The sequence below is a fragment of the Pempheris klunzingeri genome, chromosome 24, assembly GCF_042242105.1.
Source record: "Pempheris klunzingeri isolate RE-2024b chromosome 24, fPemKlu1.hap1, whole genome shotgun sequence".
In the NCBI taxonomy this organism is placed as follows: Eukaryota; Metazoa; Chordata; class Actinopteri; order Acropomatiformes; family Pempheridae; genus Pempheris; species Pempheris klunzingeri.
In genome coordinates this window covers 7,708,373-7,780,461 of record NC_092035.1, presented here as the reverse complement: position 1 = coordinate 7,780,461, position 72,089 = coordinate 7,708,373, and the positions used below count along the sequence as shown (strand labels likewise).

Sequence of the window (72,089 nt, the reverse complement as noted above, 5' to 3'; positions counted from 1 at the left end):
ATGTTGAATTGAGTCATTATCTTAATGACAGCTCTGAAAATTCTTTTCTTTCTTATTCTAACAGCTTCAGCTCTAATTCGGGTAGGATTTCAGAGGATTTAAACGTGGACCGTAACTTCTTTTAAGGCTACTTTGACGGTGGTAAAAGTAGAGGTGTTTGACAACCCTAATACACTGTTTATGGGAATGTCCAAAGCTACAGCAACTTGTAAAATGTGCAAGCCATGGCATGAGTAAAGCTGCTCCTCTTCGAGACAAACTCTGTGTACTTGGATTTTACCCAGACGACTATGTTGTTAATTTGTAGCAATAATTGCACATTGACTTTGGATTTGTGCAAGCCTGGATGATAATTACACTAAAACGATTAACAGTATACATATACTGTACATAATATTTAGTTTAGTTTTTAACACACCAATACTGCTAGAGCTATTGTTCACCTCTATACTTTTTGAGCACACACCTGAACTCTAATTTCTCAATGCTGAATCACTTCCCTCAACCACAGTGTGTGTATAGGAGGAGGAGGATTTTCCACTTGAATAAGCTTTATAGAGCGCTCACAGATGTAGCTTTGCACTATAGCATTACCAGACTCACAATGGACAGTTTAACAAAGACGATCAAAATCACTGCAGGAGAAGCAGAGACTTTTTGTAGTCCACAATTTCTTCCTCGGTGTCGAAACTTGGGGCCTATATTACCCACAATGCAACTCAAACAGTTCAGAGGGAGATTTGAGTGGGTTAAGCTTGTAGCAGCTAATTCAGCAGAGATGCAGAGGGCTGGTAAGCTCTAACTCCATTTTAACATTTTTCTTTTTTTCTAACTTGCAGTCTTCAGCGCCAGCTGACACTGACTCATATGACATCACTTGAGGTCATTTATCAAACTGCCTGGAGACATTAAAGTCTTTTAAAGACTTTTTTCACATATGCATTAGTACTCCTCAACACCTGGAAACACTAAAACCTACTTGTTACAACGGAGAGACCATGACCCTGAACCCTGTGACATGGCTGTTCACGTCTGATCAGATCCCAAATATTATATTACAGCCATCAAACAGTGCTGTGAAAACAATTTTAGAAATAGTCACAGATGGAACAACATTAGGATATGTTTGAGCAAGTTTTTCTTCTTATAGCCAACCCCAAATCCTGACGAAGCTTCTACAGATGTACACCCAGGAAGATTAGGGATGTATGAGCAAATATGTAGTGAGTATTTCTGTAAACACATAGTCCATCTGTAATATATTGTTTCCTTTATTAAAACAAGAGCGATAGAAAAAGTAAGTTAGACACTGGGAAGAAAGATCTGGCAGGAATCCATTTTAGGCCAGCAGGAGCACCGAAGCAGTTTACTACTAGAGGGAAAAGATAAAAGACTATCTTTGAATGCAGTTAATGACTTTTCTCACCTGGAGTCTGTGTTCAGAGCTGTTTCCTGAGTTCACCTCTAGCAAGCCTGAGCAATAACTGCCCCAACTCAACCTGAGCTGTTTCCATCCCTCCTCTTCCTCTTCCTCAGAAAGTGAACCTGCTCTCTCAAAAGCATATAGCTTCCAACAATGCTTCTTTCTTATCCTGAGCATTGTTACAATGCGGTGCACACACACACACACACACACACACACACACACACACACTCACTTCACGTCAGTCTCCGCTACGAGTTTAGGGTGGAAGGTCCAGAGCCTGGGAATGATGCACTGAAAGTCGCTGCTGCTTTCAAATCTCATTTTGAAGAGTTTTTGAAGAAAAACCATCAGGGCAGCGCTATTATAACAGGTGTTCACGCTGCCCTCCAGCTTTAGCTCTTTCTACACAGAGCCTAAAGGTAGCTTTAACCCCGGCGCCATCACACTTAGGATAAACAAACATGAACTCTACACACAGCAGGATTCTGCTATTCAGAATTTGTTATTGCGTGTGGTGAAATCGTGATTGTGCAGACAAGATATATGGACTTTAATGCAAATTGTCCATTTTATCTGTGGATGCTTTTAGAGTTCTGGCAAACGCACCAGCTTTTTATGTACAAGGTGCTATGAAATGAAGGTAAACATCTAAAAACCTTGTAAAGATACAGGTGTTTTTTCGTAGAAAATCAATAAACAGAAGGTCTTTTTTGATAAAATGGCTCCACAAGTTTGCCAGAAATACTTTGATACAAGTTAAACCCGATTCGTGTGCATGACTCCTGCCAGTTACATTGTTTTGCTTTATCTGGAAAAAGTTTGCTGAGCCCAAATGTTAATTTTCCAACACATAACTAAGATGAATTATTTTCACTTCATCTGCTGCTTATCTCACGTCAAGTGCTTTCAGCTAATTGCAACATTGGCATCTGTTATTTGAGTAGCGTCGACATTGTCACGAATTAAACCTGAGCATTTTGAGAATGTTAAGCTGCAAAGAGCTTCAACCATAACCTTTTTTCCTACTTCCCTCCATATACCTCTTTTGTTTTGCACTTCATGTAGAATACACTGGAAAATGTAAAATTAAATCAGGTTATAAGAGGATAAAAAGAAAGCTCCTCTGTCACTGAAGGAAAATCTTTATCATCTGCTCTTCATTTGTCAGTGTCAGTGAAACGAGATGTTTTTCCAGCAAAGTGAGTGATATAGGTTAGAAGCATTGATTGGAGCATCTACAAAAATAGCACCTGAATGTGTGTGTGCAAACAGGGCCGTATCTAGCACGTGTCGCGCCTGTTCCGCTGTTATAAGGCAGCAGCCGTGTCTCTACTTTATTCTTACTATTTATTTCTAAGGCAAAACCCAAAGTTCTGCATTCAAGACAGTGTTTTGAAGTTACTTTTAATTGTATGTTTTAGGATATTGTAAAGGCAAAAAAGGCAGCATAGCTGTCTCTATCCGTCTCCTATGTAATATGAATTCATGGTATGATACCTGGAGTTTATTAATTCAGGGCCACAGAGACAGCTGAATAATGAAATTTAATGAAAATTTTAGATGGACTAAAAGTCAGAGTGCTTCTGTCATTAATTTTAAAAGCACACATACCATCAGGCTTCGCACAGTAATGATAAATTCTTCCATTGGGCTTCATGCCATATAGTAACAGTGCCCAATACTGTGTAGAAAGGATTTAAAGTATTTCTGAATCAGTGAAATTCAAGGTCTTGAAATGCAATAGTGGAAATACGTACAATTGAAAAAGAGTTCTTTAAAGTAGCATTAGGGGCTGTAGGGAAATTATTTGTATTTGCGAGGACAGCTGACTGTCATGGTTTGCTTTCTAAAAAGGCAAGGCCCTCTCTACCTTTATGAAAAATTTCAATGGACTTTTCCTATGAATCAAACAGCACTGCAACACCCTAATATCTCAAAATAAGATAAGTGCTGATTAGGTACAACTAGTCCAAGTATTGTACCAAGTTTCATAATGTAACAAATATATACAGTAAGTAATAAATCTAAGGAGGAAAAAAACAAAACACTAGTAGTAGCCTTCAGCAGCTTCCCACTGAATCCAAAATGAATTACGCAACTCCTAATCAGGGATAAAGGTGAAGAGGAAAGGTAGCCTCAGTCAGACAGTAAATCATAACATACAATAGCAGCAGGCACAAACAACCATCTGAATTGTTCATTACTGCTGAGCAGCAGCACTGTTCCTCCTGTCTGGGTATTTCAGGTCTCGGTATCACAAAGCAACAACTTTTCAAAGCGATTTCTTCAAAGCAAACCATTTTATAATCTCCATGTTGAACCTCTGTGTTTTTTTTTACACCAACAAAAATTCTAAAAGACTAGTATAGCGATAGGTTTGTCACACTGCAACTATCTAAAATAGCACTACTGCAATGCTGTCTTTCACTGTCGGCGTACTTGAAAACTTGATGTCAGTGATGTGAGCAACGTGAACAAATGAATTAGTTTTTTTTAGTCGCATATTCCAACAGAAATTTTCAGAATAGAATCCTGTTCTCTAAGGAATAGCCTTCAACATTTTATCTTAAATTAATATTTTTAAAAGCCTACATAGCAGACTTCTTTACAATTAATTGGGTTATTAACTTCTTTTCACGTATGTTAAATTAAGTTCAAATACAAGACTTGAACCAAAAACTATACTTCACGTGTTGATAATTTTCAGCTTAATGACCTTCAGTTCTTTTATTTCCTTTGTGGCTACATTTTTGCAATATTATAAAGAATTTCAGCAAAATAAAGAAAAAGTGTCCTTGTGACAGCACATCTCTGAGCACCATCCTCTGCCTACCTTTCTTTGCTGTCTCCCTTAGTTGCTCTTTGTCTCTGTGTTGCTTATAACACATTGAGTCAGTACAATAGGTCCACTACCGACCAAAAAGGATGCTGGCAGGAGAGTAAATCCACTCAGATCCCTGTGGTTTCCTCATCCTGCCTCACGTCCCGTGGACTTGCCACTATACCTCCGGCCCAGCGTGGGATGCACTCAGCCAAGCATGGTGCTATTGGACCAGCCATGGAAGTCCTATGTACTTTGACCCCAGAGGAGATTGGATCCTCGGTCATGGAGGAGCTTGGCGGCGCCTGCCTCCGTGACACCACAGTACGACTCCTGACGGTGGGATAATGTGGTAGTTGTGCAGTGATGAGACTCAAGGCTCCAATAAACCAGGATTTAATACAGAAGAGAAAAGATGATCCTCTTTACTTTTTGAACTTTTTCTGTTATCGTTTGAGTGTCATAGATTTAGCACTTATCTCGTTCCAGCTTTGGCCACTTACCTAGCAGTCTGAAGAACTCTGAATCCAACATTAACACTAAAGGATAAGTTTGGTGATATTCTATTTCTTTTATTATCAATAACACCCAGAAAATGTCAAAACCAACAATGAATGTACTCCTACTAAAAAGGTGTGTGTATCCAAAGCCTGATATATCTTATTCCGCTGTGCTATGGGACTCCATTGTTGTCCAAAAACTTAAAAACGCATCAGTGAGCCACACTCTTGCTCTGGGTGACGTGTTCCTTCATTACAGTGAACGTGGGCACTGTAGTCTACATGGAGGTGCTCCCATAGCTCTGTCCTGCTGCCTTAAATACTTGCTAACGCACCACATCCACAGCTGAGAGCTCTCCCAAACAAACGTACTATTTCCTCAAGTTTGAGGAACATTTACTGCAAACTGCAGCGCCCAGATATTTTGGCAAATAATGTAGCCTCTTTATGGAAATTTATTCTGAACCAGTTTTTAAATATTTAGGGACTGTACAAAAATTATTAGGGGAGGGTGGCTCAGAAAAGTCTACACTCTCCGTCCTAAGTATATAAAAGTGTACAACTTGTTTAAAGGCTCTGAAAACATATTTACTTGAAGTGATAGGAGAGGTTTTTCTGTGTTTTTTTGTTGTTTGTTGTGTTCGTGCTTCTCAATGACTTCAGATAGGAGCGGCTCAGTTGGAAAATGGGATCTCACATACTTCCGCTACAATCAGGATTTAGCAACGTAAAAACACAGTATGTTAACAGTTATGGGGCTGTTTTAGAGAAGATTGGGAGTTTTAAAGGGGTTTAATCAGAAGCAAAGTGAATAAAGAATGTAAAACAGTCTATCATTTTAAAGTTACAACATCCTCCCATACACTGTCCTTCCTTCAGTGAAATGAACACATGCTTAACACTGCCTCTTTTTTGACCTTTCCGCTCCTAATAACCTTCGTGCAGTCCCTTACGTCTTCACTTACATGTTGTAACTGGGTCTGAGAGCCACAGAAAGGCAGTGGAGGTGGGAAAGCACTGGGAGATGGACTGACACATTGCCGGTTTTGTTTTTCATTGGATTTGTTGACATTAAGAAAAACCTATATTGCCACCGTTATCCTTTACATGTATCCTGCCTGCGTAATTTGATCCTGTTTGCTGATCTGCCAACATCTGAACTTTTTTTCAACTTCAACCAGGATGTTGCACACAGCTGCTTCTTCTAGCAGTCACTCAAGCAACAAGATAACTTGAGTATTGAAGGCGTATCTGCCAAATGTAACCCTGATGATGTTTGAAATACACTCCAGCCCTAAAAAAATAAAATTAACTCATCAACTTAGTGTACATTTGGCAGCAAAAAGGTATCCCTATATTTTTTGAGCAGGTATACTGCTGACTCTTTTGAAGATGTTTGTCTATGGAGTGTCAAAGCTGTCAAATGATGTTGTCACATAAATATGTCAAGGCAAGATCCAATATCTAGCCCCCGTCCACTCGCTGACAGGACGACGCTTCCTGTTAAATCCTTTCCTTGCCTGCACAGCGTGACTCTTCATAAACAAACAAACAGAGACAAAAGACAGCCGAATTCTTACATGTCGAAACTCAACTCTTTGAAAGCCAAAAAGGGAGGAAGAGCTTCCAGTGAGCCGGTGTAACATCCAGCAAACTGTCTTCCACTTAACTACCCATAGCTTTTGAATTACATTAGAATACATGAGGACTCCTAGACAGCGAGGTGCTCTCCCCTGGTTCCTAATGTATGACTATTTCATATGGACAGGAGAGGGGGGCGAGGGGGAGCTGTCTGTGGGGGTGATTGACACAGGCCCACATTAGGATCAGCTTTTGGAAATAGGTCCGTGGAGACTTGGCGGATTGGGTCTGCTGAAGGAACGGTGTCTCCGCGAGGAGCCTTGCCTTCTTAACCCCACTCATTGGTATGCCGATGTGCGGGTAGCCAGCCGTGCTCCAAACGGCACAGCCTTCCAGACTCTCCCCCCACCCCAACACACCGCTACGCAGACACAATCCCACTGAGGACCCGTGACGATATGCAGCGTGGAATACTGAATCAAAATAGACTCCAATTAATAATCACATAGTTAGTTCATTTTTAGGCTCCCTGTGTGCACACTGTGGCCTGCAGGAGCATCCTTCCAGAAGTTTCAGCAGGGAAAAGTTCGGTTTCATTTTCTCGACACGCTGCAACACACACAAACAGAGACACACACACACACATGCATACGTGCAAGGCATCAAACATGTCAAGTTTCAACATGGTGGAAATAAGAAAGCACAGGCCCTTGAGTGTGTCCCTCCCATCCCTCCCACATGTGACAAAACACAGGCAAAATAAAATGTTTAAATTTGGTTTTAGATCTCACTTCTGGTCTCTAGAATGAGAGGAATAACATGTCAGCATTGAGACATACTCTGCTGTCAGGTAAGAAGACAGAATATCACTTTACCCTATTGTGACTTTGAACTATATGACGGTAAGCAGACAGATTGTTTTTGTCACAGAACTAACTGACCTTGAACCCAGCCGTTCTCTTTTCAAACTCTTTCTCCGTACATCTAAAAATATTCCCATCAGAAGCAAACTGATAGAATTTACAAGACCTAATGTCATTGCAAAGAAATATTACCACAAACATACAGTACATATTTTTGTCTTTATCATTCGAAGGGAGTTATCATTTAGCAAGCTTTGAGGTCCAAGGTGAGACAGGAATATTTGAGTACGCCTAATGAAAGGCATATAAAAGGTGCCTCTTGTGTTGTTTGAAATCAGCTTGTTTTGTTTTTTGGCTATGTTACATGTGCTGGCACTAATTATACAAGCTAGGTAGTCCTCGCACATTCAAAAAAGAAAACTCGACCATTTTTGACATGTTCATTTAAAGTTACTAATCAGATGTAAATATGCAAAGCAGGTCCCAATGGGATTTCTTTGATATGCAAATTGAAAGTGCAAACAAAGGTGGAGGAGATGAAGGTTTTTTTTCCAAAAAAAAAAAAATCTCGGGGATGGTATTGTCATGACATTCTGTCGGAAAAGAAAAATATGAGATACCACCTTTAATGGCATTTTGTCAGACCAAGGCCAGAGCTAGTAGCACTGCAGCAAACGTGTGGGCATGATAGTAAACATGCACTCACATTCAGAGTTTCACCGCAGCCAAAATTTTGACTCCTATTCATATATCAAAGGCCGCATCTGATATGAATCTAGTCCTATTTGCCATTCGCCTGCATCAGAACATGTAAACAGGCATGACAGTGTTCTTCCCCCTCCGCCTATCATAACAGCAACTTACTGGCCAGTTATCTGTTTGATGGGATGTAAAGGGAAGGTCAGTGTTTCCATAATTCACTCCAGAACAATAAATCACATTATATGATCTCCTCTGCACGGAGCCTGTGAGTGGTGTTCACTCTGAATGCAGAAAACGACCAATTCACTGCTGTATAATATGGCACTTATGGGCACAGGTGGAGGTTTTAAAGACTTTGTTTTCCTCTGTCTGTCGCTTACTGTCCACCTGTATGTTCAGATTAATCGTTAAAATCTTACCGGTCGTAAATGCAATCACCATTTTCTGCACGTTAGCACAATATTAGTCGTCCGGCGCTCTGACTGTAGCTGACAAAAGTCCCTTTGTGGTCAGCGATGGGAAGCAATGGAGGGAAACTGACTTTTATTGACACGAGGCTGTCAGAATGGAGACGGCACCGCTGTTCATTTCCAATTTCAGCCCACAGATTGGAAACCGCCGCTGGGCTCTCCAGTGTCTCAAGCACCATTTTCTGAACCTATGGTGTGGAAAACATGATTTAATTCCTGTTCAATGCTTTTCATCAGATTCTCCATCTCTCCAAATCGTCTTTGTGTGGCATCATATTGAAGGAGTAATTGTGCATCGCTGTGGATGGTGGAGTGCAACATCCTCTGGTAAAGCCAGGGGTAAAATTACAGCTGGACAGTTGAACTACAAAATATTACATGCTTGATTATTTATTTCTGTGGCACATTTACCTCTTGAATGAGACATCCTCAAGCACTTTTATCATAAAGTTTCAATATAAATACCCTGCTTTTACCTCCTCTGCCCTGTACTGACTGTTTACTATACCGTAGTAATGTTCTTTCTCAGTGAAAGTGACTCAGGGACTGCAATCACAGCGGTGAAAACAACTGCAACTAATGAAAAGTGACTGTTAACCGATACCTGGCTATATGATCAATATTTGAATTACATCTTTGTGGAAAGTACCACGACACTGCTCCGTTACCAATAATATGTTTATTCACATAGAGGTGGAAGGGTAGATTTCCTCCTGCACTCAAGAAAATGCAATACAATAGGCTTTTTTCCAGTTACACCATGTTTTTACTTGAGGAAAAACGTATGTTAAAGTAGAAATGTTTGGCCGCATAGCAGCAGTGTACAGTATAGTATATGCATAGTAGGAATATCCAGATGTTACTTATAACATTCAGGATTGTTCTGTACGTAAACGTATGACCGGAAGTTAAGAGACACAACACCAGGACTCTGCAGCTAAATTCAGCCACCACTCATTTTCATTATTTACACCTTGCTTTTCTGTGACTTCTATGTAAAAACAGCTTGCTAACATCGACTGCATAAAAGACGTGGACGTTACCAATTCGCAAGTGCTTTAAACCTGCGTTCCTTTTCATGTCCAGGAGGGGACGACACCACTGGTCGCAAACAGAAGCCAGATTTAATGGAAATCTATGAGAAAATGACTTGATTTATTACCTCGGTGGACCTGTTTCCTAATGGGTTCATGGTCTCAATCACTGGTTTCAAGTCTTCTTTAATACAGCATGATACACATTTTGTACATTTTGGTCCCATTTAGAGTAAAATAGATGATAAAGGATTCAAGGATCTTTATTCAGTCATGCCAGCACACATTTCCACATAAGACGGCATGAAATTAAGTACGGAGGTTCCGGTTATAAGCCAAATAGAATAAATAAACTGGATAAACAAGAGCACTATAAAAAACAAGAAAAACACCTTAACAACAAGCATTTAACAGTGATAAATAAGCATGTGCCACATGTTAGTACATGATGTAGTCTGGTGGGGGCTCCTAACCCCTCCCTGTAAAGATGGCCTCTGCGTCTTTAGACCATCGCCATGACAACTGAGCATCTCCATCACCTGAGGAAGCCCATGAGATGTCGCTGAGAGCTTTAGAAACCAGCTGGACTTTGTGTTGTGCAGCTTTTTTTGTTAATTCCTAAGTCAGGGATAAACTCTTTTTTAAATTTTGTTTTTAGTTTCTAATTTTTCAACATAAATTCCTTTCATACAGTACATTGCTTACAAGCATGCAATCACAGGCATTTCACAAGTAGTTTTCTATCGGATGAGCTTATAAAAAGGAGCCTGCCCTGAGCTCCCAGTCAGTACCGACACATTCTGTCTTTATAACGATTATTTAAAGGACACCAAACTGTAAACTGTAGGGGTTAAAAGTTAATGCTAAAATCCTTGGTGAGTTAACTTAGAAAACCCTTTTTTGGAGATCTTTGTTTGGAACAACTCAAGCTTGTCATGAAGTGTCGACTTTAATGAATAAACACCCTCACTTGTGAGAAACATTAATTATTTTGAAGGTAAACTAAATTCATTTCACATTTTGGCTTTCAATATTATTCTTAATGACTTAAAGACACGTTAATATCTCAGTTAAAAAGTTGTTTGGTGCAGTTCAGCAGAAATCTACAATAATTGCTTTAGGACGCAGAGATTTCTCACACAGAGGACAGAGTGTGCGGAAATATCCATCAATCCATGGATGTTTTCCTACTTGTTGACGGGCTATTGTGGCACGGCCAGTGCTGCAAGTATGGAGGGAAAAATAGAGAGAGGGATTTATTATCCTGTATTGAAGTTCACCCCAAAAGAGCTAGCATTTCACAGGAGCTGCACGCTGACCTTTTCGACAGCCAAAAATGTCATTGAAGGTTTAAGGCAAAGAAATCCAGTCGTATTTAACCAAGCCTTCAAAATCTTTGACATTTCTTCTGATGTTGCCACAGGATGGCACCCTGAAGACTGAGAGCTGGCCTTCTCATAGAGAGCCATAGCTTTCTACACATACAGGCTTCACATTGAAGCAGCCCTTGTGCAAACACCAGTCTTCACTATGAAAAGAGAGGATTTAGAGATATGGCACCTCAGCTGATGGAGGATATGATTTAGTCCTTTTAAAGTCCTTCTTGTCTTCTTTTATCTCACATGAATGGGTTATTAATTGGGAAAGACACACACAGGTCATGTGGCAACAGTTGCTGATGATTTTAGAGAGATTTTAGAAGGGAAATCAACATATTGTTCAGCTGCTAATGTGCCCTTTCACATGTACACACTTTATTCACGTCTAAATTCTTTTCCTCTCTCTCTCTCTTTGCAGTTTGTTCCCCCTTCAAGAAACTCACACATAATGGCTGAAACACCCACTCACACTCACACACACACACACACACACTCCACTGAATCAGTTTGGTGTCAGTCCGCATCTTCCCTGCCACTCACTAAATTGGAGAGAGAGCTGCTCTGCGGTCAGGCAGAACTAAACTAGGAAGTGCTAAAGCTGGAGGCAGAAACAAGGGACAGGGATGGGGGTGGGGAGGGGAGGGGGTGCGTTGTGAAAGAAAACGGGGGGGTGGAGGTAGGGGGGAAGAGGAGGGTAGAGTTGTGATGTGTGTGTGTGTGTTTGAGTGTGTGTTGAGGGGGACACACTCTCAACACCACTGGATACCACCGTGGTGGTCCCTCACTGATTCACATTCCCCTAATGCCAGTTGGCAACCTCTTGGACAGGCACACTCTCTCCACACACACACACACACACACACACACACACACACACACACTACCCCCATGCTGCTCTAACTCGCTCACTCTTTTAGAAAATGGACACAATGGTGTGGATGGGTTCGGCTTTAGATGAGGCACAACCGCAGATTGAAGTCTTTACACTTGCGTAGTCATCTCAGTGGATTGACATCACCTCCAGGAAAGAGGCTGAGCTACTGGGAATATCAGAGCTGCTGAAGAGCTAGCCCCCTATCAAGGAAAACTCAGGATATGGTATTTACTGAATCACTATACCTTAACTGTGCTGCCTACGTATTTTAATTTACTGTTTTTGAAATGTAGTCACAATTTTGGCTAAAAGCAGTCATAGATATAATTGTGGCATAGGTGGGATGGGAAAAGTCATCTGGAAGAACAAGTACAGCCCTGCTGAGGCGTCAAACAAGTATTATTTCAAATATTTTCATTTGAAATAAAATAAAGAGCAAGGAGGAACTAGATGGAGGGCCTGCAGCTCTACTCCTCTAATGGAATACACAGACTAACAGCACCTTCCCCAACTGAAGAGGAAATTATGAGGATGAACAGAAATATTTCTCCCTGACAAATCCCTGCTGAGATATGACTAAGTGGCTCATGTGATCAACCTTAAACCTGCATTGTTTGACTAATTTGGCCACTTGGGGGCAGCACCCAATAAAATTGTGAACATGTTGGCAAACGGTCGCTTATTTTCGTAGCCAGCAGGAATTCAACACCACGAGCACGAGCCACCAACTCCTGAGAGAAATATCTGACTCTTTAGCTGCTAAATGCTCCACCGTGTTCACCAGCTAATCGCTAGTGGGTTTATTTGACATTTTTGCTGAAAACGCCTGCCTGCTGCATCTGGAAACATTGAACCTGCTCTCTATACTAGAACCCTCTTTAGTAATCGTCCATATTTGAACCAGCATAGCCAAATGTAGGTACTTGATTAGTAGGCAATTTCAGGAGCTGTTTAGACAGGTACATTTCCCGCCTCTTCTGTCTGAGGATGTTAGCTGCAGATGCTGCTCATAATGCTGTGGAATGCCTGTTTTCACTAAGTGTTAAAAGAGACAACAATATATGCAACAAAACTACGATTGATCACCATATATTATAAAGAAGTTATAGTGGTATAGTAATGACATGCTTTTCCAGACGGTAGCTATTATCTTTTCAAGGTGAATGCAAGTGGTTGTTGGTCACCAGTTTTGGAGGACAAGAACTGCAGAAATATTCTATGCAAGGCCAAACTGTTCAGACTGCCTGAAGGTCTGACTCGTGTTTAAATACTTCACGCCCGCCTTTTCAGTAAACCAACCCAAACAGAAAGAAGTATAGAAAAGAGAAACATATTCATCTCTTTCTGTGATGCAGGGGAGTAAGGGCATAATGAAAACACACAATGTGCATTTATACTGCGAGTGTATATAAACTTTTTAGAATTTAAAGAGTGCTGTCTATCACAAAAAAAAAACTTTTTTATAATAAAGGATTAACTTTAGGCATTTTTTCCTTATCAAAATGGATAGGAGGTTTCACACAAACAAACACACACACACCTGTGTCTTTGGCTCCCTGCCAGGAGCTGTGACATGCAGACAGACTATAGTTTTGTCCATCTGGCTGCACTTGCACATTTCACTTTTGTTAACATTTACATGTGCATCTTTATTCACACTCAGCATCTCAGACCTCTGCGACTGTATTCAGGGCCTGAGCTCTTACCCTGGATTTTGAACAGCATGTGTAAACAGAGACGCCCATATGAGCTCTGAAAGGATCTCCGCTGGCTTCAAACATGATTTGATTTTATGGGTGTGAGTTTTTCTATGTATTACGACCTGTATTTTTTGATGTCTTCCACTTTGCTATTGTTTTTCTATGAAAGGACCCCAGACACAAACCAGTTACCTTTTGCTACGCACTGTTCACAGCCAGTCATTTAGAGAAAGGTGTGGGGGGGGTTCTATATGAATTAATTACAAATGCTTGGAAATGTCAAGTATAGATAAAGCTTAATACCCTGTCTCCTCCTTTCTGCAACAGAGAAGCTTTTAAATGGCTCTCTGCCAGCCCCTATCTGCCAAACGACACCAAGGTTACTGGGAGAAGCTGAAATATTCATAATATATGCAAAACCACCGCTGTCCATGGACAGTGTTCATTGGAATTCAAGAGCGAGCTTCAAACCTTTGACAACTGCTTAAGTAATTAGTTGCTGGGAGAGCGACACCCCCTCCTCCACCCCCCCACCCCCCCTCCATCCACTCCTTCCCTCTGCATTGCTGCTGAAACTGGCAAGTAAATATTAGAGCATTTTATCTTTTGAGTTTGATAGTATAATTGAATGTGTTGAGGAAAGGTTGTTAGATTTCATGTAATCTAAATTCATCTCAAGATCGTTTGATATGAAGTAATCCGCTGTTTAGAGCCAGTAAACTGTTTGACTAAACGGCTGATTTCAACTACAAAGCCTTTTTTCTGCTTTTCAAGTATTTTGAGGAATTGCACTAAAGGGCTATTCTGTATTCTAAATGTGGAATGTAGTTAAAATGTCATAAATGAGAAAGCCAATAAATTCAATCAGGATGCAATTTAACCAAAAATGTGATGTCAGAAAAGCCTCCCTGCATGCTCCTAAGTTACATAATGTTTTCAGCAAGGCGCCTCATGCCCAATTCTGCTGTATTTCACTTACAGACTGCGCCCAATGTATTATTAATAGCAGACAACAAAGAACAACATGTTTTGTGTTGAAACAATAGGAGAATTCAGTGTTGGACACGGGCCTGTGCTGCTTCTCTGCCGTATCTTCACTCTCCCCCTTTGCAACCGCTAGTCACTGGTCAGTTCGTCAAGGCTGGGAGCCGCCGCACAATGAGAATCATACCCAAATTGGAGCGGAGCCAAAGCCCATTCAAAGCAACTGCTCGTGCCTAACGCATTACCCCGGCTTATTAATCTGAAGAGACCGTGTTTTTGTGTTTACTAAGCATGATTCGCTTCTAATTAAAGCAAAATAATTAGACTTCAAAGGAGCAGGGAGGCAGGATAACTGTTCAAAGACGAGAGCACCTCTTGTCACAGGGAGAATTGCTTAACACAACAATGCAGGACAGCAAAATTAATCAAATGGATTGCTGAGATATTGCAGTCCTTTTAATTTCACACGTTAAAGTCCTAAATCACAGTCAGTTTCACATATGCAGCACCACATATTCACATAACATTTCTGAACACCTGTATATCATAACTAAATGATTTGATTTCATAGGCCTACCAAGAAGTGATTCATAATTTAAATTCTTATAAATGATTGGAAAATTATTCATCGCAGTAGATGTCCTCTCTGATGATTAATCATTTATAGATTTATAGTTTCCACACATTTTATCCTTGAATATTTGCAGGTTATTGGTGTATTTATATAAGAACGATGGCATTTAATAGGCTTGTGATCATCAAATCGTGGCTTGAGCAATGGAACATAAAGCTAAATTCTAAAATAAGCTGATTTAGCCATCGTCATCTTAAATGAATTTAATGAATTTTGTGAAATCTGAGCTGGCTAAGTGGGTGTAATATGAACATGGAAGCCTGACTCCAAGGCTTGGTTCAGCAGCCATGGCTGGTGTTAACAATTGGGCCGCCCCTTTTTACGAGCACAAGTGTCCTTGTCCTTGGTAAGGCGAAGGTCGATGTGTTCCCCCCTCTCTCTCCCGCTGTGGCGCTTCCACTGGCCATTCATTTGGGCCTGTGATGGCTCTAATAACATCTCCATCACATTAAAACCGAACCAGGCTGAGGAGATGTTAATACTCCCCTGCACTCGCTGCCGGGGAATTGGTCATGTATTACAACAAGTGCTTTTTAAGAGCCTCTGTGGCCAAGTCTGTGGAAACGGCAGATATTCATGGCTGCCTGCATGTGAAGCTCTTAACACGGTGGATTTTCAAGTTGTGACAGTTCAAGGGAAGCGGCGCTGTTAACATATTCAGAATGGTCCTGTAGCAAGGCCGTTCCTCCAATCCCTCTTTGCATCTCCACTGCACAGCTGACAAGGTTGCCTGTATTTTTTTATTTTTTTTAAAGATGGAGATTAGAGAGGAATGCTGCAAACACTCAACTCAAAAGCAGAGGCTACTAAAAGGATAATATTGAATTTAAAACACGAGGTGAAGATGGGAAAACAGATATATCCATATAGAGATAGACAAATAGAATGTAACTACTATCAGTTTCCTATTTCTTTCAGAAAAATAACTATATTCGTGCTTATGCCGGAAGTCGTAGAGACTGCTTTGTCCTAAATTGTTTTCTACAGCTCTTAAAAGAAAGCAAAATAACCTAATATCTTAACCCGGTGCCCAAAAGAAGAGAAAAAACACTACAGTGATTGTAAATAAAAGCTGTGTAACAGTTAAGGGTCCGTGTTAAAATGACAAGAACAAAACAAAACTGCATGCACTGGGAACAGTCCAGGTGGAAATAAAGCTGATTTTAAGTCTCTCAGAAAAAGAGGAACTTAATGCCGCCATTTAGCTTGCACTTTTGTGACGGTCCCCAACTTCAGCTCGTCAGTTTCCCTCTACCGTCAAGTCACTCAGTCTTTAAAATCAGACCATCAGGACCTTTTTTCCACAACTTCGTCACAGGTTTATTGACATACATCTTCCATGGTTTATCCTTGTGTATTTGATGTCCAAGTGTTTCATTTTGACTGAGTTAGGACACAGAAGAAGTGGGGAAAAAAGAAACAATACTGCAGAACTGCTTAATGTATCTGTATTTGTTTACATCTCTAATAGATAGAAGAACATAGTTAGATAGAGACTGTGGTCCTTGGCTAGCTGTCACGCCGGTCTCCATGGTGAAGGAGGGATTGATGGCACCCATTGGCTGGTGAAGATGTATACATCATGTTGGTCCGGGGCTGCTGCATCCAGATGGACCCGGGCCATCCATTGTCTGTCAGGGACACAGCTGTCTGAGAAGTGGCGTCCTCCCTTCTCCTCCTTTCTTACGGCGCTAACGAGTCTTTCACCCGCCACATAGGATGATGTCGTCTATAGGGGAAGGAGGGGTTTTTCTGTCAGTGCACAAGGTTTTCAAAGAGCGAGATGAAGATGTGCTCTGGAGTTCATACTGTATGTGGTTTTCTGACATCATGTTGGAGCAGCAGAGCTCACGGTGATTTGTTATTTCTTTTTGTCTGAAAAGAGGAAAAATTATTTTCAATGTAATATTTTCAAGTGTTCGGACTTGAGAATCGAAAGGGAATATTGTGAAAAGGTGAAGGATACAGTCAATGAAATGGTTATTACCGCTGTTTTATTTCCAAAGTCAGAGCAGCTTGTGAAGTGCTGGAATGCTTATTTTTTTCTCACAAGGACGAGGTGCAGCTGAAATATCAGTTATCGATTTTTACAAAACACGTTTCTTCGCACAATGGCTCAGAAAGTAAGGGTTGTGTTTTTATTCTTTCGACCTCCAGCTCCACATGTGAATAAAAATACCAGGAAGTGTTTACCTAAAGGTGGTATGCGATTGACAATACACCACCTGTGCAGTTTATGCATAGTCCGTGTCCTCAAAAGGAAATGGTACTATTTTTCAACCTTGGTCTAAATCTCATAATTGTGTCCGTTCTTATAGTGGCTCATAATAACTGTACTCACCACCTCTATTGGAGCGATTCATGGAAATAAAACATCAGCAAAGCCATGGATGTCTGGGCCTCTTAAAGCTTTCCAAACAAACTTAATTTCTACATAAATCATTTCAAACACTTTCTGTCTGAGTCTGACTGAAAGTAAACCCGTGAAGAGGACTTTCAAGAAAACTAAGTGCAATGGCTTGTTATCCACCGGACTCTTATAAGGATGATCGAATGTAATCGAACCAGAGTAGACAGTGGGGCACTGGTGGAGCTTAAAATGGTGGAGCCCCTGTGGTCGCTGTTCTCCATGTCTACAGATGGAAGTGATCCCAACTCTGTTTGATACCACAGACTCATGGCTCTGATCAACACTGCGGTGCTGGAGACGGTATCAGCCGCTGTTGGGCGAGCTACTGGGAACATGTGATGTGCTAAGCTATCAGTCACTCTACATTAAATGAAGTTTTACTGCACTGAAGGTGCCCCCCCCAGAGACATGCAGCAACGTAAGCTACAGCAACATGACAACATTGAACCAACTTCAATCCTAGTTAGTCAAACAGACAGGCAGGCAAAAATGTTACGCTCAATTAGTTTTATTTATAATTAGAATTTATACTAAGGGTACATTTGCAGGATGAACAATAGCGGGGTGGATGGCTGATTCATATCACTTTGCAATATCAGTTGGAGTCGCTGTCTCCAGCCCTGGTAACATAACATTAACATTATTTAGAGGATGGAGGCACTTATGTCAGCGACACGTCCATGTCCAGCAGTGGCTCATACCTGTGCAGTAAACATGAAGCTACAGCAAACAACCAGTGAGCTTAGCTTTGCATAAAGACTCCAGGACGTAAATGTGCCGAGAAATAATTTGTGCACACCTGCACATTAAACCACTATATAGGATCGGCAAATTCTGTTTGGCTAGCTGCTTCCAGTCTTTATGCTGAGCTAAGCTAACCATCCCCTGACAGCAAATCCATATTTAGTAATATCTTCTAACTCTTGGCAAGAAAGCGAACAGGGAAATTTCATATAATTAACCAAATCAGAAGCAGGTATGACAACTGCACACACCTGTCCATAGACAGACATATACACACACACACATACACATTCCAGCCAGCCAGCCAGCCAGTTCATCGCTTCCCCTGGAGGTGTGAGGTGGGACCAGGGAAGCATGGAGTTATTCACTGCCTGCCTACTTGGTCCTAATAGTCTGGCACAGCGTGACTGACGCTGCCCCTCTCAGCCGTGATTGAGTATATTGATCCTGAGTCGCTGCCGCCGGCGTGCTCCCAGGACACCAGGAGGGAGGAGACCAACAATCAGATCCTTCACTGGGGGAAAAAGCCCTCCTCATCTGCCTTAATCATCCGATCGATGATTAGCGCGCCGGCCCACTCATGTCTTTCTCTCACTGACAAAGACATCTCTTCAGTCTCTGCTTGCCGTTTGTTTCTTTTTATCTTCACTTCCTTCTCTTTTTTCTGCCTTTTTTCTACATCTGAGTGCTGCATTGGATTTGGTGTGAGTGTGAGTGTGTGCGTGCATAAAGCCAAACAGAAACACTCTTCAGTAAAAAGGCCTTCTGCTGACCATCCATTTTTTGGAGTGAAAGTGAGGCAGACAGTTTAAGAACTTGATTAGGGGGAGAGCAGGAGAGACGGCCAGAGAAACAGAGGCAGAGAGAAACAAAGACAAAGACAGAGGGGATGTAATGGAATCTGACAATAGGAACTGTTGAATCACCAGCTGCTTTTTGGGGTTGGGACGCTTCCAACCATCTCTCCTAGCCCCGGTAACCCCTCCCTGCTGTCGCCAGTAGCCAATGGTGCACTTCTCCCTCCTTAGTTCGGCGTTGATTGGGCAGCAAATTGCTCCCATCACCTGGCATTAGTCCAAGTCTCACCAGTCGAAGCTTTTAATCTGATCATTATCCCGGTGCTTAGCGGCAGCACCACAGCTTCTGTTTGCTGGAGCAAGATATTGTGGCAGATTGATGGAGACGGACTGCTATAGAATTTCAGCTCCATCGCTGTCGAACCGTTTAAATGTGTGGATTATCAGAACTGGAACAGGATCATGTGACCTCTGCCTGCGAGCTCTACTTCTCAGGGAGCTCCTCTCTCTGTCTTTTGCTCTTTCCCCTTTGTTTTTTTTTTCTCCTTTTCTCCTTCAAATCAACCTGCTTCCACTCCCAAGGTTACCCCCGTAAATAGATTTTATGTCCACACACCCTCATAGAACACAAAGGAAGCAAACAGCAGCATAATTTTGCCATTCAGCACTATTTTCCAACCATTTCACCGTCTTCCACTCTTCTGACACGTCCTTCAGTGTGGCAACCACGCCTTACACTCAACATATTCTTAAGAGTTTGTTGCACAAATGGAACAAGGCCTTCCCCTGCATGAAGCATCCGCTGAGAACCTGTAGCGCCTGCTCAGATCTATCTAACGGTGGCAAAAGTAGTGAAGGGTGAGTGTAGCATTTGTCCTGAACGCCACGGACAGAGACAGCAGGAGAAAGACAGACAGGAGTAAGAATACTCAAGTGGAGGCTCTTTCTGTGAGCCATCCACTTCACATCCTCAAGCAGCCACACTTGTCGAATTTTGTCACATTTCACTAAAACTTCTCAAGGCTGCGGCTCTCTGCCCACCAGCGACAAGAAGTTCAGTGCAATATCAGCGAAAGAATACTTCAGCAGGCCGTGAGCACGTTTCCTTGGGTTTTTGTGTGTGAAGGTATGTTGTATATGATACATATAGGTGTGCTAATGAGCACCTCCATCGCATGTTGAGTACAACAGAGTCTAGCACATGATTACAGCAGCCCCTCATCGCACACGAGGAAAATACCAGCCAACGGCTTCTAAGTGCTCATTTTCAATTACCTTCTATTAGGAATTCCAGCATCTCCTGCCCCTCGCAGAGAACCCACTCCTGCTGCCCACCCACTAACCTACACACACTCAATTCCAGCCCCCGAATGGGCCAAGAGCCCGCAAAACATGCCAGCAGCGGAACAATGCATGATGTAAGTTTTGAGAGCATCGAGAGGCACTTCACGCACACAATCAGGGCGGGTGTTGGGGGGGGGGGGGAAGACGCGGGAAACAAAATGACTGTTTTTAGAAGATCCACTTCTTCCTGATGAAGCAAAATCATCCTCCCCCCTTGGTGGAAATGGCTCTTGTGCACACGGGGGATAACTAACACTAGAGATGGGTAGTTATTGTTCAAGTGCTATTCTTTAACTTGCGAACAGCCCCTCCGGTGTGTGTGGAGGGCTTTTCTTTAATATAAACGCTGGAGTGTTCCCTCAAAGCAAATGAAGCAAAGAGTTTAGAAGCAGCGGTGAGTGTGAGAAGTTAATCCAACACTTGCAGGGAGCATAAACAAAGAACTTGTGATTGCCTTTGTTTTATGATAATTGAACAAGTTTATGGTTTGTTGGCTGTGGCTCAAATCTAAACAAAGGAGAGGAGGCAAAGCAGGCGATGGACAGAAATGGACCCCCCCCCCCAAGTGACTAATGTGCTACATCAGTCTTCACTAATGCCCGACTGGCTGTCAGTCTCTTTGGTGTGACATGAGACAACCACCCTGTTGTTTCACTTCCCAATTCCAGAGGAGTTGATGGAGGGCGTTGATTGTTGTGTCGTTCCCATGACAAACAGGAGGCAGGGGAACCAATTAGTTGCGACGGCTTTTAACATTCCCCTCAAACCAGGAGGAGACGTAGAGGTTCGCTCGAGTCTGCCAGTGGCTTAATTATAAAGAAGGGATGTTTTCCCAAGGCCGGCGCATGCAGACATATTACTAATTCATTCTCCTTGCTTGAATACATTGAGTTTTGCATGCAGTGTGTTTTGGACCCACGTGTAGCACTTTTCTCTGGCTGTTGTAGCTGATGACTACGCATTTTGTGGATGCAAGATTCAGGACAGGGGATACAAGGTTGTCTACTGAAATGTGGAGGAAAAATGTATTATGAAAGATGCCCCTTTATAAAAATCTTCAGTTGCAGAACTCTTTCGCTTCACTCTGTTGGGTCATGGGTGGCTGAGGTCTGCATCAGCATCCTGTGTGCAGAAGGCAGGAAGACCCGCACAGTTCACCAGTCCGTCACCAGGTCAGTCATCACTCTATTAATTTCAATGATCTATTTAAAATTATTCCAAAGACACTGAAAGTGACCTAACCAACCAAATGCTTGTACTGATTTTTTTTTTTTTTTTTGATTTCTTCATTCCCAGAATGCCTTTTCAAATACCCCACATGACTGAGATGTGGGTTTTATTTAGAGGCAATTTCCTCAAATATTGTGATCCAACATACTTGTCGACCTCCCTACCACAAGATAAGGCAAACATTACATGAAAAGTAATCTTTGAGGAAACAAAACTGCATGGCCCACTACATTAACATTTTTGTCTCCTACTCAATTGTAAATGTAGATGTCTTATTATATGACCTTTGTGCATCTTTAGAATCACACATTATATGAATAAACTATCTCTACCTCATATGGTAGAGATGGAACTCTGCCACAACACGGAAACATGCAGGCAAACAGGTTAAGGTTTATAAAAAGCTAAGACATAACACATTGTTATTTTTGTGTTTGCAGCTGTTGGATAGTTGTAGAGAATTGATGTAGGCTGTCAACCATCAAAATGTTCTATTTGTATTTTAAAGTACTATTTGTAGAATGTTTTAGCTGCTCGTTTCAAGCTAAGTCCAGACAGCAATTAGTATTTTACATGTGTGATACAATGCAACAAAAACTGATGAAAACTAGACTAAAATGTCATTTATATTTTTACTAAACTAAACAATCTAATGACTCAAATCTGGCTTTAACTACTGTGTATTATCATCAAAACACTAAACTTAAATAAAAACCAGGTACCACATTTAATACGGTCTGTATTCCATATAGTTGTTGTGTGATTGTTAAATATTGTCACATTTATTTTTTAACTTAAACAGCCTCGCCCATGTTTTGCACCATTTCCATATCTAACGCAGCCAATTAACAAAAACAGTCTAGAGGTGCAGCACCATCAGCTGTCTTTCGACCGGTGTTAAAGTTTTTCATGGTGGATTTTCTTTGTCTTGCAAATCATCTGCTGGGCTGCTGCTGACTTGCTGGACTTCTCTGTGCAAATGGTTCACCACATATGGCAGCTGCAAGCTTTCGGGCCAACTTGTTGAACTTGATGGATAGTGAAAAGGCCTCCGGGCTGCATGTGTTGGCCCTCCCTACCCCATGCTTTCTATCCTTCTTTCAGCCTTTGTTTCTTCCTTTCCAACTTCCTCTCTGTGCTTATTGATTATCAGAAGTTCCTCTCAACACTCTGATACATTACCTCCTCTCCTCAGCGTGTCTTCGCTGCTCCGGCTGTTGGAGGTTCTCCAGCGCTCTCCAAACAGGTCTGATCCTTAACAAAGGTGAGGGGCTGGAGCTCGTTGTGTTCCAGCACAGCAGAGGTGAACGGAGAGAGGTCTCTGTTCCTGGCACACGATTCCTTCAGCACGCTGTCACGTCTCTTCAACTCTCCCCCTCTCTGATGTTACCTGACAGGTGAGGGTGTGTGTAGGTGTGTGCGTGCGTGGTGTTTCATGCATTCTGCGGTTTGGGGTGGGGGCTGGGGGCGACGAGGAGGTGAGGGAGGAGGACAAACAAAAGGATATGGATAGGGTCGAGTTAGAGGGGGCACGAGGGAAAGGATGCTAGGAAGAAAAGAGGTGGGAGGTAGGTAAGTAGGAGACGAGGGGAGCAGGGTGTATATGTGCATTGCGGATCTATGTGTGTCTGTAAGTATGTGGGCATCTGTGTGTGTCTATCGATTTGTGTATTTGTGTGTGTGTGTGTGTGTGTGTGTGTGTGTGTGTGTTTGCCCTGGACAGGGAGGGTGTGTGATGGCAGTGCCTTCAGGCTCCTCCAGGCGTAAGAATCAGTGAGCAGGTGGAGCGCACCGGCATCGCTGTCTTCTGACGAGTCCCCGCCGTCTCCTGTTTTGTCAGGACCCCTGGAGCGAAGACCGGGGAGTGTGTGCGTGTGTACGTGTGTGTGTGTGTGTGTGTGTGTTGACTGGTTGGGATGCACAGTGATCATTAGGATTCACAATGGCTTTGACAGCGGGGCTCTGGAGCAGTGGACACAGCATATGCCCAGGGAGATAACTGGTTGGCTGACTGGTTATCTTACTGGCTGCCTGGTGCGCTAACTGTGTCCACTCTGCTAATAAATTCCGATCCTTTAATTCAAACAGACCTCCCCCTGGATATGAAGCACACTCTGTGTAGCTGACTTGTCTGCATTGCATCAGGCGAGACCATGAGTCTGAATTATTTGTTTGCTCTCAAAGTTGTGATTAATTTTGCAGCAGTCTTGCTTCTATTGGAGTGAATTCAAAGTGCGAGAGAGAGAAAACATGATGTTGATTTTGTAGTGTGAATATTTGGGACTGCTGCTAGAAGATGAGGCATTTCTGTTTCTGTAATAATTCTGGAGATAAATAGCCTATTAAAAACTAGTTTCCCCACAAGCATCATTTGTTCTTACATGCAAGCTCTCTTGACCGAGGAAGAGCTAAATGTACGCGTGTGTGTGTGTGTGTGTGTGTGTGTGTGTGACTATCCTAAGTGTGTAAGTGGCTCAGGTGGTAAAGAAAGGACGTCCTAATAATAGCCCCCTGTCTCCACACTGGTCCACAGGCTGTAGCCGTATCGATTCTGCCTCTCCATCTTCTGCGTTGCCCGGCATCGTTATAGACCAGATACGGAGGGTTTAGTTTGGAATCTTGTGCAGAGCAGAGCAGAGCAGCGATTTCTCCAACCTGAGCTGGATAAAGCCGAACGCCCTGAGGGGAAGCAGCAGTGGTTTTTAATTGTTTGTAGTGTTAGTTGGTCACGCTGGAGGCAAGCTCTCCGGGGACAGGCCTCCAGCCAGGGTCCTGACCTCGCTACATGCACACAAACACCAATGACAAAATGAGCACTTTAATGCACACAGGTACAGAGAAGCAACAGTGCCTGAATGTACACAAACACAGCCACATGCATGTAGTGTACGTACATACTGTACATGGGAGGTCCTGGTTTATTTATTAACATTTGTACTAAAGCTGTTCCCCAACATTCACACATACGTTTGGGTTCTGTATAAACGTAGCTGTCGTGCATGCAACAAAATTACATTAACTTCAAAACTGTTTTCTGAAAAGTTTTCTTTGCATTTCATTGAGCAGCAGTAAACACATTAAGATTTTTAATAATGCCTCAATAACTCTGTGCAAACTATACTGTATTGTTTTAGCTTTGGAAATGTATGAGGTAAGCTCCATAATGAATGTGATTTTAGCTTAAGTGCCTTTTAATCGTTTCGAGACTATAATCATTCGTAACAGTGAGAACCCAAATGGACTTCTCATAAAGAAAGTCTAAAATCTTGCAGGCACTTTGTGTTTTTTCCCTCATCTGCAGCAGCAGTTGTTTTATCCTTTGATCTGCAGTACATTAAAGTAATACTGTGGGTTTGAAAAACCATTAGATGGCCTTTTGCAGGGCAGCAGGTCTCTTTTAAAAGCACAATGAACCTCTATACAGATCAGGTTAGAAACTTAGTTAAAGCCACAATAACACATAGTCTCCAATTAGTCTTAAATGGTGTTAGCCCTCAAATAAGACCATTGACTCCTGACCTGTGCTGCTGTGGTCCAATTACACCTACGGCTTTTTCCTATTTTCAGCTGTTTGGAGTGAGACGGAGAGTTCTTGGATTCAGTCGAGAGTTAAAATATTCACATGCAGGGTCTTTTGTCTTTCTTCCCGCTTGTCTCTCTGTCCGTCATGCTCGCCGTCTGTCTGTCCGTCAGGGTGGCAGGTCTTGTTGAATAGAGAGTGGGTCATCTCCCTGACAGAGCTCAACTGGTAGTTATGGCAGCCTCGCCACGGCTGGCTGGCTCCACACCGTCACCGGGAGACAGGGGATCATCAAGCCTGTCCTCCTGCTCCGCCACACACACATACACATCTATGTCGCACACGCTGGTGCGCCCGCTCTCATAGACACACAACATGCACCTGTAATAATAATGGCTAGATAAAGTTGTAAGATCATTATGGCAGACAAGGATGTATTTGTCCATTTCCGGCACACAACATCTGTGGAACTGAAACTGAAATACATTTTTGCAAAGAAATCAACATATAAATGCTTGTAATAAGCAAAAAGAAGAGATTTATACATTTATTTTTAACAGTGCCTGCAGGGTGCCGTGGATATTTGGGACTCACTGACAGTTTAGATTCTCGTGATTCAATCAGATAAATAAAATAGTATCATAATGTCGCTTCAGTTGAAATACTCGCACAAGGAGTTAAGCAATTGGGGCTGATGATGTTTGCAAAGCTAAATCCACTCCTTCTAAAGCGTTACCAGGCTCAGTTAACTAGCTTCCACTAGCTGCAACTTTTTGAATGGAGTTTTTAACTCCTTCCATTAGTTGAATGTTGTAAGGTTTCTTATATTGCTATCGGCTGTTAATCAGCATTATGTGGGCTTGTTGGGAAGAAGAAAAGGTCCCTTAGTTAATGTTTTTAGGCTAAACAAGATCTTGTGGGAGCACCTTGGTAGGTGCGTACAGCTCGTGCTACATCACTGTATGGTCACAACCATCATCGGTTTGGTTCCAGCCAGCAACATTTGCTGCATGTCATATCTGTTTCTTCCTCTGCCCCATGTCCTGTCTGCCTCTTCACTGTCACTGGCCAAGAGAGGCAAAACAGAAGCCCCCAAAAAATCACCTTTAAACAGACAAACAATAGTTCGCGGCTGGCTGGCAAACAAATGCTGCCCGTGGCTTCGAATGTCCAAAAACATTTTTATCCTCTTAGTAGTATTACTAGAACTCTATTTTTTTGCACATAAAAAGTGAAGAAAATGAAAATTTTGGTCCAACTTTGATATGTTTTGACTGCACAGAACACACAGTTATCAGTAAAAAAAAGAGACATAATACTCCACCAGTGAGAACGTCCCAGTTATTCCACAAAGCCAACAGTGTTTTAATCTTCTATGCCACTTAATGTCCCATTTAAATGTTCTGCAGCCTTCAAATATGAATCATGAATATCTGCACCCGGGGGTTGGCCAGCACAGTCTATTAGAATACATCACTACCGTACCAGGGGACCACTTTGTGCATCCCTCTAAAATGTATCATATCTCCACTGTAGAGAGGGAGACATGACTTCATGTGTCTTGTGATGTAAGTATTATTACAATTCATGAAATTCAAACACTTATGGCAGGGCCATTAATTTGAACCATAAGCCGTTGGGGAGAGATTTACAGTGGAGTTAAGGGCGATCACACCATTAAAGGACTTGGGAGGAAGATCGAGAGAGACTGCGAGAGATAACTGGTTAGAGCTGGAGCTATAGCAGCCGCTGTTTGAATTTCTTCATGTATAAGTGCAGCAATTAATATTTCTGTTTCACGCTCTCGGGTCAAATTCGCAAACATTTCCGTCAGAATTAGAGAGGGAATAGTGGAGTTCTGAAGGTTCAGCAGTTAAAACATAACCCTTGCCTCCTGCCTTGGCTCCGTGTCAGTCTACATACAAAGTGCTGAATTTTGCATGAGCGCCTGAGCGTATAGCAACTGGAACCCTATAGCGTTGTTTACTGATACTTCCTCGAGGCGTCTCACTCTCCGCGCAGCCCATCCTGATAAGAGTGCGAGCAGCTGAGACCTGTCTCCCGTCGGTGTTGTGTGATGGTCTTGTTATACAGCAGAGCATGAAGAAACGACGGGCAGAGGTCAGGACATGCAGACGTACTTCTCTGCTTCAAAATGACCTATCAGGAAGTCTGCTCCCAGCCAATGTTCATTTTTCTGATAGAACTGGTACAAATTGACATGTGACTGGCAGTAGAAATAGTCTGGGTGGTCTTTCATACTTTAAGTGCAACAAAAGTTATTTCTCTAGTTTGAGGAAATGATAGCAGGATTTTACTTTGATATGGAATGACAAATAGCATCTTTAGATGTGCAAGTACTGCTGATTAAAAAAAACACCCTCATGACTACTGAACATTACATTTTACACAGAAATTTGAGAAAGTGTCTTTTTTTATGTTATCATTAAATTACTAATATACAGGATCAAGATGGCGATTTTGAAAATGCTTGATTAAAGGCTTCAAAATGGCTGTCCACTAACCAATGAGTGGCATCACTGTCACGTCCACTTCTTTTATACAGTCTGCAACCCCAAAACGAAAGTCCACTGTCTGGTTTTGCCTGTGACTCTGTCCTAACGCTGCACTGTACGTGTGCTGCAGGTGTAACCAGTAAAGACCAATATATTCCACAATAAATCTTCACCATGAGCCGTCCCATGCATTTCATGTTCAATGTCTCTCACTCCTTACCTGTCTGTAAATATGACACTACAGCCAGGACACTGTTAGAATAAAAATCAGTAGTAGGGTGAAACAGCTAGTCCGGCTTTGTCCAGCCGCTAAAAGAAAACCCAACTATTTTACACTTCCTCTCTACAAATTTAACAAATAACATATTGGAAATTTCTTGGAGCTTTCAAAGTGCTGGTAGGTGAATTATTTTCTTAAGGTTTCCTTAAGGTTACTTGCCTTGACAGGTCGATACAAAAACACAAATAGGCTCTTCTCAGTGGAACTGGGCTAAATGATGATTGCAAACATAACACGGCTGGTGAAATCCTCAAACCAGACAATAAGAAAAGCACCTTTTTTGAGTTTTAGTTTAAACTCAGCTAGCTATAATCTTCTCAGAGTGGCTCAGGCTCCATGTTTGCTATCATTTGTCACATGGCCACAGTGTTGGGTTCAAACAGAAATGTGCAATGGCTGAGTGCACTCAAACAGCACAGTTTTCCATCTCCACTCTCCCCCTGGCCCAGTTTCATTATCCTCTAGGTATTCCGGATGTAATGGCTTCTAGGGCCAGAAACCCTGTTGGCCATTTCAAGTTCTTGGCCCAGACCTTCTTAGTTATTGTTCAGGAGCTGCGTGGAAGTGTTTGGAGAGACGAGACAGAATTCTGGAGAGATGTGCACATCTAACTGCAGCTGTATCTGCTGACATCCCTCCGATCCTTATTAAGCTGTACATCTGTTACAACTCTGATTTTAGGAGAAGTAAACAATGTGACGCCTTTCATGATTTAAATACACATTTGAATCTTTTTGCTTTAAAATTGGTTTGACAGTTGAAAAAGTAAAAAAGCGACAGAAGATTTATTTTAGGTTTAGCATTGACTCTCACATTCACTGATAGTCAGTAAGTCACACAAAGTAGAAAACTACACATGAATATGTTGTTTATTTCCAAACACAACTTACATTTATGTGCCATTGAGAACAATCGTGCAATTTAGCAGCGCTGCTTCATGTCAACAAGTCAAAATGGCTTTGTTTACGCACTTAAGATTCAGGTTTCAGCGTGGTTTCAGGGGTAAGAAAAGCACCTATACATGTAAACATCGTCTGAGAACCAGGCCGTCTTTTCTCTGAGGAGCTGCTGTAGTGCAACTTCAGCTCCATTGAACATCACCCTTCACTGGGTTTGAGGTATCTGATTGAGTCCATCCATGTGGAGCGCTATTGAATCAAAAGAGTAAACCTCAAGGACATGGTCCAGCACACACACATCTACTGAAAAATGCTCACAAACGACAGCACGGCACACAGAATCTGCACCTCGTGTGGGTGCACACACACTTAATAATGACTGTAATAATAAAAGCAGGTGCAGATGTGGGTGTAAAACGTAATCTGTCACAAATAAGCGCTCCCTCAATCTAGCCAATTAAATTATCTTAATTCAGAAATGTAAATCTGCAGAATTTAAAGTTAAACACACATTTTATTGTCACAATTTACTGCACTCAGAAGCTGTAATGGAGCAGCCAGTGATTTATCATTTAATCCCAGCATGTATAATCTGTTCCTCCACAACCCTGGTGAGATGTTTTTCTCATAATTATATTGTTCCTGGTTGTCAGACGTCAGATTCACATTAGTGGTAGAAAGGCAAATTCTTGCTCAGAGGGAGATTTGTCTCTTTTCAAAGAGCCAACAGAGAGAGATGCAGAGAGCTGCTGAGAGATGGACTGGTCAGCAACAATAACCCTGCACTCACCACTGCAGGAGACAACGGCAGAATACTGTAGACTCGGCTACACCTCTCAAGTGGTTAATTAAATGAGTTCAAGCATAGAGCTACCACACAACGCTTGGTTTACTATAAACAATGTGATTAAAGCGGCCATGGGCCAGCCAGAATGTGGAGTTAAAAAAAAAAGATTCAGATCACCATGGAGATGTGTGAGAAAAAGAGCTCTGAATACAGACAGGGATGTCATTATTACTTTTTTATTCATTATTTTCATAATGACTGTCATTATGCACAGGCTCTGATTGAATTCCATTTTGCTAGTCAGGTTTGTGGCAAGCAGAATAATTACCACTTAAGTGATATTAAGATTCATGCTAAACATTTTCATGGTCAGAGCTTCTGCATGTTTGGCAAAGGGACTCTTTGATTCTAAAAGAAATAAAGAAAAAGAAATTGAATGTTGTTTTTTTTTTTTGCTGTAAAAAGGAGCTCCAACTGATGGGAAAAGGGGAAAGTAATAATGCAGTCCATTTTAAATACTGTTAAACAGCCATTATTTCCACATGCATGGTCAATCTTAGCAGCTTGCACAGTGGATGCTACACACGAGTGCACATTTAACACAGATTTAAATGCATTGCATTATTGTTTTGGTTTGATTACTTATTAGCAGGTAATTTTCATGAACAACATGAGCACCAGCTTCATCTGCTCCACGTGCAAAATTCAAATTCAGCCATCAACTCATATATAAAAGTGATGGAAACACGATTACATCATGGGAAGTGGAATCATCAGTGGACTAATTCATCTACAGCATGTGAAATATAAGAATTGATTAAACCTGCGCGGCCATTAAAAGGTCTTTTTTTTTGCTGCAAGATTGAGGATAATGTGGGTTTTTAGCCGCAAAGAGACTCCTGTCTGGATCTAATAGAAGAATCCTCCTGGCTCGGACAAAGCGCCGCTGGGAATCACATGAAGTTTGGACCAAAACATATCAATCCTTACACATCTGACAGTCTGTCCCTTAACACCCAGCGTTGGCCCCTTTTATTTCCCTCAAGTTGCTTTAAGCTTGGTTACAACAACTGTGTCTGACAGTATCACACGGTTGTGGAAAGTAACTGCGTAGATTTACCCAAGTACTGCACCTACATTCTTGAGGTACTCCTACATTTTAGATTATATGAAATATGGTACATTTATTGGTAAAAAGCATGTAATTTAAAATACATATGATTAACACATATGACAAAGGTAGAATAATAAGTTTAATGATGTAAATGCTATAATGTATGAAGATATAGCAATGACAGGGACTGCTCATCCTCCATAAAAAGTACTTTTTGTGGATACTTGCCACACTCTTACATCAGTAAAAGTATTATACTGTGGTATTTCTACTTTTACTTAAGTAAAGGATCTGAATACTTCCACCTGTACGTAGTTACTGTATTATGCTTACACTAAGGACATACTAAAAGACATGCCTCCACTTTTTAATGTTGCACTATTCCATCAAGTGAAAATACTCTTGATGTGTGGTGCATCATTTAATCCAGCCTGACATATTTGATATTTTTGGAAACGTTGTGTTCTTCACTAGAGTTTAAAATAAAGCTCTGTGGGTTGGAACAATGTCCTTGTGGTGGCGGTTTGGTGCGGTTTAACCCTTAAGTTTCTGGACTTGAACTTATTTTATGAAAATGATTTACGAAAACATGATTTAGAACTGATGTCTCTTGTGTGCCCAAATTAAATTAACATTTAGATTCACGTCATTGGAGTTTAACAGTTTATTCATAGAGCTCAAACAGGTCGACTCTGGGGTCTAACTGACCTCAAACATAAGTACATCACTTTGTAGGATAACATGGTGAATTTCTAGGACCGTGTGGTGAACGAAATGAATATATATATTTGAAATTGTTCCTTATGACAATGCTGTATTTTAATTTCTGTATTTTCTTTACAAGATAAAGCTACCAATTAAATACTCTCTTACATATTTTATTAAAATAGGAAGAAAATTATACATTTTTAAACATTACTTCATTAGTGGGAATTGGTTTGGGTTTTATTTTGAAAGTATGAATTACCTATTGGATTCTCATCAACACGGGTGAACTTTGCCATTCGTATTGTGTGAGTTGATCCATCCGTGCACTCACACAGAGAAGAAGTGTGTTCCTCATCCTTCTGTCTGCTCCTCTCTCGCTGTCTCTCTCTGCCTCTCTCAGCAGCAGGCGGGCCCGCAGCCTACCAATGCGTTCAGTGAGGGGATTTGGCCGGGCTCTAATCAATCACTGACAGATTACCTCCAAAGCCACTTCCACAGCCATTAAAGCAGGACAAATGCAGAATTGCAACTGAACAAGTTGGAGTTTTTAAGCCAACACCAGGACTTCCTGGTTATTTGTCAAAGTCACTGTTGCTGAGCCGCATGAGTGGCTGCGCGAGTGTGTGGGGCTCAGAGGCAAGCCGGCCAGGCATTCGCAATGTGTGTGTGTGCGTGTGTGTGTGTGTGTCAGGGCGAATGAGGGAGAGAGCAAGAGACAGTAACAGAGTGAGTGAGTTATTGTTAGTGTGTGTGTCTGTGTTTTTATGCTCTCAGGTGTGTGTGTGTGTGTGTGTGTGTGCATGTAACACGCCGTCGGCTGCGTCGCTCTCGGCCCAGTGGAGCTTACAGTAAATCACATTCCCTTTATTGCCAAATTTAGCAGCTTATGCTCAATAGGCTCTGCTCAAATCTACGCCGTGTCCCCTCTTCTTCCTTTTTTTCTCCCTACATTACTTCCCCTCTTCTTTATCTGAGCAACTGGAAACACTGTCTGGGCTTTTCTAATCTCTCCATTTTCTCCCTATGGGTTTCCTGCTTTGAGATTCCCCCGCCATTGTCCCCCATTCACTGGGGCTTTGTTTGTATCAGGGTATATTTGATAGAAGACACTAAGAGATTGGATATCATCATTTTCACAGCCTGTATTACCAGGGGAGCATGGTCTATTCTAAACGTATCATACAGTTTATAAAGAATGGACATTTTATCCTATAAGCTTTCTTCTTTTTCCAAATTGATTTTGACATTTTTATGTCTTGGCAGACATGGCAGGTTAAGTGCTGATAATTATTTGGAAGAGATGAATAAAAATATGAAATGTGTCTAGAAGAGGGGACATCAAAGCAGCGGGGTTTGTTGCATGTTTTTCCTCTTATACTGTGAATATGGAGCATTTGGAGTAGAGGTTTGATTAGTGTGACATTCAATGGGTCCTTTGATTAGGCACTTATTATGGAAAACGCCTTTGTTTCTGCCTCGTATTAAAGAACGTGCCTTGTACTTCGCTCATAGCAGTGGTTTAATAAGTCACACGTGAGGGATAATACCAAATCTTGGTTTGTTTGTCCTCTTCTTTTCTGTTCTTCTTCTTCTTTCTCTTCTTTTTTTTTTTCTGGGAGTGTTTATGGGGGGGAAAGCACAAAACGTGCAGTGGTGAAGTGATGAGGGCCGACACTGGAGTCCGCAGGCACTGGAGTTGAAATTTAGCTGGTCATGTGACTATGACTGCCCCCCACCCCCATGACCCCGGAGAGAGAAAAGAGAAAAAAAAAAGCCCATACCAACTCAGGGGGCGGGACTGTATATGTAGTTGTGTGTGGATGTGTCTTTTTGTGTACATCCTTTTGTGTTCTTAGGATTGTGTGGGCGTCAATGCAGTGTGTATATGTGTGTGTGCATGTGTGTGTGTGTGTGTGTGTTTCTCCACCTCCCTCCTATTCAATTAAGAGCTTAAGCTCATTAGTGGCAGACTTACATCATTACCTCTCCAATGGCTAATGAGTTAAAATCTATTTAGATTTATGTTGCCGTTAAATCTCCTCCACCACACACACACACACACACACACACACAGTTTGTGTCGGTCACAAATCAGAAAATGTATTATAAAATGAATCTGAAAGTGTCCTGTGACTCCACATAAGATTCTCCATATGAATGTGGGAGCCTTTTATAGCAACACTGCATATTCAACACACTTGAATTATACCTTTGCCTTCACTATGTAAATCAGGAGGAGAAAGAGCGCGCTCGGTAATGTATCTGCACACTGTAATATACTACAAAGCCCTGTTGTTCTCACTTAAACATTACAGACAGCTAATTTAAGGCTTTTTTCTCTAATTACTAACTAATAATTAGCACTGCATAGCAAAAAAGAACAACAGTTCTTCACAAAGCTATTACACAGCGATTAGTTGAGTTTTCAATCAATTCTAATTACACTAACAAAAACCTTGATTGCATTGCAGGCTTGACGAATTTAATGAATTGATGCAATTGTTAAAAAAAAAAAAAAAAAGAAGAAGACAAGTAATAGAAGACAATGGGGAAAGGTGGAGCCCCGGCCTGCAGGAGTGTGTAATCCGCTGAAGCCACTGCTCTCCTAGACAAAGACTGGGAATCGGAGCAGGTGGAGGAAGGAAACAATCCATTTCTCTACATATGCTGCTCACTGCTGACTCAAGGGCATCATGTTTGACTGTAGGGTTGTGTGTGTGTGTGTGTGTGTGTGTGTGTGTGTATAAGTGCGGTGACCTCAGCGCAGGATGCACAGTTGACCCTCGAGCTGTGTGTATGTGTGAGCCATTGCTTCCGCCACATTTTCGTTTAAACATGCTGCACCCTTTTATTAACCCCACCCTCAACTTGACTTGACCACACTGAGGACTGTTTTCAGCAGCGCGTGCACCGTCGACTTGTGGGGGTGATTAGGAACAATGGGCTGACAGTTATTCCATCTTTGATGTCTTGTTTAAATGTGTTCTCCCCGCTGATGCTTTGATAACTCGCTAACTGGGACATTTTCATTCTAATTAGGGCTTCAATTGCTAATTCCATATTGCTGCTATAATTATCACTGGGAGATACGCGGGCACTGCCGGTGCTTTTGCAGGGAGATTTCAGGGAGAGGGGTGGGGGTGCAGATTTGCCCCCCACGTTCACTTTCAGTGGATTGCAAAAACTGCAGCCAGGAGAAGGGGGGGGGCTCCTCTTGGGGTCTTCCAGTGCTCTATAAGGACTGTACATTTATTCTACTGGGTTGTTTTCACACCCAGAAGTTCATCTTCTGTGTGCATCATCTATCATTTACAACCAAAACACCCAAACATCAAACGGCTTTCTGTGGATAAAACAGCTCCATGACTGATTTATATTGATCTGTAATGCTGATACACACCTTACCTGAATAAAGTACATTTCTCATTGAACTCCAGAGGTTAAACACTCTGCTTCCCACTACAGTGAATGTGCATTAGGGGGAAAAAATGACTTCACTTCTTAACTTTAATCTGTTATTATGGTCAGAAGTGACAAATCCTTTCTCCATCTCTGGCATCTGAGCTCTTTTCTGTTTGTTTCAGTTTCTCCTTCTTTCTTCACCATGTGCACTCCCCTCCACCACCATACAAACTAGGCGCCAATAATAACCTTATGGGCAATAATTGGAATTGAGGATTTTTTTTAACCCCCCCTCTCTCTTTACCCCTTTGAGCGCATGCGCAGTAGGGAGCGTACTGGTCAGTGTGAGAAGCAGCTGTTCAGGGCTGGTGAAATTCCAACATGGCAGTGGCTGTGGTCAGTGTTTCCTGCGTTAACTTGGGATGGTTTCAGCTCGCACGCAACCCGGCTTAACCTCGGCGCCCCGTTCATCAGCAGAACCCCTCCCCGGGATCGATGCGACCCTAACCCCCCCCACGTGAGAGGTCGACCTGTCGCAAAGAAGAAAAAAAAAAAGCAGGTAAGGAAGGGAAGGATAGTCTGGGGATCCGCTGCGTCTGCAGTTAGTCAGAGTGGTCAGAGCAGACAGGCTCTCCAGGCAGCAGCGCGTCTGCAGCGGAGAGCGGCTCAGCCTGTGCGCCCTTTATCTCGGAATAATGCATGTGCACTTTGTCGTTTAACAAGTTTCCCCGTTTGCAAACGATACCTGCGCGTCAATCGCTGTGTGCGTCTTTTTTTTTTAATGTGATCTTCAAGGAGCGCACCTGCGCCACGGTGAAATCGCAGAGGCACGGACACGCAGGCTGCACTACAGGGTCCCTGTGTCTGTGTCGACTGTGCGCCACTCCCCCCCCCCAACCCCCCCAATAGGGAAAAATACACAACTTGCATGCACAACGGAGGCTTCTCCAACCTCGATCCGGCGGCTGCGGCGCTACGGTCACAACAAGTTGCCCTATGCACGCGTGCCGGGAGCGGATCCAATGTCACCGCGGCGTGTTTCCTCTCAGAGCTGGGACGTTTCAGGGCGTTTTTATCAGCACGTTTAACTTGAGTCGACATCGCCGAGCTGCACCAGTTGATTTGTCTCTGTCATCCCGGGCTCCACTTTCTAATGAGATGCATGTAGGTTAGATGCCTCTCCTATTGAGTTGCTCCAAGACTTGAAGGGCCCACCTTCCACTCGGCGTGAAACCCGAGCACTGCTGGACCAGAGAGACAAACAAAAAAAGTGTGTGTAATGTAAAGGTTTTTTTTTTCTTCTTTTTTATTGGCAGAGGGGGAATCCTTTCCGCTTTTTTCTCTCCACAAATTAATGCACCTCTTCTCCTCTTCCTCCCCCTCTTCCTCTCCCTGTTCCAGCACGAGATGATCAGCAGCAGCAGCGTCTATGGTAGGTGGATTTTTCCATCAACTTGTGCACTTCTTTAGCCTTTTTTTTGTGAATGTGTTACAAGGTGTGAAAATGCACTGCTGAGTTTCAGCAGCTGGTGAAGGAGAGTGTATTTATCTGCAAAAATAGGAAACATTTTCATATTTTATGTGTGTGTGTGTGTGTGTTCACACCTTCAGCTTGATTTCAAATTGTGCATTAATTTGTTTTTATGAGATAAATCTCTAAAATTGTAGCTGCCATGCTTGGCTTTATTTTCCCTGTTTATCACACTAATGCAGCGTGTGTCACACAGTCAGAACACACACAACAGCCACATCACACCAGCAAGTAATTAATATAATTAGTGTGCCACATTTAAAATGTAGCATTTCTGCATTTGCAGCCCTAATTAGAATTTTTTTAGATATCAAAATCTGCTGCAGGAATTTTGTTCTTCAACTTTTTAAGTAACCAAACCTGCAGATGAATATGAATGATGAATGTTTGGATCATTTGTGTTCAAACACACACACACTAACACACTAACACAACTAAGTGCAGAGTTTTCTTTTGATTAAAACAATGTGAAGCAAGTGGCACGTGGGTGTAGCTGCATGTTATTGGAGGCCTCATCAGCACAAACTGCATATTGATAATCAGGGTTTATTTATTAGTCAAACTCATATTTCATGCTTAAGCACATTAAAGGTGAATTCTCTGATAATTACTAACATGATGATGTGGGAGAATTACGCATCATTAACAGGAACACACAGCGTTGATGACAGACTGGGAGCACAACTTATATATTCTGCCCTCCGCATGCAGAAGTTCATTCAAATTTCAGGTATTTTTTAATAATAAAAAAAAAGAAGATTAATATGAGCTGTTTCTGCCGCTGCAGGAAATGTGTTCTACATTCACGCAGAACAATGGCAGATTGTTGGAATTGAAAATAGCCATCCCACCCTGTTGCAAGTGAGAACGGCAGCGGATAGTTTTCTAATGAATAATCACGTTGGGAACCACAAAGTGCTTTCTGTACACACTTCCACGGCTGCACATTCTCGCTTTTTCACAGCAGTTATTAGTGAGGACTCAACCTTTCACCTTTGATCTCTCTCTCTCTCTCTCCTCACTCTCACACACACTGAGTTATTTGCTTCATGTCATCTGCTGTTTCCTTCTCTCTCCTGCTGATGCACTTGTGTGTGTGTTTTTGTGTGTGTTGCTTTGAGTCACGCGGCATTCACTTGTAAACGTTTTAGTGTTTGTTGGTGTGTGTGTGTGTGTGTGTGTCCGTATTGTCAAACTTTAACTGTAATGAAAATATAGGCCTTAGAATAATAATAATGCTTCTTTTTGAAGCTTGGGTGTTGAAATGATATAAAATGACACGGTAAAGCCACACAGGTAGGCACTTATTTCAAACTGACATATAAATTTGTAAATTTTCTGCAGCTTTTTCATTTGACTTTAATACTAATTGACCGACTTCTGTTTGCCCTTGTGATTCAGATTTGTGGACATGATTTTATCAGGCGAGGATGCCTCAATAAATTGTTAACTTGCTTTATTTGTGTTAAATAAGAGAATGAACTCTGGTATTCCAGATAAGGGACTGATGGGGGCCAGGAGTTTCTGAATTGCAAGTTTGTGTGTGTGCGTGTGTGTGTGGAAGTCGAGGAAGCCCAGACGTGACCATGCGCGTGTCTGTTTGTGTGTAATGTAAATAATGTAGATACTCAGCAGTTTGTTTATTCCTCTAAGTGTATTTGTTTGCTACAGTTCCCGTCTTAAGATCCGTCCCTCTGCATCCTCTGTGTGTGCGTGTTGCAGTGACAGTAGCAATAATCCCCCTCATTATACACATAACATATCGCCTCACATCTCCGGCAGCCCCCGATACAGCTAATAGGGACAGAGAGAGGAGAGATAATAGGAATAGAAGAAAAAGTGCTATACAAACAGGGACCCCTTTACTCTGCCTTTATTTATCTAAATACGGACTTTTCCTTCAAATGAATAGAGAGAGCTGGTGAGCTGCGAGGGTGGCTAAGCTACTCCCAGTGGGACCGTATAAATAAATTATCCTGACACTTTCTATCAGTCTGTAATGTTTACCATTAAAAGCTGTTTTACCGTCCCAGAGCCACCGACGTGCGATCTAGCCCGCCCCGTGGGACTCCTGCCAGATGTAAGGCAATGTGGGGAAATATTGTGCTTTTTAGACACACACACTCTCACACACACACACACACACACACACACACACACACAGACATTTGTTAGTCTCCGCTACATCCATATCAGTGGATTTCTCCTGTCTGCACGTCCTGACAAAGGGCCTCTTCAAACGAGATCCAGCCAGGGTTGTCATCTTTTAGCAAATATGTTAAGTGTTATCTTTTGTGCTCTCGGCTCGCCGAGCGGAGCTGGACCCCATGGGAGCCCGGCGCATGCAAATAGAACAAATCCCTCTCGGACCTGTCTGTCTGTTTCACTCTCTCCATCTCTCTCTCTCTCTCCACTCCCTGTCTTCTCATCTTTCTCCCCCCCTGCTCCTCTCCTCTCCACGTTTGCTCGACAGTGCGTCAGCCTGTCTTGTCTCCTTGCTCTCTCATCTATTTCACTCTTTGTCCACTTATTTTCCCTCCTCGCTCACTCTCCCTGTCTTTCTCTCCTCCTCTCTCTCTCTCCCTCTCCGTCCCAGAAGACAGTGCCGGGGCTGTGTGTCAGCTAACTGTAGCGAAGGCTGTGTAGTCTTTGTGTGTTTCCCTGCATGCTCGCTGACAGCCCCTCCTCGCTGATCTAAGTTCCTCTCCCAGAGACGGCAGGCAGCTGTCGGTAGCGCCGCTGCCCGAGACGCGTTCCTCCGTAGATGAGTGGATGCCAATTCCTTAAAATCCTTGACACCATGATCCACTCAGTCCTCCTCCTCCTCCCCACTCCTCTCCTTCAGTGTTGGTACACTGGCTGCATTTTTTTTCCTGTCAAATGGGGATTTTGGGATTGAGGTTTTTTTTAAGGCGGGGGGGGTCCAGTGTTGCTTTGACTGACAGTTGGCGATTGATGGATTTTTTTCCCTCATGTTGCAATTGAAGTCGACCTTTTCTCATATACACACACACACACATACACAGAAACCGTGCGCCCTCACACACTTCAAATTATATTCATTGTGCCCTCACGTCTCTCTCCCAGTGCTGACTGGTTATTATCCAGTCAGAATCTGATGGGTGTACTTAAGGCGAGGGGTATCCACACAAGACTGACTCAGGCGTGGAATAACACATACAGCTCAGTACTGCGGGCCCTGCTGTAACCTGTGGTGCTTAATACCAAGGTAATGCTCATATGTATCACAGTAACACACAAACACATGAAAGATCAGGGCTTCGATCAGTCTCTTGTATTCTAACAGATGCTCAGGATGTGATTCTACTGAACTGCTGTGTAAAAAATCTCGAAAGTTAAGCGCTGAATGAGAAATCCTGAGGGCATTTCAGATGATCTCATGGCAGTTTAAGTTAAAAATGTAAGACAAGACTTCAATTTGAAGTCATGGTGTAAAAAGAGATGAAAACAAGTATTCAGAGGCAGATCCGTGGTCAGGTCAGGTCTCAATAACAGCTGACGACCATTTGAGCCACTACAGCCAAAACTGATCTAAGATCAGTGTCACCAAATTTCCAAACCTCTTATTTTCCATCCTTGAAGAGACACTCTGCTAAATTCATTTCCATGTTAATTCCAGCATTAAAAGCATTATCTCGCTGTCTTTGAACTCTGAATCCCCCCAAAATGTTTGAAGTTTCTTTAGTTTATGTAATGCGTCATTTTCATAGGTTTTAATCAAATCAAAGCTGTGGATTTTTTTTCCTCCCTCCTACCTTCTTTGCAATCCGCTGCCCCCTTTTCTGAATTTTAAGCAGACCCTCGCTCACCTCCCTTTACTCTTAACCAGCAATCTCCACCACCCATGGCCCGGATTCTCTGGCAGATATTAAAACATTCAGCATGCGTTAAATATGCTAAGGACTTATTAAAAAAGGAAAAAAATCTTTCCACTTTGGAATATTCCGCACCATTAGACCTCAATAGACATGGCGGCGTACAGCTTATCCTTTACATTGTGCCTTCAAATGAGAAGGCGCCGTTTCTAATTAGGTTATTGCCATGGAAGTCTTAAGTTAAATTGTGCATTGATATGCGCAGGAGCTCGCCAATCATTTGGCCTGACGATGGAGGACGCAGACGAGAGCCTTTTTTTTTTTACACAGGCCAAAGAAAATGACAGCTAGGAGAGAGGAAGGATCTGACTGTAATCTCTTGCCGCCACTGCTCTTCTCTCTCTGGCTCTGGCTGGATGATCTGATTTTGTTAACAGCGAGCCTTGGCTAGATAGTGGCCGTCTGCTGCCGCCGCCCCCCCCCACGCACACACATACACACACACACACACCTCACCTCCCCGCCGCCCCCCACCCTCCGTCTGCAGCACAGTTTGAACGTCTTGATTAGCGAGGCATCTTGTGCGAGCCGCGAGGAAGTCGGACACTTTTGTCTGCAAGGCAGCAAAGGTGTGCGTGCGCGTTAATGAACAATGGCTCTTTGGGTGCAAGGGAGAATTTTGTGTGTGTGTGTGTGTGGGTGTGTGTGTGTGTGTGTGTTTGAGCTTGGCAGACTGCCAGGGGATGGACACAAAGGATGTTGAGTGGCTGGGCGTGTGGCACAGCATCACCGAGCTGCCTGTGGCCTCTGGGAGATGGGCACAAACTGGGAGCAAAAGCAAAAGCAGCTATCGCTACACAGCCTCAAATTTTGCAGCGTCTATTCTAGAGCTGCAACTAACAATTATCACCATTAACCCAAGTCATTAGTCCAAACCCAAAGATACCCAACTTACTATCATAGATGACAGAGATACTGGAGCCTGAGAAACCGTATTTTTGCTCCATAAATGACCGAAACGACAAATCGATTCCTAAAATTATTTTTCTGTTGATCCATTCATTAATCACTCATTTCTGGTCATTTGTGTATGTGGTCATGCCCAGAATTAGGGCTGCAAATACAGATTTACTCGTTAATACTTGTGATAAACCTGCCCCAAATTAGGAATACAGTCCAATTTCCAAGAGTCCAAACAGATCAAATAGTCCAAACCCCAAATATATTCAGTTTACAATCATTCAGAGAAGCTGGAACCAGAGAATCGTTGTTATTTTTGCTTGAAAAATGACTTAAAACTTGTGCATGTTCATGTAAGCAGCCCTCCTGGGGATGGAAGGTGTTTGTATGCTTACCTGTGATTACGAGAGTGCATGCTTGTACCGTGTGTGTGTGTGTGTGTGTGTGTGTGTGCGCGGGCCAAGTTTCCCCACTGGAAGCAGGCGAGAGCATTAGGGTGTTGCTTGTACAACTCTGTTGGCAGGATGGACACATGTGGTAGATAGCTAATGATAGCATGCAGCGTATAATGAGATCCTACTCTCCGTCTGTCTCCCCTACCTGGCATCATGCATTAACCATACAAGAGGAAGAGGAGGCACGCATGGTATTGACTTTTGAGTGGGTGTCTGCTTGTCCGTTGCTGGTTTTGTTTAGCACTCAGAGGTCAGCATGGCTGCAAGCACCGCACATTTCTAACAAGTATTTTTTGTTTTATTTCCATGGCAGGGGCTCATTTTTTGTCAGGCAAGAATCTCTCCTCATGTGCACCTCTTGAGCTCTGTTAAATGTTGTAAATTGATTTTGGACGTGTTGCAATGTATACGCTTAACAAGCCAAATGGGTTCAGCTTGTGGGTTAGTTTGTGTGTTCAGAAAATTAATCTATTAATGTATTCCACACACTCATAATCCGCAGTATGTTGTGCGAAGGAGGGAGTCATTGGCAGTGGTCCATCTTCTTGCCCAGTAACATATATTTATCCTCTTCACTACACAATCCTCTAGGCTGCTCAAATCCCCCAGGGGGTCCCAATGACATGCTTACTAATGTGTGCTTTGGAAACGGAGTGCTATTGTATCCCCTAAATCTCACAAAGCACTGTATGATTTGCCCATTGTCGTCAAATCGCTTTGCTTGTGCCAAGTACTTGCATCTCACAGAGGCTTAATGCTTTGAGGGTTTCAGGGACAGCTTCGAGTTCCTCTTTTGTTGATTTCGGGGAAAAGTGCCAAGACTGCTGCGCTGAATATTGTTTTGAGTATGGAGGAGGGAGGGGAAGAAGGGCCATTGCCAAGCGACTCCATTGAGTCCTGTGAATGGGCCATTCATATTTAGGAGAATCACCCAGATGCCATATTGTTGGCTCAACAACGCTAAATATTCTCCAACAAGGATGGGATTGTAACAGGTTTTTGAATTGTGCGAATGTAGAAAAGGACGTTGGGAAATTGGAAAAAAAATAAAACAGTCAAGCCTTCAGTAAGTGAAAAGGGTGAATAGTAAAGCAAAGACCGATACAAGCCTGACATTACAGCAATCCCACGTTGCTGAGAAGGTTTTATTCATATTAGTTGTTTTTGTAAGAATAGATGTATTTATGAAAATAGTCCTCACAGTGTTTGCATGTTAATTTTTCCTTCATACGAGCATCAGACCCTCTTTACTATTCTGCACAGAATGTCAGTCTAATAATGCGCTTTTAAAAGTCAAATTAATTTTGCAACTTGCAAAGTCTGTGTTACTGTGTGCCATTTTAACAAAGTTCAAACAAAGATCTGCTTTTTTATATATACATACAGTATATGGTGTATAACAGTTTACTTCAACACTCCTGCATGTCCTCGCTGTGTGTGTGTTGCTTATAATGCTAAATTCAGTGATTAAAGTAGTTTAGGCTGATATTTAATGTATTTCCTCTTACAACAGCCCCAGCAGTTACTCATATGGATTTTAAGCCCAGTTCCACTTCAATACTTTTTAGAATTTGATAAAAATGACATCTACACATATTGATGCCATGTTCAGTAGTAACTTAACTGTACTGTCACACTTTAGATTACAGTTTAAAGTGCAAATATAAGAAGATCTGAGATATCACTTAGAGATTTTTGACTGAGCAGTCTCTGAAGCTCATCAGCAACATTAGACGGCCTGAGGACAGCAGGTGCTGGTGGGATTCGATCCCAGGCCAGCGGGGGTAGACGGTATGTGGCCGTTCCACACCGAGCTCTCTTAAGGTCCGGCCGAACTAAACAACCTTGAAACTGCCGCTGTAAGCAGCCGAACTCCTGTCCCCACACCGTCAGAGGGTCTAAGACAGGACTTAACAAAATGTCATTGTGGTCTTTTATGTCATGCATGCACTGAGTATTAATCACGGCTGGATCTGTGCTTGAGAGGCTGATCAAATTTATTGTTTGGCTGCATGGGACAGTAATGGGTGTTTAATTACTCAATAAAAGCCCTTTTATAGATTCCCAGGCCTCCTGTGTGTTGAGCAAATGGTATTGATCTGTCTCTGGGCTGCAACATGATAGCCTGTGAAGGAGAATTAGAGCCGTTAGCCTGCTAGCACTTTCTCATTCATTAGCTGCATTAGCCAGAGGGTGGTTAAGACGTAGCATCATTGTTAATACCAGAGTCTCTAAGGTTTTCTTGTCTGCCTTGTGTTGTAAAGCTCCGCGCACCTCATTTACACAAATATGGATTAGTTGAGCAATGAATAACACTGACCACCGTGGAAAGTGTTTCAATAAGAATCTCCAGGAGCATCGTTTTTCTTTTAAACATTTCCCTGTCAATGGACTAACCACAGTATAATCCACAGGACTAAATCTGACAACGCCCTTAGTCGAGCTGTGAGCTGCATTAGTCGGGCTACCATCTAGTCCGCATGTTTAATCCCACCTCTTCCCCACCTTCTAATCTGTAATCTGACAGCTCCTCCTCCTCATCCCCCTCCTCCTCTTCCTCCTCAGAGGCCTAATTCTGGATCTCCTGATCTCAAAAAGGCTGAATGATAATGACAGTGAGCCTCGCAGTGTCTCCATGTGGTTTTCCGTCCATGCATTCATGTTTGGTGTTCATGTCCGGGCCTGCACTGTGTCCACTGTATTTTTTTTTTTTTCTTGGCCCAACTGCATCTGCCTCGCGTCTATTGTTCTTTTATGTTCAGAGCATATTGCTGCTTCTGTGAACCGGCTCCACTTCTCTTGATGCACGGCAAAACCGCTGCAATATCTCCCTTGATGTGTCTATATCAAATGAATGTGGCCTATTACAGACGTGGTGGAGTCAGTTGGGCGGCTTTGTGGACTAGAAAGGGCCTGCAAGGGACCATGAAAGAGACATTGTCCAATATGGACCGTACAGTTCCTTTGTAGATAAATGGATTTTCATGCTTATCAGCTCGGACACTGACATGAGTGAAAACTGTGGAGAATGTGGAATTATTCTCACTCCTCGGCCGTACACATGGACAACTGTAGTTTCAAGTGTGTGTGGTCTTTCATTGTCCCGCAGCAAGGTTTTTTTTTATTTGGCTGTAACATTCAATTTGGAACATTATGCACCGTTAATGCCGCAAATGTGCAGCGTGTATCCATCTGGGAAAATATTACAAATGCTAAACTCCCCTGCCTCCTCATTTTGACATCAGATATATACTGTATGGACATATTGCTGCAGACTTCATATGTCTTAAATGTCAGCTTCACTGGAACAGAGACAACAAATTTAGCTTTTAGCTGGACCATCATACATTTTTTCTTAGTTAATCAAATTTGGTTTTGAGAGGGGTCCATTAGGGCTGGGCTAAAATTGATATAATGATATTAATAGTAGTACTTTCCAGTATGACAGTATGGCAAATTTAAACAAAATTACATGTAAAATGATTTTTTTTTAAAAGTGTATCAAACTGAATTTTTAATTTATTTTGTCAATTTTTAATTACAATTACTTGGACTCTGGGGCTGAGTCACATAAAAGTCTTGTAATTCAGACCTCCAGCAGGTAGAGATGGGAAGTAGCTCGTAACGCAACGATATTGTTGAAAGCTCTGCCCTTTAGCTGCTTATGCTAACTTAAGCAGCATTTTTTGCCAGCTGTTATCATAAATTTAATGTCACTTTTGCCATGTTGCTTCCTGATCAAAATCAAGTATTTTTGAGAAAGATCACATATACAGCTGCTACATTAATACATGCAAAATGTAACTGCATTATTTAGTCAGATTCTATCAAATTAATTATTAAAATTTAAGTCACAATCATGTTAGTCAGAAAAAAACATGTCTTCACAAACCAGATCTTTAACCAATTTTGACAGTTTTAATTACAACCTGCTAAGGTGTATTAATGTGGGACGAGGATTTTGTAAAACAGTACCACACTATGATCCTGTTGCAGCATTACCACCCCATCTAAATCTGTCACTCTATCATACTGAATTACCACCCAACCCATGGTACCTTAAACCATAGTGGAGCTTATATAACCACTCAAAAAATATAATAAATGAGGCCAAATGGAGTTTTCAATTGACACTGACAATATGCAAGTTGGGAATCAACCCTGCAGACATAAACTGGCCCCTTGTTTAATGATCTAATCCTGGGGACACGTGTACATATATGTGAGCATGCCCACACACGCGCAGACACACATTAAACCCTGTTCACATTCCGCTGCCTGTGGGGCGCGAATGAGAAGCGATGTCTACTCGATGCAGAGCCAGTGATCTAGGTAATCTGCCTGTGCTGTGGGACAGGTCTATTGGTCCACAAATCAATTGGCTTCATGTCCGTGCCATTAGGCTAACATGGCGCTGCTGAGGCGCTGAAAGCGGTAAACAGACTGTTTAATTCCCCTGGACACTGGCCAGGTGGACACTCCTCCTCCTCCTGCTTCCTTCCTGATCCCTCCGTTTTATTTTTTTCCTCCTCCCCTCATTCTATCGTCCTCGTACATTGACTCCACTTCAGTCAATGCGGTTATTCTCAGCGGACGAGTGCTTACAGGAATATTGCTTGGAGGGATTGTGTGTGTGTATGTGTGTGTAAAGAGGAGAGATTTTGGCCAATGAACCCTTGCTGTGTTCTGTCCTCCAGTACTGTGTCTATACTGAGTAAGTGATCCCTTGGGATGCAGTACACACATCCAGCATCCCTCCCCATCTCTCTCTCTATATCTCTGTCTGTGTCTCTCTTCCTCCATCTCTCTCTGTATGTGTTTGTCTCAGTCTTTGTTTCTCTCTCAGTATATCTGTTTCCCATTCTGTTTCTGTCTCTATCTTTCTCTCTATATATTTCCTCCCCCCTCTCTTTTTTTTCTGTCTATCTCCAGACAGAGGCAGCAAACAAGTACAGTAATATGAGGGGGCTGCATCAGAAACAAACACACACTCTCATGATTAGAAAAATGCAGATTTATGTCCGGGCTGCTAGAAGTTTACCACTTCCTCTTTTGCACAGCTACACCAAATAAAACAACACCTCCGTCCTCTCTTTCCTCCGAGCTTTTGGTTTCCCTATATGGACGCGACTAATGACTTAGCTTGTATAACGTCAACAATTCAATTTATCCACTTCACCGCTGTGCCTCGCATCCTGTTTTGTGCGAGTCTTTGTGCTACAGTATGGTAATTGAGCCACCGTGTCTTGACAGATGAGTGTTGTTGGCAGTATCACTGTTGTGTGTCTCATTTCCTGCGTGCTGTTGCCGATTGACTGATAAGATAAGAGGCCCGTAGCCACGTCTGAGCGCTTCGGCGCAGCTAACAACCTGATGAGCGGCGGCGCTAAAGCCAAAATCTGTGATTGAGCCGGGGGAGATGGCGTTGGGATATCTGGGCCCAATGCAGTGTCACATGCACAGACTAATCACAGAATCTGCTCATGATTTTTAGTGATTAAAGTTGAATTTACAGGCTGCACTATATGGCAGCAAACCAGCAGAAATGACACAGTATAGAAATCTGTGTTGTGGTTTCATATTTGCCCGCAGGGCCAGAACGTTTTACTGTTGCTAGGAGACACTGAAACCCTCGGACACATCTGGTCAGCTGTTAGTACAAGTTGCTGACAGGGGCTGGAGCATCCGCAACAGCATGATACTGTTTACAAAGTGAAACCATCTATAGACTTAACGCCAATCTGTTTCTCAGGTGCTGCACTGCTGCTGTCTGTGTATGTGAGAAACAGGCAGGTGTGAAGTTTTAGTGCAACAATGGGCATAAAAAGGCCTCGCTGAAAGGTTTCATTTTGCAGAAAATTACTGTATCATGACAGCTTTCCAAAAATGAAAACGCCACGGCCTGAATTTCTGGCTGTCCTGTCGGCCCTTCGTTCCTCGGCCTTGACTCGTCTCCCTCCTGGGACCTCAGTGGTGGAATGACATTCCCCTTCCAACAGGACATCAGAGTCTCTCTTTAGCTCATGTCGCCGCTCATCTCTTCAATAAATACTTCACGTCCTTTATTTGCTGCTGAAACGCAGCCTTTTCACTGTTCTTTCACTTCTCTGCCCGATCATCTACCTTATATCTCTGCTTCTTATACATTTCTGTAGCACTTTGCTCTTCAATTATGTGATGAAGCATCACAGAAACGAAGTGGAGAGTCCCATCTGTCTGCATAGGAAATGTTTCATTTGTCTTTTGGCGACGGAGTACATTGGTTTTCAATCCACATGACAAACAAGCACATATCCTGTGTTTGCCTCAGGGTTGGAGCTGCACCCTACAGTAATAAAGCTGCAATTATTTATTTAGTACGAGTGAAAACAAGACTTTCTAACTGCTGCTGCTGTGAGAAATATTGCCATGAAAATATGTGAAAGTACATTAAGTTGGCAACACACACACAAACATACACATCCACACTGTTATCAAGGTCCTGGTCTTTCGCACTCCAGATCAGACAGAACTGGAGGGAAAATGCAGAATAGTGAACAGAGAGGTATTAAATATCTCATATTCTGTTTGCTTCACAGCTTCAGAGGCTTTGAGTAGAGATGCCAGAGAATGCTTTCCTGGAAGGATGTGCTGTACACTTTAACCTTACAACATACAAAAATTGTGTCAATCTATTCGCCTAGTGAAGGCTATTTCTGGTGGAAGAGGTTTGGTCGAAGATGCAGGGTTGTCAAAGTAAAAAGGGTCATGTATTACATTTAGAGTTGACATCCACTGTACATATTACAACCAGGTCATTTCTAGTTCAGCACTGACTGGAATGTCCAGATTTTTATGAAGCATTTCACGTTTTTTTCGTCAGCAGTATTGTAATGGAAGCAGATGAATGAACTGAACTGGTACTCGGACCAATGCAAGACAAAAAAATAGGTGAAATGACGTCTGCTGGTCGTAGTCGTGACATCTGAGAACGTGAAACCAATAAAGACAAAAATTTAGAATCTCATCAGAACTGAAACACAGACTATTAATGGGTTAACCAATAGAATATCAGAACAGAATATCAATCGTAATCAATCAGCTGTCTTCTGTGATGCTAAATTGAATATCATTAGGTTTCGGACTGTTGGTCAGACAAAACAAAACACTGGACAGACTTGATTCACTGTTTTCTGATCTTTTATAGACCAAACAATTGCTTGGAAATGGCCTGCATTCTGAGCTCCTTTCCTGAGTGCAGCTATGACTGAAAATAATCAAGTAAACTGGGCACATTACTGATCAACATACTCATCAATAACTAAAATAACTTTGATTTCATGTCTGCTAAACACAAAATTGCATTCTGCATAGAATATGACTGAATATTAGTATTATTTTCAATTGGTCTTTATTTAGATATTTTGCATAATTTAATTTGAACAAATTCAAATGAATACATGATTTGTTAAAATTAAGTTGAAAGCAACCCACCTAGCTGCTAACGGTTCCTCTGCTAGTGACAAGCAAAGTTTTACAACGTCAGAAACAGCCTCATCCCCAATTTTTCCATCTTTAATCATTTAATGGGTTGGATGGAAAGTAAACTGGAGCACAAGGCACGATTTATTGTGCTTATACACAAAAAATACAAATTTAATTAGATAATATATGAGAATTACATTTTCTATCCCATGTTCAAATGACAATTCAAATAAAAAGTGACCCTCACATTCGAGAGTGATAATTATTATTCATCTGTTTAGCAGTGTTTTTGGCCTATAATAAATGCAGGGCATTAAAATCATTACAGGAAGGCTTGATACTGTTTATGTGACATAAAGCAGCACAGCTCCCCTTTATTGTTAGCAGTGATCAGAATGTGACAAGTTGTACGGCCTTTTCAGACATAACCACACTGAGACCCTGAGTCTGGATGGCAGCTGGGCTTAAGTGGCCTCGACAGCAGCAGGCAGAGTACAGAGCTTTATTCACTTCATAAGTAAATACTGTATGTTTTTTTTTTTTTATTGCCTCGCAAATACAGCCGATAGAATCTGCCAGCGGTGGTTGTCGTTTTAGCCCCGTGAAATCAGCAGTCGGTGGATAAACTGAGAAAGCCTGTGTTCACAGTGCAGAGCCTACTACCGTGTTCATCGCCTGTGAATGTGATTACAGCTATTGATCGATAGACAATGACACGATGCTGGTGGATGTCACCTGAGGAGAGAGTGTGTATGTGTTTGTGTGTGTGTGTGTGGGTGACTGAGAAAAACAGGCATACAGAAAAGGAAAGGAGAGAGAATGTGTATGTACGTCCATATGTTGGTGCTTGTTGGTCCATATGCTGGTGTCCACGCATGTGCGTACACCGTACACACCGCCGTTGTGCGTGTACACGTGCGTGCATGCATGTTAGACCCAGATCCAGTGTGGTAATGTGAGATCAGACGTAGCCTGTTAGCCGGAGCCTTACATCTGCTGTCAGCCACTCGCTCTAACTCTGTTAAGGACGTTATTGATTGCTCATTATTACCCCGTTCCCTGAAAGATGAGCGTCCCCTATGATCACATTAAATCTCTCCTCTGTCCAATTCTCCTGAGATGCCTTCTGCTCATCGGTGCCCATCAAATTTCTCCTCCGAGATCTGATATCAAGCAGCCTGACGTCTTTTATTGCCTCTGGTTCTCTTTGCGTCTTGTTTGATTTACTCCAAATAACTGTCTTTTTTCTTCCTTGTTTTTTTTCTCTGTTTTTTTTTTTGAACGGACGCAGTTTAGCTAATTGATGTCTTTAGTCTGTGTAATGGAAATCAGCAAACACGGATGAGCAACATTTGAAATTATGATTTGTCTTCTTTTTATTAGCGCAAAGAGACGCTTCAGGTTTGCATGTTAACTTTGTGATCCGTGTTTATTGATTTGATAAAAAAACAAGAGGAGCTGACAGGAGAGTCATCAGTATGTACTTTATTTTTCAGACTGGGGCTATTTTAGCTCTGTTACATTTTCTTTAAAAGGCACCAACACTTGTTTGTCTTCAAGCTATCATGTCAGACTTACAGTCTCATTCAAAACCTACAAATTTGCCTTTGAATTTGCTTACAAATTCCTCCCCGAGCATCCCATTTGAAGTTGCGTGCCCTTTCTTGTGCCTCACGTTGTCATTTTCGCTGACGATAAGCAGTTGTTGAAGGTGTCACGCGTCCGCCAGCCCCTGTAAAGTTTGGGACTGTTGAAATCCAGCCCTCAGTGAGAGGCCATCTCATCGGCCCCCGCCGTCCCCATGAATAATGCAGAGCTATCGACTGTGTCAGTTGAGCGCGAGGAGACGCGGCGGCAGCCAGCTTGATATTCAGCTGCTGAAGCTGACTGGATGCCCTCACTTTGAGACAAACTGCTGGCAGACTGCTCTGACTTGAACAGACAGGACCTGAATCTGCTCATATGAGATGATGCCGTTGTGTTGGTGTGGAGGTAGTTTGTGTCCCAAAGAGGCCCGAGTTTCTGTTTGAGTGGGTAGAGAAAGAGAACACAAATCTGAATGCATGTGTTCACAAATTTTTGTTGTTTATACCACACCAGCTCCTCGGCTGTGCAGTCTGTATATATACTGTATGTATGTGCTGTGTGTGTTTGTGTGTGTGCTTATACCACACTTTTTAAGCGTGTGTTTGTGTGTGTGTGTGTGTGTGTATGTGCGTCCTCTAGCCGGCAGCCTGCAGAGAGCTCTAGTGAGAATCTCCTGCCCCCTCGACACGACCAGTTCAGTCTCAATGCCACCGATCGATGGGCGCATTGATCCGCTGTTTGACTGTTTAGACAACCTGTGTGAATTCCAGCATAATGCGAGCCACAGTGGATTTACAGAGGCGCGCAGGCTTCACCGACTCGTGTCTATATACCTGCTTGAAATGTGCATGTGCTGCTGTCGTGCCTCAGCACTCGTTCCCTCTGACGCCCGGAGCTCCAGATATACAGTACATGTGAGTTCAGATGGGGAGGAAGCAGCCGCAGGACGAGCTCAGCGGCCTGTTGTGGCCTCCCGATGACTCGGTGTGGGCTGGAGCTCATAGTAGAGAACAGGAGAGTTTGAATCCAACTCCGTGACCTTAAGTGACATGTCCTCCCGTTCCCCTCTCACCTAGCCTGTCAGCCACAACATCCTGTATACAAAGCCAAGTGTGTGACAGTAGGATAAATGAGTTCACTCCCAAGTCTTTGTTAGCAGTGATTAGGACAAATTATTGTGTAATTAGATGACTTTTTTTATACAGATAAAACCATGACCTTTAATCTCCCTCCCTTCTGACTTAATTCTATGAGGGACATTATAGCTATAAAGTCAAAATGATATAAAACAGTTTAAAAACAGTCCGAGAGAGTTCCTGTTTTTCCCTTTTTATTGGGACACAGTGAGAGAAGGCGTGAGTTGGCAGATCTTGCCAGAATCTATATGAAGTGTGCAGGATTTGACACTTCAAACATGCACGGTGAAGGATCCTGCAAGTTCACAGGCTGGGGGTAGAGGTTATCCCAGCCAGGGCTTCTTCAGTAATCCACACACACACCCCACAGCCGCGCACGCACACATGCACACACACCCTCGCACGTGCACCACTCACGGCAGGCGTTAATCTCCACCAACTGCTGGTGAACTCTAATCTCACGTGCTTGCCAAGTGATTCATACACTGCAAAAACTCAACTTAACGAGCCCTTTAACACAGTGGATGCTTTAAAATTGTGCTTTTATTTATTAGCCCTGGTGATGAAATGACAGTTAAAAATATTATTTTGTCAGTATGAATCAGGGGGATTTGTCTTGTTTCAAGAAAGACTTTAAAATGAATGTAGTAAATTACAATTTTCTCAGCATTTGGCATGACTGCTACTTGTTTTGGAGAAAAGAAAATATTTTAAGATTTGAATTATTTTGAATCTGGAATGTTGTCACCTTGTTAAAATTGGCAGTTTTTGCAGTGTAGTTAGTATTTGGCACTGAGTTGGCCTGCTGTTGTCAGAAGTAGCAAACTATGGAGCTGTGGTCCAGTCTCCTGCCTGACTGAGTGCACCCCCACCCCACCACCTCCCCCCCTCCCCCATCCAAACCACCCACACACACACACACACGCACACACTGAGACACACACAGCACAGTGCAGACAGACATAATGCATCCACAGATGGTGACACTCCAGCAGTCACTCCTGGGCTGTCTGTCTACGTGCCAGCGACGATAACACGCGCGCACACACACATACACACACACACACACAGACAAACAGACATATGCGCACACATACACACAGCCTGGCGGCAACAAACACAGTGATGCATCATTGAGCATCGGCTGGTTTTTCTCTAACTGCTGAGGGGAAATCAGTGTGGTGTTAAGTAACCATTCATGTGGAGCCGAGACCACACACAAACAAACATCGCACCTACACTTCTGAAAATACATTTACCTCTGCAGAATAATATAATATGATTGAATGATATAAAAGTTCTCTCACAGACACGACTAGTATCTGGATATTATTGACCACCAAGCTTTTCCATAAGTGGGATCATTGATATGTTAATATGCTTTCCGTATCACTATTTAATTCCCATGACAAATATCTCTTGTGCGCTTTCAAATTCTTACTTGGATTGTGATATATTCATTTGTTGATGCATTGTTAATGTTTCCACTCTGGACCAGAGTATGCTGTGTAGGTAATCGCCCACTCTGGGGCTGCGGCGCCGCTGTTTGTGATGTGGATCTTCCTGAGGATTGTATTTGAATAATGAGGGAGGCTGGAGCGTTCTCTTGTGCAGAGTGTCTCCGCGCTGCTGCAGTAAATGACCTCTGAATAGTTGTTTTGGATTAGCCATCAAAGTCTTCTCTCGAAGTGGCCAATAGATAGGTACTTCCAGAAATGAGTCACTTGAAAATGATCATCGCCGCCGTTGCCGTATAAGATAATGGATAACCATTACACTCCATTTTCCCCAGCTCCTCACCCACACAACGCCTGCTCTTGAAATATGATGCATCCACTGTGCTTAGTGAGCACTTAATGTCCAAAAGCACCGTGTTTGTTGAGATTTACAACTGCGCCGGCAGGAGGGGGGTAGAAGAAAGAGTGTGTCGTCGGCGTATAATGTTGTTCACTCAATAATTATCTCATTTTATTTACGAAGACAGACAGCTTTAGACGAGGTTAGAGGCTTCCTCTCTATTATCTCCACCTGCCATCCCTCTACTGTGGCCCCCCACCCCCACCCCTCCCTCCTCGCCTGGCCCTAAATGACGTCCTTCATATCGAGGACTTTCCAAAGTTTCCACCGAAGAGGAAAGAGGGAGAGCGTCCTCATCACTGCTTGTATGAAAAGGGTGTAGAAGAGGAAAAAAAAAACAGTGAAGTTACACCACAGCACTCTGCATTGGTAGCAGGATCAATGTCATTTCTAAAAGGATTAGGCCTCCTCTCAGAAATCTATTTTAATTACTGAACACACAGGTAAACAAAGTGGTGGTGGTTCACAGGTATGGATCCGAGCGTCAAAGGAGTATTGATAGCATGTGGCCCCATGTTAACCCCGGGGCCACTCTGAAAGAGCCCGCTGACTGCACCTCAGGTGGAAGCAGCAGCCTCAGAGCTGTTTGTTTGAATGCTGATGTAGATGCGAGGCTGCTCGTGTCTCCTGACAAAGGCCGTGGCGTGGACAGTGTGCGTTTAATCGACACCAGGAGGATGTCAATCTCCCAACTTATTCACTTTTTTACGTGCCTTAGGAAGTGCGCAGAGTCAGTTTGTCAAGCTACGCCGACTTGGCCTCGTCTGTCCGTATGAGCTGTATGTCTCTCTATTAAACTACAATGTGAAGTGTACACCTTAAAGATGTATTAAATAATTTATTAAACATTAGTATCAACATTTGACACATACAAACCCTTAAAGACTGCCCGTATGAAATGTTTATAAGTTGTTACTGATGTTACTGGTTTTTCTTTCATTAATCATCAGTGATTTGTACAGCAGATCAGCAATATGACTTAAATAATCATTGACTTAATAAATTCATTAGTAACAACTCAGTTGCTAATGGATGTATGTCTATTAAGCTGTGTTCCTTAATGTTAGTGTATTTGTCGATCAGTAATATGAATTAATAAATGATTTTCAATAGTAAGCTACTGGTAAGAACTTATAATCCTATAATAAAGGCAGTAATAAGGGTTAATAAATGATGAGTGAAGTTCTGCACCCTTACTTTATTAATGTTTTATAGGTTGTGTGTCTTTATAAAGGTAATTAACTGTTAATGTTTAGAATTTATAGCAGTAATAAGACTGACTAAACCGTTCATAAAGTGTAAGTGAATAAATGGCTTACTAATTGCACATATCCGATGATAAAAATGAAACAGCAAGGAAAAAAAACTCAGTAGCTCCAACGTCATTTTCAAAGTCACTTGACAGATGTGTCACGTATGTCCTTTTTTTCACCCTCTGACGACGTGTGTGTGTGTGTGTGTGTGTGTGTGTGTGTGTGTGTGTGGATCTTTCCCGGCACAGGGGTGGCGAGAGTCTTTACAGATGTTTTGTTCACCACATAAGAATAATCTGTTTTCCTCGGCGGGCCTGATGTTTCTATTTGTTTGTGTGTCCTGCATGTGTCTGCCTTCAGTCTTGCCTGTGTGTGTGTGTGTGTGTGTGTGTGTGTGTGTGTGTGTGTGTGTGTGTGTGCAGGGCTTTCTTAGAGGAAGGAACCCCGCGTCGAGCCGGGTGATTAGGCACGCTGCGCTAGTCACAGGAAATGGAGTAGCTGACGGACAGGCCGAGTGCATTATAGATGAATGCCATGCGTTAGCGGCTCCAAGCCCCCGCCAAATATCTCTCAATTTCCTCTCTGAATGACAAAAGAAGCCACGCACAATTTCCTTGATCCGGAGCATTTGTTTAACTGCGCCCTACCCATTTAACCCACCCATTCAATAGTCTGTCTAGTAAAAGGAAATTTAGACAGTGTCAATTTATACAGCTCTAAGGAAGATCTGATACTGGCTGGCAGGGGCGGTGATGATACGCCTGTGGAATTTAGTAAGAGATTTATCGCACTTAAGTCAGATTTCTCGTGTGAGCTAAATTTAGAGTCATCATTAAATACACCCTAATATTTTTACATTCCCATTGCACAACAAGGCCTGTTTCTCAAAGCTCGATCTCTGTTTCTACTCCAAATCTGCTCCATAAAGACAATGATTTCAAAGTTTGATGGTCGGAGCTGCGTGAACGCATCACAGGGTCAAAGATCACAGATTACAATGAATATTTGATTTTTTTAAAAGATGCTGTCATTTGTCAAATTTCCTTATATCGCAGCTCCGAGCTGTCATCTTTACAGCAACCCTCCCCCCCTTCCCTTTTTGCTGTCTTTGAGTTAGTGACAGCTCATCTCTCCCGGTCACTGCTCGCCGTCTAGACTTTGAACTCGCTCTGTTTACTCCCTTATCTGTTGTTGTTGTTGTTGTCGTCAACAGACTAGTTGTTGTAATGGTAAGCTGTGGCTGAGCCTGAGTCGCCGGCTTCAAAGACGTGGATTGTTGGTTATTTTCAGAGGAAAAGTCTGACTTGAACAGTTTTGTCTGTCACAGGGGGTGGAAGAGGAATTTAGTTGATCGGCTAACACACATACGTCTTTTTTTAATCGTTTTATGTCATTTTGACTCGACTCTAAACAAATAAAGGTTGTTAATAATTCAGTTTTTAAAAATGTTCTTACTTTTTGGCCCACAGTTGTTGCTCTGAAGAGGGGATGAGCTCAGAAACACAGAGAGACTGTTTTGATTGTGTGTGTGTGTGTGCGTGTGTGTGTGTGTGTGTGACACCAGCTCATGACTAATTTCATAATTAATTGCCTTTTGGAGGACCTAATCACATTATTTGACTCTCTACTGTAGGTTGTGTGCCAATACAGCGTAGCCCGTGGCTTAGTCACAGTGTGCTGGACTCATTAACAAGGTGGTCCGGAGGTTGTCAAACACACACACGGCCTGTGCGCGGGAGAATACACACACACACTCGTAAAACAATAGCTACTCGTATTCTGTTTTTTTTTTTTTTGTGCGAACACGTGCAGTGATTTAGAGGTTAAAAGATGCCCTCTGGTGTATTTGATAAGGATTTGAATAACTGGTTAGATTTCCCCAGTGGTGTGTGAAAACAGGTCTCTCTTGATGAAGTTATCGCTTGTCATGCAGCTCCCTCTGCTCCTTCTGCTCCTCCAGCGCTCAATCAGAAGCACTGAAACCGATCTTTATAAAAAATATGACATGATCGTTTGTTTTTGAATGTCTTCGGTGTCTTTTTAAGTTAGATAGACAAAGAAGGGCTCAAATTTGTACGCCTTGTCTCGGATTGTGTATGTGTGTGTGTGTGCGCAGTCATGTCAGCGTTGACATGTGTGCCGGCATCTCTTTTCCACACACAAATACATGCGGCTTAATTATGACGTTACCAAAATGGGCAGTTTGCTCTGACACCCCGCTTGCAGCATCACACAGCGGACAGACTTAAAAGAGCTCATTAGCTCTCTCTAAAGAGCTGTTTACTGCACATACACACACGCACAGTAATAGGCAGCTCTGTTGATGCAGATGGACGCCGAGTGTAATGAGAATGATTAGGCTTCTCTATGTGGAGGCTGGAGGAGGAAAAAAAAAAGCGCTGGCAGACTTGATGCTTCAGAAGATGGAGAAGATTCCTGTTGGATGTTGTTTCAGCTGAGTGCACGATCTCTCTCCCTCCCTCCTTCTCTCTGCAACACAAACACACGTCTCTTGCTTTCCTTTTTTTTTTTTTTTTTCCGCTTGCACTCTTTACTGCATGTGTCCATACAAATGCGTTGCAAATTTCCCTCAGGCCTTAAAACCCTTGAAAGATTGTAGAGAAAATCAAATAAGGGATGTGCTGCAGGCTTGCTGCTCCATCGAAGTGCTACCGTCAGAAAAAAAAAGGAGAATGAATGGAAAGATGTCTGCTACTCTTTAGGAAAATCTGGTTTTAACTGCTTGGTCTTTACATGTAAAACTGATGAAGGTTATTGCAGCCAAAACACACTTATTTCAAAATTAAAGCTCTGGCAAATTGGTCTCCACAAGTAGCAGAATTTCCTTTCATATTTTAAATAAGCAAAGTGGCCTTGAACAGTTTTGGAAATGAATGGGTGGCATTCAGAATAGATGGAAGTTTTTAATGAACAGTCAAAGAGAAACACTGTAACGCATATATGTGTTGATTTTGATCAATTTTTCATGCATCAGTTTTGATTCCTTGTTTTTCACTGACAATTCAAGGACCTTTCAGTGACTTTCAAAGTGAGTAAAGGAGTGGAGGAAGTCAGGCTACCTTGAACATTTTTCCCAGCTGACCCCGCCCATCCCGCACCGCCACATTAAGTGACTTTGCTTTGCTCGTTGCCCTTGGTTTACATCACATTGAATTAGAGGATACACACTGAATGATTCCAAAGTCAATCCTCCTCCGTCTCTTTCATATGTTTTGGGGAAGGAGCAGCGAGTTCAAAGCGCTCAGTTCAAAGCATCTGTCCTCATTTGAATAACGTAGAGTAATCGCTATTACCTTATTTAAATAGTGCAAGTTATCATTTGGCCTTCATTTGCATTGCTGGGGTAATCACTGCGTCTCTGCATTAACCTCATTATAGAAGAGATGAAAGCCCTGATGGAGCCTGACACACTCTTTTATATATGTTATCTTTATTAATGATGGAATTAGAAAGATTCATGTTTCTTTAAATGGAGGACATATCAGAGTTTGATGGAGTGTCAAACTATATGGAGAGAAGACTGTGTGCGATTCACAAGGCTCGTTTTAGTTTGTTTTTCTGCCCCCCCGAAGCCGACCTCCCCCCCGCCACCCCGCCAAGAGCTTGCCTCCTCTCTACCCGCTCCCCCCCCCCCCATTCTCCATCCTCACTTCTTCTTATTTCTCTCTCCATCCATTTCTCTGCACGCATCCCTGCACTGACAAGCCGAACCAGAGCCTGGCGCTTTAAATGAAGCCTAAACAGGCCAATCCATCATGACAGTGCAAAGACGCATCTGTCTTAACTCGTCACAATATTGTCCGCTTGTTTGCAATGCAGTGCAGCTTTCTGTTTTCAAAATCAACTGGTAATTGTCTAGAAGGAACCTTACTGCACGATGCAGTCACTGACTTCAAAATTGTTGCCTGACTGCATGTCACTGAGGACTTCACTGCATTGACAGATTTCTTTAACAGGAGATTAAATGGAATTTTTACAGTCCCATAATGCTAAATTAGCACACAGAAACAGTAGAAAATGTAAAAAAAAAAAAGGGATGTAAAAGGTTATAAGGTTATAAAATCACTGGCATTGGCAAAAAAGGAGATGCTCGGCCTTTGGACAGCATCTTGTGAAAATCTTTCACGCCATTTTGACTTTATTTTCAGTATTTTTTCCAAGTTCTTAAGTTCATAGCTCATAATTGTTTACTCTTATAGTATATTGTGATTTAAGTTATTAATGAGAACATTAAAACGTGATTTAATGAGCCACCAAGCCAAATTGATAGCATTGTTAAGCAAGGCCAGTTACATTATAACAGGACTAGCTGCCTATTCTCTGCATCATGACTGGTTTTAACCACCACCTCATTTACATGGGGTAGTGAACTGAATTACCAAAATTTCAGTTCATACATTCAGGGAAAGCAGTAAATTTGCCTTTAGCTGAGGCTAGTCTGTGTCTGCATGGTCTGCACTATAAACATGTGACTTCATCATTATGTTAGTGACAGGCCAAGGTCAGACACTTGATGACATTGTTGTCATGCCTTGATCACCAGTGGTGGTCAGTGATTAGATTACTGAATGGGAGGTTGCTGAATGCCCCATTAAATGACATGTGAAGGTGGATTTCTGCAGCAGAATCAGGAGACACACGGTAGATTGACCTCAGCTTCGATGAGGCACTTTCATAGTGGGCCTTTGCAAATCTCCAAGTCCAGACACTGTGAAAAGATGTTGTGCTGTGACTGTAGCTCCTGAAACAGATGTGGAGGGGGGGGATTAGCCACAGAAGGCATATACTGATGGCTGAAGACACGGCTGGGTCTGGCTCAGAGCCTTTGCCACTTGTCTTCCACTTTCTCCTCACTTTCTTCAGCGAGGCTTTACATTATCTATTAATGCTGACGTGCTAATGTGGAAATAATAGAGAGCTCATGTTCACTGCCAAACCAGCTTTTTGCTTCTGGCTGCAGATCAAACATGTAGCCTGAGCCTGCATGTCTGAAAACTACCCAAATTTAAAATCCCTTAAAAACAGTTTGATTTCATCTGCTTCCACAAGACAGCAGTTCATTAATGTTATTTATTTATGATCATTTTTGGTTCATATTGTGTTGCGATATTGTACTAGAGATAATAGAATAAAGAAAATGTGGCTGCCTGTTATTAGATAGTACTGCCATATTCAGCAACATCCTTTGTTGTTTCCGTGCAATTGATTACAATGGATTTTATGCAAAAATGAAAGCACATAAAACAATATAATACTGTATACAAATGAGACTGCTTTTGAAGGATTGCTGTGAAACCAAATACATGTCCTCAAGCCTCATTCTCTCATTTTGTCCAGTTTTCTTGACTTGTAATTTTCTCCTTGAAATGCTGCCCTTTTATAGCGCTGCTTCCACTTAATATATTCTCAATATTAAAGGAGCCTCCCAGCTAATACAAAACTATCCTCCGCTCAGCTCTTTGTCTGAGGCGTTCCCTGCTTGGGAGGGTGACAGGCTTGCCAGCCTCTGTTAGACTCCCCTTGGCTAAAATGTTGTAAATTAACACAATTAGCAGATCGCCATTCTGCTAATTAGCCACTGGCGTCTGCCGAGAGATGGCTAGAGAGGAGAATCAGAGAGGAAATAGGAGTCTGGGGATTCCCCCCTCCCTCCCTGTGTTGTTACCAAACAAACACAGGGCCTCGGAAAAGAGAGCAAGAGAGTGTGAACGTGTATGTGTTTGTGCCTATGTGCTTTTTTTTGTGTATGTCTGTGTTTTCAGTAGCATAAATGGATGGGAGGAAGGGAAGATTTGCTCCTCCATGCATGGATTTTATTGTGCATGCCTTCTTTACTCACACAGGCACAAAAACACACACATAAACCAATTCTGAAGCAGACATTGCTCACCAGACCCCCAACTGTGGATCTCTACATGCAACCGCTGCCAGTCAATAAGTCGGAGGAAGCAGCCTAAATGACACCGATATTATCCTTTATTTGTGTGCACTAAGTCAAATCAAACGGGGTTCAATCTGCCGAGCGGCTGCTGTGATTACGCCCCGTCCAGCCTTTGATAGCGCCACGGCTTTGATAGTGAGACAACGATGGAGTCGCTGTGTGACTGTCAGTGTTTGCAGATGGCATTGGCTGGGATTAAAGGAAACAGTGGCTCTCCAGCCTCCTGAGGCAATAAAGGGGAGAGCCAGGTGAGTGTGTCTGAGATGAGATGGAGCAAGGAAGGAGGGAGGGGAGGAGGCGAAGCAAGCACAGAGGGAGTAAATAAGAGGAGGGGTGGCCGAGAAGAAAGAGCAGAAAGGGAATGAAAGGGAGAGATATATATCGAAATAGATGGAGTCAGAATAAAAGGAGGTGAAGAGAAATAAAGAAGGATCTAGCAGGAGGGGAGTTGAAAATGGACGACAAAAAAAGCAAAGAGGGGAGACTGAGAGGAAAGACAAGGCGGCAGGGAGGCATAAAGAAGAGAGGCAGACAGAAAGGTAAAGAGAACGGTAGAGAGAGAGGTCAAGGTGGAGCTGTGCAGACAGGAACTAAGCTTGAGACACAATGTGTTGTAATTCATTGCTCGCTACAGCTCCTGTGTGCGTGCCTGTGTTTGTCCGTCTGGGTCAGTGGGTGTGAGCGTGTGCGCGTCAGCACGCCTGAGTGCAGGCGTAGATAGTTTTTTTTAAAATGCCTGTGCGTGGATATGTGTGCTTGCGTGTGTGTGTTCGATGAAAGCACCAGAGGGGGGGGTGGATGTGTATGGGTTTGTGTTTGTGTGTTGCTTTGTGGCACTCTGCGAGGCACATTTTCAAACCCATCTCCAGCCACCTCAGATGAGCAGGGGATTATAGAGTGACCCTCAGTGCCTCTGTCTTATTGGTCTGGCCAGGGTGCATTAGGCTGCCATAACCAGCCATCCCACCATCCCTCTGTACTGCACTATACCTGCCGACATACACTCTATCCTTCTCAGGATCTGTAGAAATTAACAATTCATGCATAGTTGGACACAAAACCTTTTCATGAAGACAAATAAACAAATAAAAATGAGGAGCACCACACCAAACAAGCCTCTTGATGAATATCACCTTTTTAATTGACCACCTTCCATCACAGGCAATTTGAAGGTGTTACGTACTGCTAAATGATTTTAGCATGCCAGTGTGTTCATGTGTGTTGTCTGTCTCCATTTCTCTCAGGCTTAAAAATGCAGTGGACCCCCGAGCACAGCCAGTGGGCCGAACAGCATTTCGACATCTCGTCCACCACGCGCTCGCCAGCCCACAAGGCTGAGGCCTACAGGGCGGTACCTGGCCACCTGCAGCGCTCCGCCTCCTACCAGTACGCCTGGGCCAATGATGACATCTCAGCCCTCACCGCCTCCAACCTGCTCAAGAAGTATGCTGAGAAGTATTCTGGCATTCTGGAAATGCCGGGTTCCTACTCTGAGGCCCCCGGGGTCCCAGGAGTGATGAACGGACGGAAAGGCGAATCAGAGCCCTGGCAGGATGGCGTCTATCCCATGAGCTGCATCCCAGAAGGGGTCTCTGTCAGAAAGGGAGGGGTGCCAGTGGTTTCAGAGGTGGTGTCTGGCATGTGCAGCTCCCCTGGTCTGGCCTCCAGCACCCTGAGCGAACCCAGCTACTCCAGCAGCAGCTGTGGGAGCCACACTGCCACCGCCCTCCACTCCTCCTCCATGCCCTCTCAGGAATACGGCCCTGCATACAGCAGCTCCTACCTGCACAGTAGTTACAGCTCCCAGTCTGCCCCCGCCCCAGCACTTCCCTCCCCGCTGCACAGCTCTGGGCTCCTGCAGCCGCCCCCTCCGCCACCCTCCCACCCCACTTTAGTCCCAGCTTACAACGGAGGCTCCCCCAACTTGTCTAGTTATAATTACCCCCCAGCAGGCTACCCAGCTCAGAGCTCAGTCGGGCCAGGATACAGCCCAGGGGGAGCACCCCCTCCTTCCTCATACCTCCCCTCAGGCATTGCTGCACCTACACCCCTTCCCCCCTCTTCTTCTTTACCTGGATACCCATACCAGAGCCACAATCTGACCCCAATCGCCCCCACCCCAATCAACAGTAGCTCCTCCAACTCACTGAAGAGGAAAGCCTTCTACATGACAGGCCAAGGAGAGATAGACTCTTCTTATGGTAACTTTGGCTATGGCCAGGTTCGGAGCTCGGCCGACAGCCCCATGTACAGGGTAGCAGACAGCAGCAGTGCAAATGGAGGCACCAATAGTGCTAGTGGTGGTGGATTTGACAGAAGTGCTGAAAAGTCATCTTTACCTTTTAATCCTCAGAAGCAGTCCACAATGTCCTCAGAGCAGCAGCAGAGGAAGTACAGCAGCCAGGCAACAGGTGGGCCACTGACTCCACCGGCCTATGTCTCCTCCACCCTGGGGGGCTCCCGCTCAGCAGATTCCCTCGTCAGCTTCACCTCCCCTGCCCTTAGTGAGCAAGGTGCTGATGATCACCGTCTCCACCTCTCTCACTCAGCGCCAGGGCCTACCTCCTCCACATCCAATTCCTCCTCCCGGCCTGCTGAAGAGCAACTTAAAACCAGTGACCCTCACCTCCTTGATATGGTTACTTCTGAAATCGTTCAGCAGGGGCCCCCGGTGGATTGGATTGACATTGCAGGACTAGAACTGGCCAAGGCAACTCTAAAGGAGGAGGTCCTGTGGCCCATTTTACGCCCAGACATGTTTAGTAGTTTAGGACCAGCCCCACGTTGCGTGCTGCTGTTTGGACCCAGGGGCAGCGGCAGGACGTTGCTGGGTCGCTGCCTGGCCAGCCAGCTGGGGGCACCATTCCTCCAGCTCAGCGGCTCAACGTTGGCTACCAAGTGGCTGGCAGATGGAGAAAAAATTATTCGAGCGTCCTTCCTGGTGGCGCGCTGCCGGCAGCCTTCAGTACTGTTCATAAGTGAGGTGGACATGCTGCTGTCAGCCCACCTCAGTGAAGAGAGTCCCATCAACCGACTGAAGGGGGAGCTACTTGCCCAGTTGGACTCACTTCTCATGGGCTCAGGCGATGACGGAGGCAACCAAGTATTGGTGGTTTGCTCCACAAGCAGACCCCAGGACATGGACGAAGGGCTGCGCAGGTACTTTGCTCGGAGGGTCCTTGTTCCCCTGCCGGATAGCACAGCCCGACACCAGATCGTGAACCAGCTCCTGGCTCAATCTCAGCACAAATACTGCTTGAGCGAGGAGGAGCTGGCGCTGCTGGTCCAGCGTACCGAGGGTTTCTCCGGCCTGGACCTGGCCAGACTCTGCCAAGAGGCCCTTGTTGGTCTGTTACATGTCTCTGCACAGGGCATGGACATGACGGGTATGATGCCCAGGGGACAGGTCAGGCCCCTCACCTACCAGGACTTTGAGAGTGTCTTTTGTAAATTTCAAGCCAGTATATCGCAGAAAGAGATTGACACGTACACTGAGTGGAACAAAATGTTCGGCTGCAGCCAGTGAAAAGATAGATTCCGCCCTTGAGAAAAAGAGGCATCCACAATTTCTCCCCTCAGGGCAGAAGCATTGTGCTGGAGGGAAAGGCACACAGAGGGCCAACACAAGCCCGCTGAGTTCTCACACGCAGGGTTTAGATGCACCAAGAGACCTGGTTTGATGAGACAACTGGCAATTTTGCAGTTAATGAGCAAGAGTTTTAATTTGAATGCTTGACACTCCAGAAAGCCAGGCATTGTTTACACATTGCAAGCAAGTTGGCTTCAGAAGAGACGCTCCAGTGTCTGTGTATATACCTTTTATGTTCTTGTTCTTGAGATTTAGTTGGCTATCCAAGTGCCTGAAGTGGTGCTTTCTGATTTTATTTCTTTGTTTATTTGCCTCACAATCTACATTCATGGCATGAGCTGATGATTATTAAGAGCTTTAAAACTTCAGCAGTGAGTCTGAAAAACAGAGATTGACAGTTGCCATTGGTGGTGGTCAATCATTCTTTATTGTCTTGCTAAGAGCAGTAATCCATCAGGGCGGCAGTAGTCTGGGCCCTGAGTCACACTCATCTCTTCTGATCCTGTGTCTGCAAAACAAACAAACGTAACAAACAAAACTCAGGAAAGCGTTTGTGAATTGTACAGTACCTCAAGATATTTCGACGAAAAGCACTAAGATCTGAGAGGAGAATCGGAGGTGGTTTGGCAGTTTATGTTTAGAGAAGCAGTGTTAGGTGTACCTCAGCTGGCTTGGATAAATAGCAAAGAGGTGACAATGAATGTACTAGATATGTTCTGGAGTGATGGAACATAATCAATAGTGAGAGTAAAACTCTATTTCTTTTAGTTACTTTCTTTCCTCACAGCAGGTGCTTTAGTTACCTGTTTCTACTTGACCAATCCTGAAGCTTATCTCCATCGCTCTTAGAAAATTTGAAACCGTATTGCCCAGCTTTGTTGTTTGGGGGTTTTAAAAGACAGGCAAGTGCGGGGGTGGTGGGAGGTGTATATTTATTCAAAGAACCATAATCAGCATTGTTTATATTATGCGATCTAGGCTATATGGTTAGGCTGCATGGAGGCTCCATCAGTCTGTCAGCTAACTTCTGCAGAAAATATCAGCTCATTTCTCATACTGTTTCGTGAGGGAAGATGCACTCTCTGACGTGGATGAACTTGATGCTAAAACGCCTCCAGAAAAATTGAATAAAACTGTTTGACATTTCGGGAAACACACTTACCTTACATGTTTGATCCATTCGTAAAAGTGTAAAAATAACAATTTGTAGTTTTGGGGGGGTTCTGGTTGTAGAGTTTTATTACGGACAGTGAGGAGAGTGGTATCAATCTTCTCATTTAACTCTTGGCAAGAAAGCAAATATGTGTTTTTTTTCCAAAATGTCAAGTTATTAATTTCAATCACAACGGTATCAAATATAATTTACTTTATCTCTGTGTGGGTCTTGAATTAAATGTTGGACTTGCGTCATTTGGTCTCGTTCACTCCTCTCGTTGGTTTCAGCCAGAAATCTGTTGTGTTCAAAGAAAGTCTGTTTTTGTAACAGAAAACTAGGATCGAGGGAGCTAAGTCTAGTTTATAAGTAAGGATTTGACAGGCATCACAACTTATCATATGCAAATACGGATTTTGCAATGTTGCCTTGTCACTCACACTGTTTAGCTGCATTTGAAGTGGATTAGTTGTGAAATGGGATACCACTCCTGTAGTTTATATTAGACAAGGTCATTTATCCAATGCATATCTTTCATGCCAATAATTATGGAAAACAGAAAAGTAAAGTACTGTCAGAGCCATTCGGATTGGTTGACATCTCTACAATGCAATTAGTGTTACTATTGTAGTGGCCATGTTGTAGTGTGCGCATACAGACTTAGCAAAGCGCTAACACCATTTAAGTCAAGTTACAATTAATAAAGTTACGAGATGGTTTATCCAAAATGGCTGCCCCAGACTAACTAATCCAGTTTGAACCAATGTTATTTGATCTGTCTGTAGCTGTATGGTCAGTTTTATTTTTCACTTAATTTAAACAGATGACATGAAGCACGTGATCTGAATGCATTTGGATACATCGTTCTCTTGACTGAAAAGCTTTGTAACATGAGGGAGGAAGTTTTGGCACGAGTCTTAAAGCCTTTCGCCCCTGAAGGTTATCTGTCGCCCATTGTATTGCATTGGAATGTACTTTTGTCTCCTCCCTGTCACCGTGTACGAAGCTGTCCTTTAGCACTACAGTAGTGACATGGGAGTACTTAAGATAGTTTAATGTGCGTGCACTAAAGCATTCTGTGTGTAATACTGTTTTGTTAAAATGTATTAATGCCATTGGCAGTGCTTGGTTTTGGTTTTGGTTTTATCTGTCTGGTATTTATTCTGAAGGAGATTTCATCTCTCTGAACTATCAGTTTTACACTTTCATTGTACATCCTGCCTTTTTAAAATAGTATCAGTGTTGTATGTGCAGGCCCACTTTGTGTTGCTATCTCTGGTCTAGGCACCATCAGTGCAGCACCTGATGTAGGGGGTGGGGGGGTGGGGGGGGAGTTCTGCTGAGCATCAGCAAAATTGACGGAAAGGAAAGACAGCCAGGCAGTGTGGCGGCAGCACAAGGGGAAAGCAGAGTGGTCCGTCAGAAAACCACCCTCAAAACAATCCGTACCAGAATTCCTTCTGTCAGCAAATCCTCTGGAGAGAGAGTCCCTTTAGACAGAAAAACCTACTAATGCACTTCAGAGCACACATCAACAGCACAGGCGTTCTCTCTCCACAGCCGCCGAACAAACGACTTGAAACACACCGGTCAATGCTACGCTTGTTTGTTATGTGTTTTGTGGTCCTTCTTTTGTGTCTTGACCTTTTTTCTACATGGTGTTTAAGTCTAGCTTTTTCTTTTTTTTTTGTAAACCTTTCTTTAAACGGACGCTAGAGTTCTTCTTTAAAGCATTTCTACCTCATGGCTACAAAACACACGTGGTATTTGATTTACGTCTTTTCCAAATGTCAGACATTTGTGAAAATTGCATTGGAAAAAAAAAAATCGTGGGGAGAAAAAAATGGAGAGAATAACACCATGAAGTTTTGCGCAGTCTACCTCAGATGACTGTACTTAAAACATTTAGCTGATGGTGCAACCGCAGGCTGCAACATAGCCTAGTGTGTGTGTGTGTGTGTGTGTGTGTGTGTGCGTGTGTGTGTGTGTGTGTGTGTGCGCGTGCATGTGTGTGTGCGTGCGTGCATGTGTCTCTGTCACTGTGTGTCAGATCCGAGCTATAGGCAAAACACACACACCGATTACACTGACGTCAAAAACACGCTCACAAGCGAATTGTGAGGAAGGAACAGTCGGGGTCGACCTGAAGGTGACCTGGAAATGTATAATCCAATACATTTGCTTTAATCTTTTGTGAACTACTGTGGTTGTGCGCGTGTGAATGTGTATATACGTGGGCACACTCTTCTTTTTTTAATTTAGTGTGTTGAATTTTATAAATTGTTAGTATATATAACACACTTGCACAACTTTAAACCAGAGTGTAACGTGTTTCTGTTGTACATACCTATACATACAATACAAATGCACCACTTGTTTATATGTGTGAATATGTTGCCATACTTGCAGTCAATGTATTTTCATGTAATCTTAGGTACAAGCAGCAACCAACAATTCATTAAAGACATTTTCTTGGGAGATTATATCTTGTACATCTCGTTTTTTATGTCACTGGTCCCATTAAGGCTCTGAGGGATGACTGAAAAAAGATTAATAACAGGATTTATTTATCAATAGAATGGAAAAATATATGTATTGTCCTGCCAAGAAATAGCCCAGCTGAAAAATCGCCTTAATGAGCCTTGAGTTAGTCACCCCTGTGTGCAATTATAAAATCATCGTGTTGCACAGGAAGCCAGCACTGTCGCTTCTCTCATTAAAATGTAACAATTCATTTCTCTTGCTGTTGTAAGAGTGGCAAGACCAAAACATTAAAGCATTAATTATCTTTTTCCATCACAAAGAATTTGGATTATGTGAGTACTCTTAATGAAAATGATGTGCGTTTGCCCACTACATTTCCAAGGTATCATTATATAGCTGGTGCTGAGGTGTGGGAAGCTGCTGTATGTCCTCTATAATTATCTGCGAAAACTCAAACGCTTCACAAGAGGTTAGAGTGCATCGAGGGCTGCTGTTTTCTTTATTTTTCCACTTTGAAACATGCGATAGCCATGATGAGAATCTTTTTTTTTTTTGTCCTTCAGACATAAAGCTGATAAATGTAATGTTTTTCTTCCAGATTTTGAGCCTTTAAGACAAAACAGCATCAGATCATTCTGCCCACCTTTTTTTGCTCTGAGCTTCATAAATACTGTAGCAGCAAGCTGCTCTGTAATAACCTGTATTCACAAAGCTGCAGTTGGTCTCGGCTCGACTCAGCAGGGGGAGTGATACAGGAGATGATATACACCTGCAAGTTTTTATCCAAATCTGGGTGCAGCAGCCAGACTTTTGGTGAAAGTCTTTTTTATTTGTAACGTAAAGGGTGACACGCTTTCTGGCAGTGTAGGGAAGTCAGTGTGCACGATGAGGTCCGTATGAGTCGGCGAGTGTGTGCTCCCCGAGGTTATCTGCCACAACACCACTGTGTCCTCTTCACTTTAAAGGGTCCGCGCTCCATAAGCTTTGCCTCGCACCTCTGCTCACTCTTTGCACGACAATTAAAATATGCTAAGTGATCGTTTTTCCTTAAGTAGTCTTAAATGTGCAATCCATTCAAATATGAGAGGAAATTGCCCACAGCTCGCAAAAAAAACCAGAGGTGGTTGAACAGAGGGGTAAAGAAGGAATAAATTATGCAAATAACACAAAGGACTTTACCACTTGAAAGCCTAATTTTCCTATAATCAGCACACTGTCGTCTAATATTTTTTTCCCACCTCTTATTAAAAGTGACTGTTCTTTTGCCGATCATCAGATGGCTCTGTCACTGGTCTGTGAAATGACTGCAGCCTGCCAGACTAAATGCTAAAGCATTTTGCTAGAGCTTTTAGATGATGGTTACATTCCCACACAAGTAATTATGCGTCGGAGGGTCCAGAAATAAGGTTTAATTATACAGTAATCGTCTGTGATGGACACTAGGAAGTGGTGAGTACCGCCAGACTGCAATCCATCAATGACAAACCTCTGGCCAGTTTTAATTCCTCCTCATTTGCATCCTAACCTCCACACCAAGTTGCGCAAACGCTGTTAAATGTTAATAGGACCTGTCTCGCCACTCAAAATGAATGCTTAAGCCATTTTTTAGTCACTTTTCTATCTACCCCTCCTCCCTCTGTTCCACCACTCGCTCTCCTCTCCCCCTTTGCGTTTCATCTCCTGTCCTCTCTTTATCTGGCTACCACTATAACCCACTCCCTTTCTTTTATTCCTCTCCAAAGCCATCGTCTTCATGCCATTCTCTCCTTTCCTGTCATCCTCCCTCCAATCTTTCACTCGCTGCGGCCCCTCCTCCCTCCCTCGCTGCCTCCCTCCCTCCCCTCCTTCCTTGCAGGCCTCGCCGTGGAGGAGGCACAGAGCGGTCACTGATGCACTAATTGGGAGCAACACTTACAGTTTTATCTCCCCCCACCACTAATAGCGGTCTGCACTGAAGCAACTCACCTTAGGATGAGGAATGGACGGATGAGTTGGAGGCAGGAGGTGGTGGTGGTGGTGCTGTTTGAGGAGGGGGAGGCTGGTGGAGGCCTTGAATGAGAAATTCCTCCATGCAGACTGCAGCGCAGACTCAGTGTGAGATTGGGCCCTCAAGCCATCATGGTTAATCCATATCCCGCTGGACCTCGGACTCAATTCCCTGCTTCATTAATTGAAAACGATGGCCTTTTTTTGGTGTGAGTGAATAAAACAAGGAGCCATTTATGAAAAAAAAGCATTTTGTCTGGTTTTGTTCCTGAAGTAGCTGCAATCTCATTATGCCTCTGTGCTGCATTTCAAAATGTGCTATCATCTTTGTCTTGATTGTCTCCCAGCGTCGGGAGAGATAAATACACACGCCGCTTTGCTGTGCTGATGCCAGGACTGTTTTTCAGTGAATCATTTGAAGTCTTATCAGCCTTTATGGAAATAAAGCCTTTGCCTAATAAACTGTTCCACAGGCTTTGGGAGAGTAGCACATAAACACCTTTTTTCTCCCGACAACGCCATCATTAGCGCATCTTGTTCAATGCTTTACACATAATTGGAATCAACATCTATTGTTCGTGTTCTTGACCTTCCACTTGTTTTCCAGCAGACACTCAGAAACATTGTATTACTGCTGAGAGGGAATCTTAACTAGGAGAACACATGCTAAGTGCCTTTGCTTTGTTTTATCAGGGGCACATTGCTTCACTTTGAATATAACTTGAAAACCCATACCTTTGTGATTTTAATGATAAAAATCCCAATGTGTATTCTAACATTCAGTTGGAATTTATCACATTTAATGCACACTTCACTACTTTCTATAACATGTTGACGTCTGTCCATCCAGGACAACCGTAATGAAATAGACCTACATAGTGCAGCGCAATCGTCTGTTAGCAATATTCGTAACTCTTAAGGATAATCCAAGAGTGGTGGAAGTTTTCTAATTCTTTAAGTAAAAGAAGGCACAACAGCAAGGTTAAAATACTCTATTACAAAATTACAAGTAGATATTCTACGTTCAGCTGTTATATAAGTAATGGTAAATACGTCCCGTTAACGATTGCAGTTTGGTTAAGTTTAAGCACAAAAACGTCTTGAAAGGTTTAGGAAAACATGATGGTTTGAAATCAGTACGTACTTGTGTATGTGACGTAATATAAGTATGGTACACAAGTTAACTTATGTACATAACTTAAAATAAGTTAGCACTGACTTTTGGCTTTAGTCTGGACAGGAACAGTCTCCTTGGTGACTTTCTTGTGTAATTTCCACTTTCCAGCACTGTGATCCAGTGTTGCAGCCGTTACTGTTGGAGCATGTCCTTTCAGGCGGCTTGGCCAACATTCACATAATAACTTCAGGAATCTTCTTTGAGCGAGGATGGCAAGCAAGGACGGTTCGCGAAGCAAGGAATTGTCGCGGTCTTGACACGGTCAGCGCCGGATCCACTGAATTAGAATAATGAACGCCGTCGATGTGATGCTGAGATTTCACAAAGCTTTGAACTGGCTGAAGATGAAGATGTGGTAGAAACTGAACTGGCTTCACCTTTTGCTGATGCATGGAGATCCTGTGTGGTTTACTAGAACACCTCCCATGCAAATGGTGGTCTTGATTATGCTAATATATTATTATGTTAATGATGCTCATCTTTAATAATGCATGATGTTGGCATATCGGTAATGCATTGCATTTATTGTCATGCAAATTCAATGTTAGATGCTTATTAATTGACACTTATCACAGATTCTAAATCACAACGGGAATGAGCTTTGATTTGGAAAGAAATAATAATTAATATCATGATTTTCTAATTAAACTGCAAATGCCTTTCCATACCTCATAGTAATCAAGCGTCACATAATACTGCATCTGTGTATTAAAGGCTGTCTGTCTTATCTAAAAGGTATCACTCACTAGTCAAGATCAGAGATGTTCTTTAGGTTTAACAGCTGCCTGTTATCATTGTAGCTCTTCTCTTAGGAGGCTCCTGTTCAGCCATCATCGAGATTCAAAGGCGCCAAAAATCAGATCCATTTGATTGCACAGCCCCCTCGCTAACAGGGAGTCAGACGTGAGTCATCCTCACTCCGATGCCCACCTCCCTCGGC

The 72,089-nt window shown here is 42.9% G+C and overlaps 1 pseudogene; it reads left to right on the top strand.

Moving 5' to 3' along the window:
• Positions 1-35,141: 35,141 nt before the first annotated feature.
• Positions 35,142-64,286, top strand: LOC139223861 (fidgetin-like; annotated as a pseudogene).
• Positions 64,287-72,089: the final 7,803 nt, after the last annotated feature.